This window comes from Spermophilus citellus (genome assembly GCF_964194105.1).
Source record: "Spermophilus citellus genome assembly, chromosome: 2".
NCBI lineage: Eukaryota > Metazoa > Chordata > Mammalia > Rodentia > Sciuridae > Spermophilus > Spermophilus citellus.
In genome coordinates this window covers 253,286,667-253,355,302 of record NC_138183.1, presented here as the reverse complement: position 1 = coordinate 253,355,302, position 68,636 = coordinate 253,286,667, and the positions used below count along the sequence as shown (strand labels likewise).

General features: G+C 63.9%; 1 protein-coding gene across 6 annotated transcripts; it reads right to left on the bottom strand.

Annotated features, from left to right (window-relative positions):
* Positions 1 to 39,013: 39,013 nt before the first annotated feature.
* TPCN2 (two pore segment channel 2) lies at positions 39,014 to 66,937 on the bottom strand. Of its 6 annotated transcripts, none has more exons than XM_081274588.1 (25): positions 66,789 to 66,937; positions 63,676 to 63,740; positions 62,966 to 63,042; positions 62,448 to 62,625; positions 61,154 to 61,270; positions 59,377 to 59,483; positions 58,559 to 58,634; positions 56,338 to 56,437; positions 55,383 to 55,448; positions 54,974 to 55,038; positions 54,412 to 54,488; positions 53,845 to 53,926; positions 53,638 to 53,724; positions 50,270 to 50,389; positions 50,090 to 50,149; positions 48,775 to 48,903; positions 48,094 to 48,143; positions 46,755 to 46,854; positions 44,641 to 44,712; positions 44,000 to 44,073; positions 43,612 to 43,693; positions 43,422 to 43,504; positions 42,864 to 42,945; positions 42,408 to 42,487; positions 39,014 to 41,806 (listed from the first exon to the last, which is right to left on the bottom strand). In XM_081274588.1, exons 1-25 carry the CDS (start codon positions 66,901 to 66,903, stop codon positions 41,728 to 41,730), a joined length of 2,223 nt encoding a protein of 740 aa, XP_081130714.1. In that variant the 5' UTR covers positions 66,904 to 66,937; the 3' UTR covers positions 39,014 to 41,727. The 6 variants fall into 6 exon arrangements, 3 of the variants coding, with proteins under 3 accessions (XP_081130714.1, XP_081130716.1, XP_081130715.1); XM_081274590.1 differs by lacking the exon at positions 66,789 to 66,937 and adding an exon at positions 65,010 to 65,163; XM_081274589.1 differs by lacking the exon at positions 58,559 to 58,634 and having other exon boundaries at positions 56,338 to 56,510.
* Between the last annotated feature and the right edge of the window lie 1,699 nt (positions 66,938 to 68,636).

The following is a 68,636-nucleotide window of genomic DNA, read 5'->3' as shown; positions in this document are numbered from 1 at the left end:
GGACGAGGGCTTCCAGAACTCACTGCGCGCCAGGGCGAGGGACCAGCAGGGAGCAGCCACGCACCTGGGAGGACCGGAGGCCGCGGCTCAGCTGACGTCGCTCACCTGAGAGGCCGTGTCTGGAGGACGGGAGCCGCCCGCCTGCGCCCAGCCACCGGCTCAGGCCTCCTGGGCAGGTGGGGCCGAGGCGGCTCTGGACACAACTCCCGGTGTTTGCCGAGCACAAGTCAACACACAAAGTCAACAACGCCCAGTCACATGGTCACACACAGGGGACTCCAGGGCACAGAGGCCTGGACCCTCCTCCCACTCAGACGTCCTGGGCCTCAGGAGTGGGAAGGACAAGGTCAGCACGCCCTTCAGGGAAGCAGGTGCCCCGAGCTGTCCCTGAGCAGCATCGTGACTGTGCCCAGGGCCATCTCCTCCTGGGGGAGGCAGCAGGGCCACGGGTGTGGGGTGCGGGTGTCCCAAGGAGACCATGAGAATGAAGCACAGCCGGCCAGCACTCGGCGGGGGCGGATGCTCCTGGGGGCTGAGGACACCGTGGCGCTCCCCACTACCAGGGAGGAACCCCCCACCTGGCCCCCAACTACCAGGGACAGTGACCCGCCCTCCACTCCTGTCCCTTGGGCCCTTGGCAGGGCTTGTACACCACCTCAAAGGCCCTTCACCCCCAGCCTGCCTCGGGGTGTCCCGGGCTGTGGGATGTCCACTCCTGGGAGTCACCCGCCTCAACTCCAGGCACCCTTGGCCAAAGACTTAAATAGGGGTGACCGCCGGGTCCCTGGGGCAGGAAGGAGAGAGTTGAGGGCCACTTAGCTCCAGAACTCCCCCCAAGAGGGCAGAGAGAATGGGCTTGTCCCCCTCAGAGGACCTTCGGGGCTCCTCTCCTCCTTCACCCGGGCCACCACCTGTGGGTGACAAGCGTCCGTGGGCACAGACCCAGACACGGAACCCCGAGCCAGCCGCAGTCCACAGAGCTGAGCAGCAGAGGCTCTTGGCCCCTCAGGAAGGCCACACTGGGGGACGAAGGTCACTCCCAGGACTTCCACAAGCCAGGACAAGGAAGCAGGGGCCCCAAGCTGTCCCTGGGCAGCTACACTCAAATGCCAAGTGTAGGAACACTGACTGGGGACAGTCCCCATCGCTGTTCCCTAACGTGGCTCAGCGGGTGACACCTGGCCTCAGGTAAAGTGGGGCAGGGCTGGGGTGGGAAGAGAGTCCCCACGGGGGTCGCCGGGTCCCCACTCTGGACCCTCAGTGCAGGTGAGAGTCGGGAACAAGCCCCAGGGCCCCACCCAGGTGCCTGTGAGGTCTCCCCGGAGCTGTGTCCACCCCGGACCCCTGTGGTGCTCAGGGCCTGGTGTCCTCACCCATCAGAGGGGACAGTGGCCCCTCTCAGCTCTGGAACAGGGGCACTGGAGGGGGAAGCCCTGCTCATGGGCCAGACGCAGAGCTGAGGCCCTGACCCACTGCACCCCTGGGGGGGTCTGCAGCAGCGTCCCGCTGGGCCCTCCGCCCTGTCACCTGGCTGAGTGGCTGGCTCTGGGCTTAGAGCTCACCCTCGCCCGCTCCCCCGCTGAGCTCTTCTGTACCTCTAGAAGGTGGGTTCACACTGAATCCCCCGCCGCTGGGCATCTAGAAGGTGGGTTCACACTGAATCCCCCGCCGCTGGGCATCTAGAAGGTGGGCTCACACTGAATCCCCCGCCGCTGGGCATCTAGAAGGTGGGCTCACACTGAATCCCCGCCGCTGGGCATCTAGAAGGTGGGCTCACACTGAATCCCCTGCCGCTGGGCATCTAGAAGGTGGGTTCACACTGAATCCCCCGCCGCTGGGCATCTAGAAGGTGGGTTCACACTGAATCCCCCGCCGCTGGGCATCTAGAAGGTGGGCTCACACTGAATCCCCGCCGCTGGGCATCTAGAAGGTGGGCTCACACTGAATCCCCGCCGCTGGGCATCTAGAAGGTGGGCTCACACTGAATCCCCCGCCGCTGGGCATCTAGAAGGTGGGCTCACACTGAATCCCCCGCCGCTGGGCATCTAGAAGGTGGGTTCACACTGAATCCCCCGCCGCTGGCCATCTAGAAGGTGGGCTCACACTGAATCCCCCGCCGCTGGGCATCTAGAAGGTGGGTTCACACTGAATCCCCCGCCGCTGGGCATCTAGAAGGTGGGTTCACACTGAATCCCCCGCCGCTGGGCATCTAGAAGGTGGGCTCACACTGAATCCCCCGCCGCTGGGCATCTAGAAGGTGGGTTCACACTGAATCCCCCGCCGCTGGGCATCTAGAAGGTGGGCTCACACTGAATCCCCCGCCGCTGGGCATCTAGAAGGTGGGTTCACACTGAATCCCCCGCCGCTGGGCATCTAGAAGGTGGGTTCACACTGAATCCCCCGCCGCTGGGCATCTAGAAGGTGGGTTCACACTGAATCCCCCGCCGCTGGGCATCTAGAAGGTGGGCTCACACTGAATCCCCCACCGATGGCCATCTAGAAGGTGGGTTCACACTGAATCCCCTGCCGCTGGCCATCTAGAAGGTGGGCTCACACTGAATCCCCGCCGCTGGGCATCTAGAAGGTGGGTTCACACTGAATCCCCCGCCGCTGGGCATCTAGAAGGTGGGCTCACACTGAATCCCCCGCCGCTGGGCATCTAGAAGGTGGGCTCACACTGAATCCCCCGCCGCTGGGCATCTAGAAGGTGGGCTCACACTGAATCCCCCACCGATGGGCATCTAGAAGGTCTCAGTGGATGGCGACGCACGGCCGGGATCCAAGGACCAATCAAAAGAAGCCCCCGTTTCCATGAGACCAGACTGTAAAGCCTCCAGCTGCAAAATAGCCCAAAGTGAGGCATCCTCAGCAAGGCAGGTCCCACTGCAAATCTTCTTTTCCTTTTTGCAAAAGCAAGACACACTTGGTATTAAAAAAAAAATTGGCAGAAATGTAAATGTCAGCTACTTCCACCCAGATGCAGCCAGAGACAGTTGGGACCCCTCCCGGGCCGTGGACACCCTGGGTGGCACCTGTGAAGCTCTCCGGCCGACCCACTCCTTGCCCGGGACTCGGCACCTCGGAACCCAGCGGCTGGCGCACGTCACCGGGTTTCCACTGAGTCGCTCCGGATGCAGACAGGCGGGGATCCATTTGACCCTCCTTGCACCACGGAGCAGATTAAAACCGCCCACCCTCGGGCGGGTGGGCAAAGTGGAGAGCTTCCCCACCGAGGGGACCCTGCGCAGCAGACCCCTGCGCCTCCCTAGGACGGCCCTGGCCATTCCAAACGCCCTGCTCCGGGCACAGAGCCCAGGAGAAGAGGGCACCTGAGAAAGGGTCCCTGTAGCCCCCGCAGCAGTTGGGAGCTGGTGGGTAACTTGTCCCAGTGACCAAACAGCTAGGTGGGGACGCTGTCAGGAGCAGAATGACACTCCAAATAAGTGAGCCTTGTCCCGGAGCTGGTACGACACGGGTGACCTGGGGGGTCCTTAACAGCCCCCTCGGGGCCCCCCACTCGGCCGAGAGCCCCGGACGGGAGGAGGGAACGCGAGCCCCCTGTGGTCTGCACAGACGTGGGTGTGGGAGGGACACCACCGCCCCGTGTGCACAGCATTGGCAAAACTGTGCATCTGGGAACATTTCAGCAGAGACGGTGCACAGTCCCCCAGGGGAGGCTGCTGTCCCCAGAGTCCCGGCTTCACAGTTAGAACGGGGGCTGCAGGCGGAGCGAGCAGTGCCAGCCGCCCCCTTGAGTCTTGGGCTTTGGGCAGGGCTGTGCGTCCTGGTGGGGTCCCGGCAGGCTCTGGGGTCCCTGGACACGGCTGGTCTCGTAAGGCAGTAAGTTGGCAGCAGGTGGCCGAGGGCCAAGGTTCCCACACAGCGGCCAGCACTCGGGGAAGGTGGACCAGGAGCCGGACCCGGCGGCCCCTCCCGGTACACAGGCACACGCGCACATGTGAGCACACGCAGACACCCGCGCGTGGACAAGCGCACTGCAGACACTCCCCACACGGAAGGACAGTCCAGCACCTGCAGCAATCAGGGATGGCGGCCATCAATGCCACAAAGGGGAGAGGCGACACGGAGGGTGTGGGGAAGGACGTTTTTAAGGGTTGGTGGGACGGTAGGTCAGGGCGGTGACCGTGGGAGCCCAGCGTGGGCCACTCCACGGGCCAGCTGCACGGTCCCCAGTGCTTACCCTGCGGAATCAGGTTGTCACCAGGGACCCGCACACCCCTGTTGACGCAGCAGTTCACAGTAGCCATGCTGAGCCGGCCCAGCTGTCCACCCACAGGTGAGGCAGGACAGTCCAGGTGCACCTGGCGTCTCCTTCAGCCACGGAGAGACACTAGTCACGTCATTTGCAGGGAAGCAGGTGGAGGTGGAGAGCAGCTGCCAAGTGACAGGAGACGGACCGAGAGGTGGGGGTGGCGGGTCACCTTTCACATGTAGAAGACAGAGTCAAGGGACCCGTGACACTAGGAGAGAGACCAGCAGGGGTGGAGGGGCCAGGGGACGGAGGCACCGACCAGGTCCTGCTCCGTGAGTGACCAGTCGGCCACCACGGCCCACTAGCACGTGTGGTCTGGATGCACCGAAGGAAACCCATCTGAAGAAGCTTCAAGCTGCGGAAGAAATAGCCAGGGGCAGAGTCAGACCCAGAGAGGGACCGGCAGGAGGCGCGTCTCGATGTCCAGCCAGGACCTGTGGCAACGCCGAGCAAGGGGTCACGGATGCACACGCCATGGGCAGCGGCTGAAGGAAGCAGGTCTGAGCCGTCCCCTGACCGCACAGAGAGGCAGAGACCCCGGGGCAGCTGGCGAGGGGCCCGAGGGACAGGCTGGGGCGACCGAGGCCCAGAGTCCCGGAGAGAGGAGAGGTGGCCACTCGCAGCTCCCGAGGAGGGTGCAGGCCAGGCCCTCAGGCCACCGTGGAAGACCAGGATGGCAGGAGGGCAGGGACAGCAGGGACAGCCAGGCAGCGGGCATCCCCCCATGTGCTGGCGTCTTATGTCCTGCTGGTCGGGGGCCTCCTCGCCGTTAACCGTGACCTTCTCCCGTGAACTGTGACCCACCGAGGCCGGAAGAGCGTCTGGTTAGGGCGCGAAGCACAGGCCAGGGCCCAAGTCGCCACGTCTGACACTCAACAATGTGAGGCCAGAGACCGCAGGAACCCAGCGGCCCTTCCGCCAGGCAGTGGGTGGACCCCTCCCCACCCCGGGGGTGCAGCCGCTCCAGATTGGCCACCGACTGGCCAGGGTGGCCTCCTGTGCTCACGCATCCGTGTCTCCACCCGTAGGGCTCCCAGGGCAGGACAGGCCTTGGCCCCGCTGAGCCTCACACCTAGCAAGGAGCCTGGCACCCAGGTGCTGGTGACCCTGACCAAAGGAACCTTAGAAGGCACCTGAGCCACAGTCATGTCCTCCTGGCCCAGGACACAGAGCCCCATGCCCTGCTTCAGGTCAGAAGGCTCTGGACAGGTGACGGAACACTGGCCTGCTTGCCCAGGGGCTGGACTTGAGAAGCAGTCACCCTCTTACCAGGCATGTCACAGCGGGTGGCTGCTGTCTTCAGACCTCAGAAGCCTGTCAAAGGGTGACACTGTTGTTGGCTTTTATGGAGCACATACTGTATGCACTCATCAATCAGGAGATATCTGAACCTCCTGCCGAGACCTCGCAGTGGAGTTTCACTTCCTTGGCCAACATGAGGCAGCATCTTCCTGGTCCCCCAAGTGCCCAAGCGCCTCTCACCTCATCATCCTGAGCCCACAGATTCTGATGGCCCAGCATGGCTGCAGCGCCACCTGCCCTTTATCAAGGCTCCCAGAGGAGTAAAGAGCCCAGGACAGGAGGCAGGGCCTGTATTAGGAAAGGAAAAGCCCCCAGGGCAAGTCCTAGCCAACTCTCACTCACGGTACTTCAGCCAGAATGGCGACGCGCGCCCTGGATTCCGCGGCAGCTGGATGATCAGGAATCTTCACGGGGCACATTTCCGACGCGCCTGCCTCCAGGGTTCTCTCAGGAAGGGAGGAGACCAGATGGAGGCTGGACAAACGCCACGCAGCCTCGCCCAGCGCGGCACTTCCAGATGGTTCCACAATCATCCCTCAAAGACACATTTTGGGCAGGCGCAGTGACGCACACCTGTGATCCCAGTGGCTCAGGAGGCTGAGGCAGGAGGATCACTCACGAGTTCAAAGCCAGCCTCTGCAACAGAGGCGCTAAGCAGTTTAGACAATTCAGTGAGACCCTGTCCCAAAATTAAAAGTGAACAGGGCCAGGGACGGAGCTCCAGGTCGGGAGCCCCTGAGCTCAGTCCCCCCGAACCAGAAAACAAAAACAAGTCGGGTTTGGGGTTTGGGGGTTGTTTACTGCGTTTTTCTAACAAACTGCAGCCACAGAAGCGGGCGGTGGGCGGGGGTGCCGCCTGGACCTCCTCAGGGCTGGGGGCTCCTCCGCGGCCCCCGGCTTCTGTTCGCGGCTCCTCCAAAGGGGCTTTAGTGTTGCCTTTGAGGAAATTTCTCCCAAACTGTCCTCCAAACACTGTCCTGCCCCCGCGACCTCCAGAGTCAGCAGCAGCGTGGACGCCGCTCTTCTCCATCCTCAGAGATGACCGTCCCGAGGGCCAGCCCCGAAGCCCCCCTGCTCTCTCCCAGATACCCCCCCCCGCCCTGGTGTCGCGGGTGGTGACGTAGGTGGAAGGCTGCTGTGTGGACCGCGGCCGGGGCCTACGCGCCCTGGGTGTGACCCGAGTCCCTCACCTGTTCTGGGAATCTGGCCACCAGAGGGGAGGATGCCAAGAGGGACTTCCACTCGGCTTCCCCTCCCTGCCTCCTCCCACCCAGGTCCCCGACCCCCGAGCGCCCCACCCAGCTGAGCTGGCCTGGCCGGGCGGGCGCTGCGTCTAGAGTTTCCCAGATGGGCCAGTTGCTCTCCGCGGTGGAGCTGGGGACAAAGGGGCCTCCCAGGCCAAGCCGGTTGCATGAGCAGGGAGGGCTCTGGGCTTCAGGCAGCGACCTGCGGTCACAGTGGGCGTCTGTGGGCCAGCGCCCCCCTCCCGCTGGGCTTCGGTCTTGTTGGACACTGAGGTCTGTCCCTGGAGCAGGAGGGGAGCGAGGGCCAGGAAGGAAACGGAGGATTAAGATAACGTGACAGGGCAGTGTCACGTCACCGGAGCAGCCAGCCCCGGCTCCCCACAAGGCAGGAGGCTCTTCCTGAAACTGCATTGGCCCCGCCCCGCCCACTTCTGGGCCACCTGAGCGGTGGCTTCAGGGAGAAATGACCAGGAGGTCCAGCGCCTGGGGAATCAGGTACCGCTGCGTTCCCAAGGCCCAAGGGCGGCCACGCAGGGGGCGGCAGGTGACGCTGTCCAGGAGCCTGGACAGGCCTCGGCTCAGCTCCCACGGGCCCCTGGGAGTGCGAGGGGGACACAGACGTAAGGACTTGTCGGCCGGCCCGGGGACGCCCTCACCAGGGAGCCCGGAGCACACGTCACGGGCAGCTGGTCCCCAGGCGCCCAGGCACGCGGGTCTAGGGGGCCCAACGTGCGGATGGCCGACCTGGGGACGCAGCCTGTTGCGTGGGAAGCTCAAGGGCCCACCCTATCCCCAGCGCTGTCCCCGTGCGCCCTCGACGACAATTCAGGCCCTTCCAACAGCCGCGCCACCAGAGAAGTGGGCCCAGGAGCCCCGGTGAGCGGCCATGAGCCGGCAGGACGTCTGTGCTCGGGCCAGGCGGCTCGGCCACTGCCCCAGAGGGACAGGAGCCCCGGCCAGGACACGGGGACGAAGCGGCCGGAGCGGAAAGAAGGCAGAGAAGCCTCGTCCAGAATGGGCATCCTGGACCCAGGGCAGGACTCGCCTGGGGTCCCCCAGGAGGTCACCTCCCATCTGAGGGCAAGTAGCCAGGCAGAGGCCAACCCCAGTGCCACATACCCCAGGCAGCCCGAGGCTCCACGTGTGACCGAGCAGCCTCAGCCAACCCGCTGGACAAGGCACCATGACAAGAAAGGCCTGGCTGGCCACGGGAGGCACACGAGGTGGCCCTGGGGCACCACGGGCAAAGGCCAACTCGGCATGGGCCACACGTGGAGCTCAGAGACAAGGGTGACCCTAAACCAGCCGGGCCCGGGGACGGGGATGCGGGGCAGCCCGAGCTGGGAGGCCGCGTCCGAGTTCTGAGAGCCTCACAGCCCACAGCAGCGTCATGGCTTGTCTGTGGGGAAACGGGAAGAGACACTTCATGAAAGAAAACTGATGGCAAATGGAAGGACACGGAGCACGGTGGCACAGAGGGACATGCAAATTAAACCACTGCACACTTCCAAGGAGCTAAGATGTTTAGTCTGACCATAGCAAGTGTGGACAAAGCTGAGGAGCCTCAGGACTCCGTGTGGGACTGCTGGCATCGACGCAGCCATGTTGGGAAAGGAGTCAGCCATTTCCGACATGCGCATCTAACACACAATCTGGTGACAACCCCGCTTCCAGCATGTCCCAAGAAAAACGAACCCGTTCATGGACAGTCTGAGTGTCCATCAACTGGTGGTGCAGCCCTGCATGCCTCAATATTCAGGCGCCATTCAGCAACAAAAAGGGGACTGAGGACAGACAGGTGCCAGCGTGGACAGACCCGCCGTGCATTATGACCGGAGCCCCACCGAGGCCGAGCACTGCTGGTCCCACTTACAGAACATTCTGGAAAAACATGGGTGGAAAACAGACCCATGTTTGTACGGATGGGGTCCTGGCAGCAGAGGGGCAGCCTGGGGGGCCTGGGGGGCAGCGCTCGCCAACTCGACTGTGGGTGCTGGTGTACCCGCTCAAATGGCGCCAGACTGTCGGGGCAGCGCCCTTCCTGCCAGCTGTACCTACACCCCACACAAACCCCAGTCTTCAACACTGGGGGAGGCGGCCCACGCACCAGGCGCCTGCTGAAGGTGGGGAGCAGTGTCCCTGTCCAGTGGACACACCGTGTCCCCCATCCTGCAGATGACAAACCGAGCCCTGGGGAGCCGCGTCACCCAGCGTTGCCCACCAGGACTGACTCCAGGGACGCCCCCATGTGACTAAGGCTGTCCTGGGGGACACCTCAGGGGCCCCCAAGCCCCCATCACCCGTTTTCCAGAGGGAGGGCTGAGGCCTGGGGAGTGACTGGCCCAGACGCACAGCAGGGAACAGGTCCCAGGCCTCCTCTGTCAACAGACCCCCCTGTGCGCAGGAAGTCCCCTGCTCCTCGGCCAAGGTCACCAAGAACAGCCCACAAGTGCAAACACTCCCCGGGACGCCACAGCTGACCAGGCTGGTGGACGGTGACGCCTTGGGCCTGTCCCAGGACCCACCCCCGGTGGGGCATGCCACCCCTAACCTGTAGAATCCCAAGTGGGTGCCACCTGACGCTGGGTACCGAGGGCTGCAGGAAGGGGCTGAGGTGGGCAGCCGGGCCCAGAGCTCCGGTGCCGAATGCCCTTGTACCCACCGCGGTTCTGACGCGGATCTGGCTCAGAAGGCAAAGGGGGCACCCAGCCCTGTGCTCCCCCACCCTGTCCAGTGCTCCCCCACCCTGAGCCCCCCACCCTGTCCTGTCCCCCACCCTGAGCCCCCCACCCTGAGCCCCCCACCCTGAGCTCCCCCACCCTGTCCTGTCCCCCACCCTGAGCTCCCCCACCCTGAGCCCCCCAGCCCTGAGCCCCCCCACCCTGTGCCCCCCCCAGCCCTGAGCCCCCCCACCCTGAGCTCCCCCACCCTGTGCCCCCCACCCTAGCCCCCCACCCTGAGCCCCCCCACCCTGTCCTGTCCCCAGCCCTGAGCCCCCCCACCCTGAGCTCCCCCACCCTAGCCCCCCACCCTGAGCCCCCCCACCCTGTCCTGTCCCCAGCCCGGCAGGCCCTGGAGCAGGAAGACCCTTCAGCCCGCGCTGGGAAGGAGGCTCGGCTCTCTTGACGGCGGGTGGGAGGCTGCAGGGGACAGGGGTGTCCTGTTGACAGTACCCCCGACCCCCCTCCAGGTTGGTGCCAGGTGCGGCCCCCAGGACAGACGGCAAGTGCTGGCTGAGGCGCTCGGACCGGCCAGTCTTCCCTGCCCCGAGCCCTGCAGAGCCCCGGCTTCTGCACAACCTGCCTCCAGGCTCCCTCCGAGGACAGCGCCTGGGTTAAGGTCACACTGGAGGCTCACGGAGGTCACGTCCCTTCTCAAGGAGCCAGCCCTTATGGCAGGGCCACCGGCCCAGCAGAGTCCCTCCCTCAGGAGACACCCCCTCGCCCGCCAGCCCGCCAGCCTGCCCAGCTCCTGGCAGGACAGAAAGCTTCCCACAGCCACCTGTGGCCTGGACACGCCTCGAGGACAGCGTCTTCCATTAGGAAAACAATAATGAAAACACTGTGTATCCCCACTGTGTGGGACGGATCACGTCCCCTGCCCCACTTCCCAGGGCTGCGTCACCTCCCCACACCAGGGGCTGGAAACTAGAATGGACACCGAGTGGACACAGCTCTGGGGGTCAGACGCAGGCAGGGGAGGGTCCTTCCGGCCTCTTCAACTTCAGTGGTCACTGTGTGCCTTGGCTTGTGGCACGAGCTTCAGACCCGTGTTCACGTGTGTGTGCGTGTGCAGCGTGTGCATGCGTGTCTGTGGACTTCCTAAGAACACAGCCTCTGGGTCAGAGCTCACCACTGCATGTGACCTCACCTTGACCAGGGACATCCACGAAGGCCCTGCTGCAAGCAGTCAGGCAGGCTCAGAGGCTCTGCGCGTGAACTCTGGGGGACACTCCCCACGTGCCTACCACGAGCATCCCTCCACCTCGGCCTGTTCCTCTCTGCTGACCATCGTGGGCCCTCCAAGCCTCCTGGGCCAGGTGCTGTGTGTCCTGGAGAGCCACCCTGGTCTCTGTGCTCCCCAGCACCTGGCATGGCCACCTAGCTCCTGGACAAGCCCTTGCTGCCCCAGCCCCTTTCAGGGTGGGCCTCGTCAGCCAGGGAGCCCTGCTCACAGGCCTCCCGGCTCCAATCTTCCGTCCCGGGCACCTTCCCGCGGGCCGCCCTGTGCAAACAGCCTGCTCTGGCCGCCCCCGCCCGGCTCCAGGCTGCTGATAGGAAGTCGCAGGGCGGACTGTCCTGACGCCACTGTGGTCTCTCACAGCAAGCCGTTACCAAGTGCGTTGGCACCTGGGCCGGGCTCCACCGTGACTTGGCAGGGCCCACACAAGCTGCTGGCCATGATGGATGTGTGCCCCTGGGCCCCCCCACCCGCCCCGGCCGACGGCCACCACGGTGCCAGCCCAGGCACCATGGCAGCCAGCCCCCAGCAGCTGCCAGGCCCGCGTGCCAAGGCGCAGAGCAGCCCTTCCCAGCGTCCAGTGGCCCGGGAGGGCTCCCTGGCCCGCCTCTGGGAGGCCACACGGTCTCTCCTCTCTCCTCTCCTGGCCAGGCTGCTAGGAGGGCGCAGGCGGGCAGGCGGTACCTGGGGTGCTCCCACCCACCTGCCGCGACCCTCCCTGGGCCCCAGCTCCAGGGGAGGTCACACAGAGAGTGGACGCAGAGATGCCCAGAGCTGGAGGACCCTGGCCACCAGGAGGCCCCAGCCATCCACGGAGCAGCTGGGGGAACTGAGGCTGGACCAGGAAGACAAGGAGCCCAGAGCGGACCGGGGTGGCGGCTGTGACGGAGACCCTGGCTCAGCAGCTCCGGAGCCGGGGGCGGGCAGACCCCAGCCTCCTGTTACTCTAACTGGGCAAATGGCCTTCCCTGCGCTCAGCCTCCCCAGCCAGGGTGGGGACGAGGCGGCACAGCCCCCAGGGCTGTGTCAGGGTGCGGGTGTCCCCCGGTGCAGGGGCGTGCCCCTGCTGTCAGTGGCCCAGGTGGGGGCCACAGAACCCCTGAGTGGCAGGGTCCCCAGGAAAGTCAGGGGGGCCCGGGGCCGAGGAAGAGGCTGCCCCCAGAGGCCAGCACCCCTTTGTCCACACATCAGCCACTATGAAGCACCGACTGCATGCAGGCATTGTCCTGTGCTGCTGAGATTCCAGGAAGCCCTGAGTCCCCAACTCCAGGTGCTGGCCTCCGGTGACACTACAGAGCAAGAAAGGGCCGAGGGGACGTCAGAGTCCTGCAGATGGACCCGGAGTGGCCTTCTCAGCAGTGACAGCAGGTGTTTGGGCTCAGAGGGTGCCACTAATTCTCTCATCTGGCTGCTCCCCAAAGCCCAGAGGCCCCAGAGGTGGCCCCTGAGCGTCCCCTCGGCTCCCGCATCAGAGGGTGGACCTCGTCCTCCGGCAGGTGGGGTCACTGAGGCCTCGGGCGAGGCGGGCCACCAGCAGAAGCACAGCCGGAGGGCAGGAGACCCGCACGGCAGGGCCGAGAGGAAGGAGGGTACGTGTCCTCCTGGCGGCACCGGCCAGTGCGGCGGCCAGTACGGCGGCCTGGCCACACGGGGCCGTCAAGCACTTGGCAGGAGGCTCTGGAGACCCAGAAAACATGTTTAAAGATGCTTCATTTTACTGGATTTAAATATCAAACTTGAAGCCCGTGAAGTGGCGTTAACTGCACGGGGACTGTCCCCTCTGCCTGGAGATGGGGGAGGGTCCCCGGGGCTCTACGGACGCACGACCTCCCCTCCGTGTCCTGGAACGGAGCCACCGGCTGAGCCTGCTGCAGCTCACCTCGTCAGACTCGGGCCACTTTTTCAATATGGCGGATGGTGATTCCAAACCCCCCAAGCGACTTGCCCCATGCGCCATGGACAGGGCTGCTCTCCAGGAACGACGGGTCCCCGCGGCTCCCACATGTGAAGGTGACAACAAGGAGCCGTGGCAGAGCCCTCGCCACACCCCACAGGGCTCAGGGCTGGCCAGCTGTCCTACTGCCTCGGACCCTGCCAGACGGGCTCCATGGATCCCCCCGGGCCCAGAGAGAGATGGGACTTTCCCCAGGTCCCACAGCAAGTTGGGCAGGGACCTACAGTTCACCGCCCCACCCAGAGTGCAGGCCCTGTGCAGGCTCCCGCGTCCCGGGCACCTGGCACCCAGGCGATCCCACCCTGGAGGGTCTAGCCATGCCTTGGTCCCTGCCACAAAACCCCCTCCACACAGCGGAGCTTCCTCTGGCCACTCGTGGGAAGCAGGGAGCAGAGGACGGAGCCAGCCCCAGGGGCCCTGGATGGAGAAGGAGAGGGACTTGGGTGGCAGGGGGCAGCCAGGAAGGCCACGGCGCCGGACACTGCAGGGGGAGGGAAGATCGGGGAGGAGGCCGAGGCCCCTGTCCCCCCATCCCCCAGCCCAGGGCTCGAGGTCCTGAGGCACCCCAGTGCTCAGCGTTGGCCCACTGCCCTGGCCTCCCGCAGGACAGGCGCCTCCCACCCTCCCGGCTGAGTGGGACACCCGGGAACGCGGGGCCACGAAAGCCGGGGTCCAAACCCCGGGGCCAGCAGCGCAGCCCTGGCCCCAGCAGGCGTTGAAGGTGGGCGTGGGGAGGGCCTTCAAGATGGCACAACTCCGGGCTTCCTCACCAGGGCAGAGGGCCCAGGGGCCCCGGGAAGACTGTCCCCACCATGGGGACAAGCAAACCCAGCCCGGGCGTGCCCTGTTTGTCTCCATCCCCTGCTGGAGAGGTCCCGGCCAGTGGGGCTCTGTGGCCCCGTCTGCAGATTCGCAGAGTCCCCCCGCATCTTCCAGGGGCCACTCAGCCGGGCCGAGTCCCAGAGCTGCAGGGCAGACCAGGGGTGGGACGGCCTGACTCCGTGGAGCCTCCCTGGTCTGGGTCAGAAGAACTTTCCCCAGAGGGGTGGCCGAGGCCCAGAACCCGCACCCACTGGGACCCGGGGCAGGAGCGTCCTCGCGGTGGCCAAGGGGCCTCGGGCGGGTGACGGTGGCCTCTCAGGAGCCCCAAACGCCTCCTGCTCCAGGTACAGAGGGCTGCCTGGCTGTGGCCAGGTGAGCCTGCTGTGGGGGTGGGCAGTGTTCGCAGGACACAGCAGAGCCCTGGCCAGCTGCGGCAGAAGCTGGAGGCCCCGGGGGGCAGGCTGAGGGCCACCCTGCAGGCAGAACCCGGGCCTGCCCGGCACAGCACCCTCCGTGGCCAGCCTGGTCACCGCTGAACCAGGCCCAGGAGGAAGGGTGGCCCTGCCCTGGGTCACTCGGGCACTCTGACGGGCTCTAGACTCCCTGCACAGTGCTCTCGGCCAAGTGCCCCTGGGACCTGGCCGTCCCTACAGGTAAACTGACCTTTGTCCTGGTAATCGGTGACCTCACCCCCCGTTCATGCACAGACTCCAGTGGGCACGGGACCCCCGCCCAGCCACTGAGCCCCTCTGGGCCTGGGGGCCACTGTGGGAGTCAGCACAGAGGGCCGCTCTGACCTGAGGGTCCGTGGCCCCTCTTCCCACGCAGAGGCTGGGGCAGGTGGACAGGGCCTGCAGGTTCTGGAGGTGGTGAGCCAGGCAGGCTCTCCCCTCCTCAGCCCTCGGTCTCCTCATCGCCCCGTGGGGACGGCGGCCAGGCCGGGGCGGCTGGGAGAGGAGAGGCCCGACTGCCCGGCACCCCGGAGGCCGTGGGAAGAGGCCACTGCTGTCACTGCGGCGACAAGAATGAGCACACACCAAGGGCCACCGTGGGCTAAGGGAGCAGCTGCACAGGCCGCACGGCCCTCCAGGCTCGCGTGGGTCTCGTCGTCACCCTCGCTGTTCACGTGTGCTCAGTGGGGGCCCGCGGGACCTGGGGACCCAGCCACCCTGACCTGCCTCGGGCGCAACCCCATGGGCTGAGCCAGAGTCCCTGTAACGGACCCCTGAGGAGACCCACGCACAGAGGTGTGCCTGGGATCGAGTGTCGGGGCTCGGCACACGTCGGTGGCCCCCGGGGTCTGGGCCTGTGGTGAGGCCGGGCACCGCGGCTGGCGCCTGGCAGAGCATGGGGCTGCCCTCCTGGCGGGGCCTCCACGGGGAGGAGCAGGGCTGGGCCCACGGTCCCTTCGGGACACGCCCCCGGCCCCGTCTCGAGGGCTCCACGGCCTCCCAGTGGTTCCCCCCAAGGCCCGGGTGTCCTGGTCAACAGCAGGTGCCACATCTGTACACTGGGAAGAAACCGCTCAGGAAGCCCCCAGAGAGCACACGCCGCGCCAGGTGCACGCCAGGCAGACGCCACGCCTTGGCCCGCGTCATGGCCTCGTGGCTGCAAAGGTGCCGGGCAGGTGCGCGGGGCCCCTCAGCCCACGCCTCCCACGGGAGCACACCGGGCTCGTGTCAGAGGGAACACCGATGGCTGGGAGGAGGACCAGGCTGACCGGGTCCTCGGGGCAGCAAGGGACCTGGGCACCAAGAGGGAGAGGTGGCTCTGAGGTCCCACAGAGCAGCCCGAGGGCCGGCGCCGGAGAAGCAGGAGCCCAGCTGAGGCAGGACGGTGGAGCAAGGGCAAAAGGCAAGGGGCAAAGGGCAGGCACCCCCCAACCAGGAGCCAAGGCCACGGAGAGAAGAGGTGGGACCCGGGACCCAGGTGTCCTGAAGTCCAAGAGAGGCCAGAGGGAGGCCAGCGGGACCAGGACTGAGGCCAGACAGGAACCCACTGCCCTGGACCAGCAAGGCCACTGCTCCCAGGAGACCTGAGGACCGACGGGCCGTGGGGAGGGGCGGGCTGAGGCTTGAGGACCTGGCCACATTCAAGGGCCATCCGAGGGGTGCAGACCAGGCCCCCTCCCCACGCTCCCTTTCCATTTTGGTCCTCTCTGAAGGAGGGGAAGGCCACCGTGGCAGCACAGACAAGGACAAGCCACCAGGCCCAGGGAGAGCTGCACCAGGCCAGGTGGCCACCCTCGGGAGACCTGCGCCCACGATGGACAATACAGACTTGGCCCAAGGACTGGAGTCCACCTGCCCAAGACTGCTCCCCACCAGCTGGGCCACGGGAGCGGCAGGACCCTCCACCCTCCAGGGAGCTCTGAGCGTCCAGGACCAAAGTAACCCAAAGACACAGACACCACGCAGAGGACACGCAGCGGCTTGGGGACCGGCCACACCGTGCTCCCCGGGCCTCCGCCCTGAGGCGGATCCAGGCCTCGGTCACGGGGCCCACCGACGATCCCACCGCCCACAAGCAGGTGCTCGTCCCAGGGGACACCCAGGAGCTACCAAGGACCAGGGGCTCGGGGGCCACTGCCACCACATGTGGAGGGCAGCAGGGGCCTTCGGAGGAGCCTCTGGCCCAGTGCAGCGGCTCGGGAGGCCGGGGCAGGAGGACCATGAGCTCCAGGCCAGCCTCAGCCCCACAGCAAGGCCCTGAGCAGCTCCTCGAGACCCGGACTCCAGATACGTATAAAAAGGGGTTGGGGGTGGCTCGGGGCTAGGCGCCCGGGTTCAATCCTCCATGGCGGAAAGAAGGAAGGAAACCCCTGCTCCTGGCTTCAGCACCCCAAATGCCCTGAGCGGGACACACCCCACCAAGGGGACTCTGCCTACCCACCTCTGCCTGCCGGCCCCGCCACCGCCCAAGAGCCCCGAGAGCCCTTCTTCCACATTTGCTGACCGGGGTCCCCCTTTCTGCCTCCTGGCTCCTCCCTCCCGGGGACCATGACAGACTGGACCCCAGAAATCCACAGGTGGAAGCCCTGGACCCTCGGCACCAGAAGTGGCTGGTCTTGGGGACGAAGCCTTCCCGGAAGGCATAAGGGGACTTAGGATGGCCCTAACCCATCTGTGTCCTTAGGGAAAAGGCGATCGTTACACGGACACACAGAAGCCCATGAGAGGACACAGGGAGCAGATGCCGTCCGCCGGCCACGCAGAGGCCTCGGGCGGAGCCAGCCCGCAGCCCCCGGTCCCGGACGTCCAGGCCTGTGCACCCGGCCTTGCCCAGCCCGGCCCACCAGCCGGGAGTTGGGGGACCTGGGAAAAGGACAAGGGCCACCCAGGGCCACTCCCTCGTCTCACTCCAGCCGGATGCCAAGGCCCAGCCAAGGTCAGGGTCCCCACTGGTCCCCAGAGGAGCAGCCCTGTGGCACGCTCTGACAGGGGGCAGCCACACTCACGCCAGCCCCAGGAGCGGGAGGTCACTGTCCCATCCCACAGGTGTCCCTTGACGGAGGTTGCTCGGCTGCTGTGTTGGGTGGGGAAGCCCAGCCAGCACGGCTTCCCCTCGGGACATGCCACCCGGGGACACCCAGGACTCCCAGGGCTGCCGTCTCCCTGCCCTGCCTCTGGGCTGGGTCACACCCCAAGGGACTGGTGCTCTTGGGGCTTCGCTGATAGATGTGTCTCGGATCCCTTGAGGATGGGGACCGCAGAACCAGTCAGCCTTGCCAGCCACACTCGGTCGGCGCTGCACACGGGGGCGGCAGAGGCACTGGTGAGTGCGGGCCTGGGCGCGGCAGGGGAGGGGGGGGCCGGCTGGTGGCTCCAGCGTGGCGGCCTCTGCACCCAGGGCCCCTCCCGGTCTTGGGCCCAGGTCTTGCTTGGGTTGAATCTTTGCTCCACTGCTGGGTCCCCACAACCTTACCTCCCGATCCATGACAGGACAAGCTGCTGCCCAGGGCCCTTGTGGCATTCAACGGGTGAGACCAGTGCTGGACACACAGTCCTGGCCGCCATCCTCCAGGTCTCAGGCCGTGAAGCCAGTCTGCCCAGCTTGGCCCTAGCTCCCTGGATGGCCTGCCCAAGCTGCCCTGGTGAGCTCCTCCAGGCCCTTAAGTACCCTCTTCACTTGCTCCAATCCCATCCCCATGCCACAGGGGATGTGGAGAGATCACCCAGATTGTCAAATGGATCAATCAGAATGAAATCTGACCCCATGTACCCCTCCCATCAAGTAAAATATGTCTAGGTAAAGGTGATCCATGGCTCCAAGAGGTCGGAAGCTGCCACTTTCCTTCTAACTTACTGGTTCACCACCCCTAGTGTGTGACTCTCATCCTCATAGTCCAGAATAGCTGCAAGAGCTCCAGCCATTATGTTCATATTCAAGAAGTCTGGTGACTTGCTTGTCCAAAGGGACAAGAATAAACAGGATACAAGCAGAGGTCTGAAAATCTTTTGTGAATTTAAGCTGCCAACTTGGAGCTGGGGTGCTTTGCCCAGGCTAATTTCCTGGGATAAGGGAGCATTAGCTATTGGAGGTGAAGCCCTGGCATGGGGAAAGACATCCTCCATCCAGCCAGGCTGGATCCGTCACTCAGCCAACTCACAAAGCAGAGAAAGTGATGGACCCTCCGTTGCTGTCTTACGCCACAAAGCTCTGGGCTGTTTGCTATGCAGAAAAAGCCACAGGGAGGCTCAGAAGTGTCTATCAGCTGGGCCACAAGGCCCTGAGGGTCTGTGACGTCAGGGCAGGCCTACAGCAGCCCCCACCCCAGCAGAAGGCCAGGTGCTGCTCCAGCCTTGCCACCCAGAGTCCCCGTGGAAGAGAGGTAGCCTTCCCACCCCTCACTGCCAAGATCTTCCCTGGCTACTATGACCTGAGTCACGTGAGGAGGGAGGCTCTGCTGAGGCCACACGGAGGCCTCACCCCCCCCAGGTGGTCAGTGGAACAGCCGCTCAGCGTCCACCTACTCAGGGGTTGCCCCACAGGGTACACTGGGCCTCCAGGGACCAGCAGCCACTCACCCTGAGCCGCCTCGGTCTGCCTGACTGTAAAATGGACTGCCCTGACCAGGTGTCCACCAGGCCCCCTGTCTTGGGCTGGGCTCTGGTCCCAGCTCCTATGCAGCTGTCCCCGATGGCGGGCCCCTGCACCCTGCGTGCCCACACGCCCATCCTCTGCAGTCCCTGCCACAGGGCAGCCCTCACCCATGCCGTGCCCTGACCAGCTCCCGGTGACCTCAGGGATGCAGAGGGCCAGAGGCAGAGCCCCTTCTCCTAGCTCGGGCCTGAACGTCCGTAGGGGCACATGGAACGGCGTGATCTCTGGAAGCTTCCAGGGCGACTTGGGAGGCAGATGCTGCCTCCGGGTCCCAGCGTCTCACATTCCTTCACTTGGCCTTCAAGGCCACGCTGACCAGGGATACGCCCAACCAGCGTGGCTCAGCCTCCGAGGAAGACACCACCCACGGCTGCTCATCCCAGGGACTTGAGCCTCTCCGGATCATTCAGCACAGCCACCCTGGGAGACGGGGACAGGGGACACCCCGGGGGACTTCCACGTGACAAGAGTCCTGATAAAGGGAGGCTGGTGGGGGGGCAGGTGGGGGGCGCTCGGCTTCCGGCCTCACAGCCACCCCCAGCCACCTCCGTTTGCCTCTGTGAAATGGTGGGGAGACCCGATCAGGGTCCCAGGCGGGCAGGGTGCTGTGGCCAACTGGCAAGTGCCCTCCCACTGGGGGGGCAGGGGCTTCCCCCGCAAAGCACCCCCCCCATCGCTGCTGGAGAAAATGGAAACTGAGTGGGAGCTCCTCCAGGGGGCTGGACGGTGGCCCCACAAAGAAACGTCCACCTCCTGACGTTATGGGCCGATCCGAAAGTCAGGTCAGGAGAGCCCGCCCTGCTCCCACAGCTCACCCTGCGCCAACTGGCCCCTCCCGTGAGAGCCGCCTCGCCTAGAAGCTGACCCCCACCCACCTGCACCCTGACCACGTGCCCACTGGGGCCAGCTTCCTTCCTGAGTGGGCACGGGAGGTGCCAGTTCCGAGGACGTGGTGACACTTTGTGAAATGGTCTGAGGACTGTCCTTGCCCCTCGGGCCCCCCCTTTGTGGTTCTTCAGTTTAAATGGCCCCCCACCTGCGCTCAGCGCCTGGGTGGGAGGACTCTGCTTTCTGCTCCCTCGGGCCTGGCCAGAGGTCCTTTGTCCCTTCTTCAAAACACCCCGAGTTTTATTGGGGATTTCAGAATCGCGCCTTGACACTGCCCCCAAACCTGTCGGCTGCCTGTGTTGGGAAACAGGTCTTCACAGCTGGGGTCCAGTTGGGGACCTAGAGACGAGATCCTCCTGGGGAGCCCGAAACCCAACAGCGTGTGTCCTCGTACGGGATCAGGGGACACACGGGAGAAGCAGACTGCAGTGACGTGGCCACAGGGCAGGGGGCACCTGAGCCTCAGGAGGTGGGAGGGCAGGAAAGAGCCTCCATTGGAGCCTGTGGAGGGCGTGAGGCCCTGCAGATGCCCAATCATGGGTCCCTGATTCCAGGACGGGAGAGTGGCCATCTGCTGTCCCCGGTGGCCGATTGCAGCCGCCACGGGAAGCTCACGCTCCCCCGGACTGGGGCCAGCCTTTCCCTTGCTGCTGGGCAGCCAGCCTGGCCCTGGAAGCCCGGGTCAGTGGGGTCTGGGCCCAGCTCTCAGGGTGCAGAGGAGCTGGGGGACGTTGCCGGCCTTGGCTGCCCTGCAGAGTGGAGGGGGTGACCGTGCCCCCGGGGCTGGACAGGCTGCAGCCTGGCACACCGACACGCCCTTCCAGGCCTAGCAGCGGGACCTATTGAAAGGCCTGCCATGGCAGCGGGCGCCCCTCGCCCAGCGCCGCCCTGCCCGGGCCTGGGGCTGCAGCCTGGTCCTCCTGGGGAAGGCAGCGCCGTCACATGGCGGAGGTGCCAGGCTGGTGAAAGGCCACCCCCTCCTGGCACCACCGTCCCTGCAAATGCCTGGCCAGAGTTGGTGCCAGCAGCTCCAGGGGCCGTCATGTGCCCGGGCTGCGGGCGGCATCCGGCCAAGGCGCCCGCCCTCCCCTGGACACACCTTTGATTCCGAGGAATGTGTCGCCCTTTTCATTCCTTGAAGGGGAAAGCCCTCCCCCTGCAGGACTCTCCCTGGGACCCCGGCTGCGGGCCACTGCCAGGGGGCCTGGGAAGGTCATGGCCTGCAGGACCCCCACCCGCCCTCCCCAGGCCCACAGTGCCCTCGAAAGCCCTCACATGGGAAGGACACGGGGCAGGGCTTAGGCCCGGGTCCTGGAGGTCACCTGGCCCACTGCCGACCTTGAGCCCCCTCCGGGGACGGGAGTGCGGCCCAGGGCCCCTGGGGCACCCAGTTAGAGAACTGCCATCCTCATCGCCCCACCTCATGACACCAGAGTGACAGGCGTCCACAGGGGCCTGGGGCCGGCTGGGCTGTCTGGCCAGCTCTGACGGAGTCAGACCACGACCTCAATCCTGGCGCGGGCTCCTGGCGCGGGCGTGGCGAGCAGGGCAGCCCGACGGACACTGCTCCTCTGCCCCAGCCGGCGCCGCGGGCCTGTGGCCGGCCCGCTCTGGACCTCAGCCTCCCTGAAGTGGCAGTGGCCCCTCCCCCAGCGTCCGACCCCGGAGGGAGGCTGCCCAGGCCACACGGGCAGCCCCACCGACTCCGCGTGGCCCTGCTGCAGGGACCCCAAGGCCTGCCCTCGAGATGGGCCTTCGGGCACTGTCTCCAAACCAGCCTGGCAGGCCAGGGGCAATGGCACTCGGGCCGCTCCGGGCCAGCTCCCCGAACTCTGGGCGGAGACCCCTTTCCCGGTTGGGAGGCTTCTCCCCCGAGCTGGGGGTCATGAGTCAAATGTGCACATTTCACTGGGGTCACCTGGGGGCCTTGGAGCAGGGCCCAGGGGCTGCCCACCCAGGCCACAAGGCCCCACGGTGAGAGGCTCAGCTTCACCAGGGGCAGCTCCTAAGAGCCCCCAGGAGCGTGGGGACAGAGCAAGAGGTGGCAAAGCTGGATCTGAAGCAGCCTTCCCCAAGAGACAGCATCCGTGCTGGGCACATTGGCTCGGCCAGGCGTGGGGACAAGGGGACAGCACAGTGACAACATGTGAACACAGAGGGGACCGGAGGCCATGTCCAGGGAGCTCAAAACAAGAAAGTGACTTCCGAGTGTGCACATGCGCACAGCCACCCCATGGGCAGGCGGCCGGCTCTGCCGCCACCCGCTACCTTGGAGATCGTCAACCCTTCAAGAGCTGCACTCTGCCAGGGATCCTTGGGGACAGAAACGTCAGAGACACCAGTGTGCGATGAGGACGGAGCCAGGCCCAGGCCAGCCAGTGCCCAGCGTGAGAAGAGGGCGCCTGGGCCCTGCTGTCAGGGGCACAGAGCGTCCCTACGTCACCGCTGGGAGAATCATGCCAAAGTGGGGATGAGGAAGGGGGCCCCTGTGCCTTCTCGGGGTGGACGCCACCAGCTTGGGGAGACAGCTGGACTGGAGGCCTCACGGGCAGGCCAGGCTTCCAAAAGGACATTGGCATTTATGAGTCATTGCCGCAGGGCCCCCGCAGGACCACGGACCTGGCACCAGGGGAATCCGCCCCGCCCGCTGCGGGAGGCTGGCCGCCCAGCGTGGCCCACGGGTCGGGGGACTCGGCAGGCTGCGCTGAGCTCTCGAGGACCAGGATTTGGAATGCCACACGGAGCAGTTAATGATCAACTGGCCACCCCCCCAAGAGGCCCGGAGATCACAGGGCTATAAAGTGCGCCCGGTGTCTGCCCAGACCGGACAACCAGGGTGCCGGAGCTTCCCGGGCTCCCCTTCCCGTGACCTTGTGCAGCCCGCGGCCGAGGGGACCCCACGCGGGGTGGTCTCCACTTCCCTGCCCTCCGGCCCCTCTCCCCTGGTGGCATCGTGAGGGGACACACTCTTTCCCAAGCTGCAGGTTTGGGGACAATGCCTGCAGTTTTAAAGTGTGCCTTTGCCACTGGAAGGAAAGGCGGGCACAGGGATGGTCACTGCCAGCCTGGCCGTCTCTGCCAGAGCTGCTGACTTCTGCCGGTTTCTAGGCCAATTCCAGAAATGTTCAGTAAAAGCTGAGGAATGTTCCAAAGGTCCATGGAGAGCGCAGGGCAGTCGGAGGGCGCTGGGAACCTGCCCGCGGGAGCTCGCGCCCAGCCCGGGTCAGCCACGTGCTCCCTCAGCTGACCCGGCCAAGGCGAACCGCTTGGGCGTCAAAAGCCGGCAGTGCCCATCTTGACCTTGAGCTCAGCTTCCTGAGAAACCCTTCAAGGAATCAAGGACTGCAGGACAGAACCGGGGCCCGCGGGTGCCCAAGTGTGTCAGACCCATGGAGCACCGCCTGCTCCCAGCCCCAGTGGTGTCCCCAGCCTGGTGTCCCCACAGCCACACCCAGGGCTCCTTCTCCCCCACCTCCCCAGGACCCTCCCCCTCCACGGGCTTTGCTCTTCTGCTCCCACCGCCACCTGCTCCCTTTCTCCGCCAGGTAACGGACTCCTCTGTCCATCTGGCTTAGTGGTGCCCTGGTGAGGGAGGCCCGCCCAGCAGGGGAGGCGAGGACAGATGGGCCACCCTCCAGGAGAGATTCACTGTCCCCAGCACCCCTCACAACTCTGGTGGCAAAACTGTCTGTGCACTGGGTTGTTCCATGTCCGAGCGCCTGAGAGCAGGAAGCAGTCGACCGGGTGCTGACCACCAGGACCCAAAGAATGTGTGTCCGGGACCACAAGGAGGAAAGGGGAAGGAGTCTGGATGGGCAGATGGATGGACAGTGGACAGATGGACGAGTGGATGGGTGGGTGGATGGGTGGACGGACGGATGGAGATTGACCGGTGGTTGGACAGGGGGCGGTGGAGCTACCCGTCCTGGGGGAATGACCTGCATTTCCCGTGTCCCTCCCTGGAGCAGAGCAAGGACCCACCTGGGCAGGGGGGGCCGCTCCTGCTGAGCCCTGGAGACGGGGGACATGGCAGGCGACTCCCTGGCCTCCTGTTCTTGCTTCTCTGGGCACGGCTCACACTGTCCCTTCCTAGAGCGCTGCCCCTCCACATCCCGTACCCAGACTCGCCCTCCAGCTCGTGCCCGCTCCAGAGACAGGCTGAATGACCCATGCTCTCTCCACCAGGCCCCGACCACTGAGTGTGAGGGACGTATGCGCAGGACAATTGACAGCCCTGTCCTTAGACCCCTCGGCCTGAGCCCAAGCCGACAGCCTCTTCTCACCAAGCTCCTGGCTGAGCCTCAGTCTGCACATCTGCAGAAAGGCACCTAGTGGGGAGTGGGCAGGTCACAAGGGCAGTGCCTGGCGCAGGGAGCTCAGCGCAGCTCTGCCAGGTGGACAGGTTCACCTGAGGCACAGAAGGGGCAGCCGTCCAGGGAAGAAGGCTCAGGTGCCCTCGGACACGGCAGGGCCTGTAGACGACCTGGCCTGCCCTGCCCGTCCCCTCCTGCCCTGCCCGTCCCCTCCTGCTCTCCCTCCCAGCACACTGCAGACTTGGAGCCATCCTGGAGGCGTCTTGGGCTCTCACTGCCCTACTGTCCACCACAAGAGCCAGTGTCCAGCCACCAGGGTGAGCCTTGAAAACGCTCCCTGCTCCACTCGGACTGTCGGCTCCCCACCTCCCGCAGCACATGGCAGAGGCTCACGCAGCCTGCGGAGCCCAGGAGCACCACCTCCACCCCAGCTGCCCGCTCGGCCGCAGCCCTTCAGACCAGCTGTCTTCACCTGGGCGACTGTCCCCAGGTCTGAGATCAGCTCCCACTGCCCCGTCCCTGCCACAGCCACACCCACGGGTCCCCCTGGAGACCCTGCTCTCGCCGCTCCCCGGGACGGCCGTATCCCAGCCCCTGGGCCCCGAGGGCCACTTGGTAAATGGTGACGGGGGGATGAGAGGAGGGAGGGGGGGAGGGTGACATGACCAGAGCTGGCATCGATCAGCAGAGCCCGGTGACAGCCGAGCCTCAGGCTGTGACTGAAAGGGTCCGCCCCCGTCCTCCACAGTGGGCCGTACACGTGTAACTGATCAATCAGCCAACGATCAATGACTACTGCACCGTGACAGGGCAGGGTCAGTACGTGCACACAGTGGCTTGGACGTCTGCCCAGAGGGGCGGGGCGGCTGATGGGCACCAGGGGCTCCTCTTGGGTCTCGGTTAAGACGTGGACGATCCCTCAGGACGAGGCAGTTCAGGCCCAAGGAAGGCGGGCGGGTCTCCCGGGGCTGCTGTCACCAACGGGCCAAACTGGGTGGCCTAAAGGTAGACCTCTGCTCGCAGTCTGGGCACGGGAGCCCAAAAGGGGCTGTGGGTCCCTCGAGGGTCCTCGGGAGGAGCCCTCCCACTTCCTCCAGGTTCTGGGCCCCCATGTTCCCTGGCCTCGTCACTGCAGTCTCTGCCTGTGTCTTCTGTGGCCTCTTCCTCTTCTGGCCCTCACAGGACACTTGATGCTAGGCCCACAGGATCATGCAGGATGACCTCACCCCAAAGTCACTTGTATTCATCCACTTCCTGTTTGCCGATAACAAGATACCACAGACCGGGTGAGTTACAGAGAAAAGAGGTTTATTTGGGCTCACAGTTCTGGTAGAAGGGCAAGACACCTCCTCTGGTGGTGTTCTCATGGGTCCACCCTGGTGCCCTCAGCTCGCCTGGCCTCCTCCCCAAGGCCTCGCCCACTGAAGCCCCACAACAGGGCCGTGGTCCCCACATGAGTTGGGGGGAGGACAGCCCCCACCTGTATCATACCTCAAAGACCCCTGAGCCACGCCCACCAGTCCCGGGGGTCGGGACTTCCACGTGTTTTTAGCACGACAAATGCCCTGAGCCCAAGAGGCATGGAACAGGACAGTGACAGGCAGGAGCTGTGACCCAGGCTGCTCCTGCAGGCCCCGCCAGGGCTGGCTTCACACCGGGGAGGGACAAGGTCCCCAGAGGTGGTGGGGCCGTGGGGCCAGGTGGAGACGTGGGCACGTCCACAGAGGGCTGCGGCATCTCGGGCTGGCAGGGGGCAGGGAGGCCCGGCCCCCAGCGCTGCTGGCAGAAGAGCTGGGGTGGGCGCGGCTGGGGACCCTCCCGTAGCCGAGGAGCCCCCTCCCACAGACGTGGGCTGAGGGGTGGAGGCAGCCGTCCGGGCAGCCCGCGGCTGTGCTGCCAAGTTCACAGCCAGCTCCAAGCAGATCTCAGCCACCGCTGCTCAGAGGAGGGGCAGGCAGCACCTAGCCAGGGCCGTCCTCAGGATTCTCAGCACCCAGCCTGGACGCGCCCTGGGGAGCGCTGGGTGTGGGAGCCACCAGCTCCCCTCCCAGCAGGGGGACCCAGCCACCCCTGCCATGGCAGAGCTCGGCCCGGCCCCCCAGGGGCCTCACTAGGCCCCTTAGGCCCTTCCCATGTCCAAGACCCCAACTCCTGAGAGACCAGAGCCTCGGCGGCTTGGGAAACATGCTCACTGGACGGCCTCAGACAGGGGTCACCAGCTTCCCCAGCAAGGGAGCAGCCCGGGCTGCTCACCCTGCTCAGGACTCCGCCCCCACGGGGCCTCTCGGACACGGACAGGACACGGCAGCCACCCGCCCAGGCCACCCAGCTGCCCCTCTCCCGCAGTCCCCTCTGCTGTCATTCACGGCCAAGATCCTCTTTCTCCTTCCCAGAAATGGAGGTCCCCAAAAGCCCCCAGCTGCCATTTGCTGTCTCCATCTGGCTTTCTGTGGCCAGCCCCCATGGAGCTGGACAGTGCTGCTGTCCCCTGACCCAACCACTGAACAGGTGAGGACTGGACCCTGGAAGCCCCTGGCCTGTCCCCTCCGGGGCAGTCTGTAGAAGGCAGGAGGCTCGAAGGGGCTTCTGTACCCCGACCACAGGCTCAGAGAATCGCCCAGAGGCCCTTTCCCACCCAGCCTGGGAGGCAGGGCCAGCCGAACTCCAGGACTGGACAGTTGGGTTTTGCTTCACAGACCTGGATAAACTGGAAACACAGAACCAGGCTGGGCAGCCGAGCCGAGAGCAGGCCCGGGCGGCTGGTTCACATGGCCACAGCCAAGCACAGCACTGTCACTCAGGCCACCTGCCTGAGGCCCGTGCACCAGCCTCACAGCCGCCACCAGCCGCCACCCAGACCCGGCACACAGAGCCCCTCAGCAGCGGGGAACCAGGGCCTGGCCAAGTGCAGGCCTCCATCCGTGGCAGATATTAATCAAACGCATCCTGATAGTGATCAATGGAGGGCGCTTGGCAGACTGGCCTGGCCGGGCTCCAGGCTCACCTCCAGCATCAGGACGCAAAGGATGGCAAATGTGATTCTTGGCAAGGGACAGCACATTGTCTCCTGGCTGTGGGAAAGTGCACAAACACTTCCTCAAAACGGGCCCACAAGGAAGTGCTCAGGATGGGCTCATTAAGACCGTCAGCATGGCTGAACAGGACAGGAGGGACCAGGGCCGTCCGGCCCGGAGCAGAGGCAGCACCGTGGAACGTCACAACCCAAGAGGGCGGCAGGACGAGACTCCCTGGCGCATCCTAGGTCTCGGAGCTGGCGGCAGCGTGCAGGCCAGCTGGGCATGCAAGGCCACCCCACCACTGACCCCAAGCTCGGGGAGGCTTGGGAGGCTTAGGAGGCTGCGGGTCAGGCAGAGCAGGGGCTCCGGGGCCACCACGCAGGAATTTGGGCCCTGGCTGGGTTTCTGAACCTGCCATATGGCTCTGCGTCCTGGGCCCAGGCTGGTAGCCAAGGAGGAGCCAGGCTGGACTGAGTCGGCCACCCTCCACCAGAGCAAGGGCCATTTTTCAAAGGTGTCTCCCAACAGCCTCGGGCGGAGGAGCTGCCCTGAGAAGCAGGCTTGGGCCGGGGCCAGGCGGAGATGTCGGGGGCTTTTGGCAAAAGCAGCCGCCTCCAAGGATCAAAAAGTCCCTTTCTTGGAACTGGCTGCCTCTCTGTGCCAGGTGAATAAGTGTGGGCACCAGGCTGGGCAAGGCCAGGGCTGTCGTACCCAGATGGAGGGACGGGGTTGGGGCTGACCACAGGGCGACCGCCCATCCACTGAAACCCCAGCCATAGCAGGCTTGAAACAGGGCTCCCTGAGGACACTTGTCCAGGCCCATCCAGGGAAGTGGACAGCGAGGGGACTCACAGGTCCCTGCCTAGGCGTAGGGGTCCTGTGAAAGTGACGGGAACTTCTCTCGCCACCACAGGTGGGCGGGCACAGGGCAGGGCGGGCCTGCAGTGGCATGGCGAGAGCATCGTCCGCTGGGGTCACGCTGGCTCAGGGCTGTCTCCTCACCACAGACAAATTGGTAGCCGCTCCTGGGACACAGAGGCTGCCAGGCCTGGGGTCCTGCTGGCCATCGTCAGAGAAGGACTCCAGGACACTGCTAAGCAGGAGGCCCTGCATCTGCCACTCATCAGGCCAGCTCCATGCAAGAGGCCGCAGAGGCCAGGTCCTGGCTCCACAGTGTGGCTGGTTACCCCAACGCACTGGCCACTAATGCTGCCCACAGGACCCACAGTGCCCTAAGGAAGGAGCGGGATCCATAAGGGCCCCTGACCGTCTGAGTGGCCGAGATCCAGAGCCCACACTGATCTCTGCAGGATCCTGGGAGGACACTGCCCTATTCTCCTCTGTCCTCACCATGGGTCAGCGAGGGAGGGACTGTCCCATCCCAGGCCTATGGGTGCGGCCACCGAGGGGCAGAAGCCTGTTGCAGGCAGCAGGCAGAGCACGTGGCCACCTCCAGCGCAGCTCTCAGCCCTGCTCAACCACTGCCGTGGCCCGTCTGCTTCAGGAACCAGCCTGGAAACAGAGTCGGGGCACAGTCACTGGCCCAAGGCCAGACAGCCACAAAGCAGCAAGTGGTCACCCTGCCCTTGATTCCTCCCTCCTTACCTGTCCACCTCCCCGCTGGACACTCAGCCATTCCAAGGAATGCTGGGGTAAGTGTCCCACGTGTGAACAGGGAGACACACTGCCAGCCAGTGAACGTCCCCCAGAGTCACGTCCAGATCTGGAAACACGGTGGACTCAGCAGAGACCACCTGGAGGAGGGTGGCCCTGAACCCAACATACCTGGCGTCCTCCTAAGAGGAGGGAGATGTGGGCCCAGACACCCGGGGGAGGTGGCCCGACGGTACCAGAAGCAGAGCCTGCAAAGGTGCAGGCACAAGCCCAGGAGGGCGGAGGACACGGGAGCCACAGAAGCTGGGGGACCAGGCAGGGTCCTCCCAGCGCCTTCGGAGGGGGGCACTCCCACAGCCTGACTTTGCGCCTCTGGCCTCTGAAACCATGAGAGGACATGCTACCATAGCTGAGGCCACTGGCCTGCAGGAGCCCCAGGAGACCAGCCCGGCACCCAGCACCCTGCGCCTGAAGAAGGGCGTGGGGTCAGCCCCCACCCGCCCACTGCACGCTGGGCCTGGCGTGTGCTGACCGGTTGGGGGTGGGGTGAGTTCTCTTCTAGGAAAAGCCAGCGCAGCCAGCACTCTGCCAGGGGGCCCAGCCCCGGAGGCTGGAAGGGGCACTTCCTGCCCACTCCAGCTGGGCAGAGCCCCCCCGCCCTCTGCCAGTTTCGATCCCCCCATTTTCCACATCAAGCCTGGGTTTCCCCGCTGCTGGCCACTGCTGCTGGCTGGAGCAGAGATCACTGCCCCACACGCCCGCCGTCACGCGGAGCCACTGCTGTTCAGGTATGTGGCAAAACAACTCACCAGGTGGAACGCAGGACCATCGGCCCCAAGCACCCCAAACATTCCTGGCATCTCATAAAAATGCCAAAGGCATCTGACCCAGCTAAGACTGCCTCCCGGGGCACTCCACAGGCCAGGACCCTGGCCTCCAGCCTGCAAGAGCCAGCGACTTCTCTACTGTCCACCACAAGCCAAGGGGCTCAGGCTGTGTCCCTGCAGCCCAACCCTGGTCACCACGGCCCGCTGCCCCCTGAGCACCAGAGTGGTCCTAACTAGTGTGCAGGCCCCACACTTCCTCCTAACCCTACCACTTCCTGACCCGTTCAGAGCCTAACAGGCTCAGCCCACCTGAGTGTGAGAGGTCCCTCAAGCCACCATAGTCACAGTGCCACCACCATTCGCAGACACCCCATGACAACTTCCCTCGTTCCCCGTCCTCACTAGGGACAGTCCCCAACATCAATGCCATTCTCCTGTCCGTGAGTGGCTGAGGTGCACAGAGACGGGTGTCAATGCTGGGGGTGTCCACAGCACCCCGAGCTGCACTCTCTTCTGAGACAGCCACAGCACACTACAGAGGGCCCCCGACGGCCAGTCTGAGCTAAGGGTCCCGGACCCTCCAGTGCTCGCGTGGCCCAGAGGCTCACCGGACCTTTTCCCCGCAGCACACACAGGCCCCTGGCTAACCTCCTCGTCCATGTCACAGGGCACAAATGGCTGCCAGGGCCACCTGCACCTCACGCCCCACGGTGGGTGCCAGCAAAAGAAGGGCACCTGGGTCCTCACCCACCCAGCAGGTCAGCAGCACGGAGGCACAGGTGGCCACTGCTCCTGTGTCCATCCGTCCACAGAAGCTTTCTGAGCACCTCCTACACGCCCAGCAGGACCCAGGGCACAGCCCCCAGGGACTCGACCATGGAAAACAGAGTCTGCCCTCCAGACCACGGCACAGCCCGGGAAGACCAAGTCAGGCAGCGGGCGGAGCAGCCTGCACACCAGCCCCAGCCCACTGCCCTGCCCACCTCCCTGTTCAAGGGGAGTGTCCAGCATGGCCTCTGACCCCAGGCTTTCCCCCAGGAACAATGGCCCTGCTGCAAAAACGAGATCCCTGGCTGACCCCCACTGCCAGGGTCCCGGATGTGGACCCTCTCCTTTGCCCCAACAAGCTGACATGGGCCAGGTAAGGGGCAGCTAGCGAAGCCACCTGAGACCACGCTTCCGGGGAAACAGGGTGGAGGGAATTGGAGTCCACAGATCCCCAAGGCCTGTGCCACCCGCTGCCCAGCACCCAGACTCCCAACACAGGTCCCTCCAGAGGGGGACAGGGATCTGAGTGCCTCCACAGTGGCTAGCAGGCAGGGCAGGCCAGGGGCCACCCCAGGCCCACCCAGAAGAGTCCCTGAGCCAGCAGCCCTGGCACTGCCCTGCACCCCGTGGCCAGCGAGCTCAGTGGGGGAGCCCGCAGCCGCCTCATCATACCGTCCCCCCACAGAGAGACCAGCAGCCCCGAATTCAACACTGTTGGCATGGCCTCCTGCCAGCCGTGGGGGCACATCCCTGCCACACACAGATCCCCTGGGTCCCTGGGGCCAGAGAAGTGAGCACAGGAGAGGAAAGGTGGAGGCCGCAGAGGGCGCTCCTGCCCAGGTGTGGGGCCCAGGAAGGCCCCTCGGAGGACTCCCTGCCCTGGTCAGAGGGAGGAAGGAGGGCCAGAAGGTGGCTGCCCTGCCCTCTGCCTGGCCTGTCCCAGCGCCTGCCACTGGAGCTCGGCTGCCCTCTGCTGGCCTGTCCAGGCACTGCGTGGGCCCTGCACGGCAGCTCCCCAGGTGTCTGTGCTGCCTGACCCTGCCTGGCCTCAGGGCCTCGGAGTCCCTAAGCCCTCACCTGTATGCAAATCATCTCTAAGCACCTGGCCCACTGCCAGCAGGATGTCACGAGGAGCCCGCACTCACCGTCACCCAAGCCGCTCTGCAGGCGTCTTGTGGGTTTGGAGGGTGCTGGCGATGCCGGCCTGCCCGGGCCCCACTGGGACCCGCTGGACAGCAGCAGCACCTGCCCTTGGTCACTGTGTCTGCATGCAGGTGCTGCCAGCACACCTCATCTTAGGGGGTGCTCAGCAACCTCAAGGGGCATGACCTGCTTTTGAGACAGCTGACGTCAGGACCCAGACCCGTGTGCAGGCTGCGGGGGGCAGTGCTGGGGGGCAGCACAGCCCTGCCGGGGTCCTACCTTAGACTACTGTGGCTGAGTGCAACATCCAGCAGCTGTGGGGGCTTGCTGGAGATGCAGACTCCCTCCAACAGCGCCTCCCCGGGAGCAGCTGTCAGCACCAACCAGCCACGTGCCCAATGACACTTCCCAATGACAGCCCCCTAAGTCACTGCAGGGCACCCCTCTGCCCAGGGGGCATCACTGACCAGACCCAGGCAGCCTTTGTGGGTACCTTTTTGAAAAGACCAAGATACCCCTCCGCCAGCCCTCAAGAGCTCCCCCTGGACCCAGGCTACTTAGGCCAGGGGTGTTCCAGAAGTTTCCCTGGGTCACCTCAAGGAAACAGCAGGAAACAGAAATGTTAAGATGGCTGTCTCGACTGCTGTCCCTCAGCACTGCCCCAGCACCTGCCGTCTGAGTCCTGGTCCCCCAGGGCTGTGCTCAGGGCTCAGGGCTGCCCTAAGAAGCCACCCCACACAGGCTGGCCCAGGGCAGGCAGCTGCTCACCTCAGCTCTGGAGGCCGACGCAGAGAACCACAGCGCAGGCCCGCAGGGCGGGTCCCCCTGCCTCGGCCTCGGCCTCCATCTGCACACAGCTCCTCTGTCCTCTCCTCCTCCAGGGACACCAGTCACTCTATGCACAGTCCACCCTAGCCCAGGCCACCGCATCTCTAGACACACAAAGACCCCACTCCCAAGTAAGGTCATGGGCATGGTACTGGGGCTTAGGACCCAGACCTCTTTGGGGGTCACCACTTTGCTAGCATCCCACAGCTGTGCCAACATCCTCAGCATCACCGGGTGCGGGCTGGTGATGGCCCAGGCCCACTGACCAGAAGCCCAGTGGGCCAGCAGGGGCTCCAACAAGACTGGAGAGCACCACAGGCCAGAGAACGTCCCTCCCACCCTCCACAGCCCCCCAACGCATCTCGGCTGACTGGACGGGGGCCAAGCTCACTGGCTAGTTTGGGGGGAGTCAAGGGGCCTGGGCCACCCCCGTCCCGCTGTGCCATGGCCCCTGCTGCGTCTAACCACAGCGGGCTACAGCTGAGCCCGAGACCAGAGCCCGCTCCTCACTCCCTCGCCCTCCAGAGGGGCTGGAGTCCTGAGCCAGGCACCAGCCAGGCCGGGCACCAGGGTGGGAAACCAAAAGCATCACCAGGGCCCACGCTGCGAGTGGCAGCCAGACCCTGAGGAGTGTCCGCAGTGCTCTGGCCAGGGCCAGTTGTCAAAGGAGCCTTCCAACACGGGCCACCACAGCGACTCCCCAGGGCCCCACCTTGAGCCTGCTCCGAGTAACTGCCATGCAGCTGCCATTCTCAGCAATGGCCCACGCTCTGCCAGAGGTGGCTGTCTCCGCCTCTGTGCACTGTGTGCCAGACTCAGACACTGTGGCCACCCTGGTGCAATCCAGAAGGTGCCAGGTTGCTGCAAACACCTCTCCACCCTCAGGAGGGGTGTGGGAGCGGCCAGCGTTCCCGGGTCCTTGGGGCTCAGCATGGAGGGTCCACACAGGGAACAGCAGCCTTACAGGCACCAGCCCCCCCCCCACCACCACCAACCAAGCCCAGGGATGGCCGTCAGGGTCACGCACTGCGGCTGTTTCCAGGAAAGCACGCCCGTCATTGGACCGCAGACCAGTGCTTCCACCTGCGGTGGGACGGCCCCAGCCAGAGCTCTTTTGAAACCAAAGGGATTTACGAGGGAGACGGATACGACCTGAGCCTGATTCTTAAGCGCTGTCACCATTGGGACGAGGCACTGAGGGTCCGAGAGGTGGGATGTGCTTCGGGGTGTGGCCATCCCCACCAACACCAAACCAGGGACAGATAGGGACAGCAGCCAATGCTCAAGTAGCCCCACCATGCAGGCAGGGAGGCGGGCCAAGAGACAGGGTGGCAGCGGCTCTGGCCTCCAGCCAATGGGCCTAGGGACACCTGAGGCTTCTCGGGGCCAGACTCAAATAGGGAGAAGACACTGAGATGGACAATGTTAAGTCCTGTCCAAGGGACCCTGGGAGGACGCAGGCTCCAACAGCCAAGGATGGTGCCACAGCTGCACACAGGAGGTGGCGGGAAGGAGGGAGCCTCCGCAGAAGAGCTGCCCAGACACAAGCCCAGGCTGCCCATCTGCCACCTCCACCCTCCCAGGACAGAAGCCCTCAGCCTCGGCTCTCAGCCCTCCTCTGCAGCCACTCTGAGGAAGAGGCGGTGGAGGAGGTGTGGGGGAGGGAGTCACAGGTCCCAAGACGCAGGTCCAACCAAGTTCCTTGGTCCAGCCGTGACCCCCTCCCCTCCCCTCCTCCTGAAGGTCGGGGGGCCCCGGCCTGTACCAGGACTCTGGGACACCCTGATGTTGCCTGCAGGCAGCGCTGCCCATCCTACATCACCAGAAGTCCTACTGGGAGCGGCACCAGCTCTCCAGCCCTCTTCACTCCGATGCTTGGCACTAGAGGTTCTCCCAAGGCGAAGGCCACGCCACAGACGGGGACGGCAGGTGAGCCACACTCCGTCCCCCCTCCCACCCCCCCATCCCCGGTCCCGAGCTCACCCCTCCTCCCTGAGCAGGCAGCAGACGCCTCTGAGAACGCGCGGCCTCACTGGTGGCCCTCTCCGCGGCTCCCGAGCAAGGCAGAGGCCTGGGCTGAGAGCCCCTGGGTGAGCTGGGCCCAGCTGGCCCTCGTGCCAGAAGCCCCATGGGAAGGCCCTGGGCTCAGGGTAGACAGGGCCGCCCGGTGGTTGGCGTGGGCCCGGCCTGCACGAGGCCCTGGGTTTGCCACCCAGCCCGAGACGTCAGATACAGACACAGACACCAAGGGCACCCCGCTGGGCCTCTCCGGTGCTGGCTCGGTCCTTGCCAGAGCTGACCTCTCTGTGATCAGGAAGGAAGGTGTGGGGAGCGACCTCTGCCCCCTGGTGTCACAGAACCAACAGAACAGCCCCAGAGAAGGCCGAGGCCTGGGGCAGCCCTCCCTGCTTCCTCTGTCCTCGGTTTCCCCAGCAGTAAAACGTAGATGGTGGCTCTGTGGCTCCAAGGCCTTCCACATCTAGAGTTCTGGCCTCTGGAGTCCCACTCCCTTGAGGAACCCTGGGCCTGAACCGCCTCCTCAGGGTGGTGAGCCTCCCGTCCCCCCTCCGAGGGAAGGAGGAGCTCATGAGTCCAGGGGCAGAGCTCTCAGGCTGGGCAGGGAACCCTGTGGTGGGAGCCCAGCAGCCTGGCTCTCATCTGGTGTGTGGCGGAGCCGGGGGTCAGCCAGGCACAGCTGGGGCCAGGGAGAGGGGCCCCAGAGACAGGTGTAACCACTCCAGGGGCACAACACCTGGGGGCAGCCTCCACTCACTGGGGGTCCACTGGACAGCTGAGGACACAGGCACAGGGATGCTGGTGGTCAACAAAACCACAGTCACCGTGGCTGAGCCCAGGCCCTGACCACTTGGGACCACAAGCGCGCACTCCACGGCGGGGTCAGCTAGCAGGACTTCCCCGCCCACCCTCCTCCTCCATCCTCCAGAGGGCACAGCTGCGGGGGCAGGTCACTGCTTTCCCAGACCCAGTCCTCGACCCCACCAGGGCACCGCAGGCTATTTCAGATGGTAGGCAAGATGGGCAACCCCACCTTTGCCCTCCTCATGCCCAGGGCCTCCTGCTGGCATCCTGGCCAGGGGCATGACAGGGCTCACTGAGGTGCTCTGTGCCCAGCTGTGCACTTGTCACAGGCCCTGAGCCGAAGCGAATGGAGGGGAAGGAATGCCCCCAGCCCCTGCTGGCCACCACACGTCCCTCCAATGGGGTGGCAGTCACAGCAGCACCAAGCCAGGAAGCTCCCCTGAATCCTCTGCCTAGAGGGAACCACAGAGGGTTATTTGGCCATCTGGTCACTTGCCCTTTCCAAAGGACTGCCTTCAAAACTCTCCACCAGCTGAGGGCTTCTTATTTGCTGAAAGGAAACAGGAAAAGGAGAGGGAGGGAGGGAAAGAGGGGCGAAGGAATGTCCACTTTGCCTGGCCAGTCTGGGACATCCCTGGGGACTTATTAAAAGTCCAGGTCCCCAAGGCCAGAGCCCTGGCGCAGGGGGCTCTTCCCTTGAGCTGGGCACATGACCGGTGCTGGGCTTCAGACCTGGGTTCAGCCAGAGTGGTCTTGACTGAGGACCCTGCTGACAGCAGCTCTTTCTTGTCTCCCCCCCCCCCAGGTCAATGACCCATCTGTGGTGACTAAGAGACAGCCACAACCCCGGGGGCCAGGGAAGCCGAGAGGCAGAGCGGGCTCACCTGGCGACAGGTGTGGCGGGGGCCGGGCCCAGGCCTGGATTAGGCAACTGTGGTGGGAACCAGGCCCGCCAGGCCCCCGCAGATGTGGGCCCCACCACCCTGCCGAAGCCCCGATTGAATTACCCAGAAATGTGATCAGAGGGAGGGCACCGCCTGCGGCTGCACGGCCGTCTGCTGGCCACTTTGATGTGGAGGACATCATCCGAGCCCCGCCGCCCACTCTGGTTTTTAAGAGCAGTGTGGTGCGCGAGCCCCACTTTTCTTTTCACGGCCGGCCGGGAGCTGTTCTAACCTTTGCATAAGAACCGCCAATTACCTGGCAGCAGGAAACCCAATCCAGCCCCACTGGGGACAGCCCTCCTGCTGCAGGGAGCAGCCAGACACAAGAAAGGCCAGCCTGGCGCACCAGGAGCGGCTCCCGGGGCCAGAGACAGACGGGGCACAGTCCTGGACCCCATCCAGCCGCCTGCACAGCTAGGGTCCAGGGAGAAGACCCGGGGCCTCAGCCTGCTCCTGTCGACGACACTGGAGCTGCAGAAACCCCGCCCTGGCCAGCCCTGCCCTTGGCCCCTGGGTGCAGAGGACCCCTAAGCCACCCCTGCCTCACGGCTGCCCCCACCCTCCTCCACAGCCACTCCTGGTCTCTACCCCCTCGTACTGCCCGGGCCCTCACCCGCTGGCCAGCGCCTGGCCCTGCTGCCCCTCACACCCTCCCACAGCCCACAACTGCCCCAGGATGAAAAGGTGGCTGGGGGCTGGCCACGTGCTCATCTCCGTGTCCTCGCCTCTTCCTTCCTTAACACATCGTAACACGCGTCCCCAAGAGCTCCCAATGGCAGCCTGTGCGCCCTGCCAGACGGTCCCCCCCCCACCCCTCTCCCCAGGAGGGGACCACTCCCTCATCTCCCCTGATGCCGGCGGGCAGGGGTTCTTGGAAGGAAACTGCAGGAGCACCCTGGGGCTGGGCCCAGGACACCCCTCACCCACCAGGCTACCCGGCTGCAGGCCCTCGAGCGCCCTGGGTCACGGGTGCTGCAATCAGCTCTGGATCTCAAACCCCAACGGCATCACGCCAGGTAGAAAGCATCGACAACGGGATGAGCCCAGTGTGGTCTCAGTGCTGCTCGACGTCCTCAGTCCTCGGCCGGTTCAATCCGCGGATGCGCAACCCACAGAGCAAAGCGCTGGCTCGTGTGGATGGACGGGGGCGGTTGACGACAACAGGCAACACCTGAGGTCCAGACCTCCTCCCAGAAGTCCCTGCGCTCGGCCAGCGGGGGGGGCACGAGGCACCTGCCTGTCCCTCATCACCAGTGAGGCAAGCCAGCCCCTTCCCATCCCTGGAATCGCTAGGCCACAGGAGGGGCTTAGCTCTCGATTCTACATGTCCCCGTGAACGTTTGACCACTTATCAGGTGTCCTGAAAAGCAGTCATGACGTGTGATCACAGCTGCGACAGACCTGGGAAGGCGGACGCTGCTGCACACCAACTCCTCAGCTCAAACACAGGAGAGCCCCAGAGGGCAGAGCCCGGGGGACCCCAATGACCTCCCATGGGAGTGGGCTGGATGTAGGAGGGTGAAGCCACTCAGAGCCTGGGTGACACTCGAGAGCACAACTGACTAGCAGGGGTGACCATCCCAGTGACCTCATCTGGTGACACTTTAAAAGCCCTGGGCTCCCTCTGAAGAGCCTCAAGGGTGCAGGGATTGGAGGTGAGGGGCCCTCTGAGGGTGAGGGGCGATAAAGCGAAGGGTGAAGGTGGCCTCTGGCTCCTGAGAGCAGCCCCTACTGGTGGCCAGCAAGGACACAGGGACATTGGCACACAATTGGAAGCAACGCAGCAAGCCAAGACACAGACTTGTCCAGAGCCCCGGGGACGCGGCCCCACCCACACTTGATCTCAACAATCGCCTGGCACCCCGAGCAGAGAACAGGCCGCGCCAAGCTGGACGGGGCCCGTGGAGCCAGGAGCTCAGGGAGGGCCATGTCAGGCTGCTGACCAAGGCAGTGGTTGGAGGCAGGGTGATGGACACACCATCGCAGTGGACACGGGCACTGGGAACTTCCTGTGTGCAGGCCTGCGGTGTCCTTCGTGATATCGACTTTCAGGACCTCCGGGCACGTACCCAATTATGGCGTCTTTCAGGACGCAGCTTCGAGAGCCTGCAGCTGTGGTCGGGAGCACCTGAGGGCAGCTCCTGGCCATCTCTTCTGCTGAGCTCACACTACTTTTAGTAACTGCGTTTTTTTCTGAGTAGACAGTCGCCGTCCGAGGATCAGGGCCACTCTCTCCTGCTGTGCTTCTGCCATGTTCTGTGCCTCCTGCCTACCAGGGGGCTCAGGGGAGGCTCTGCAGAGCCACATGCCCCCAGTGCCCCTCACCTGCTCATTCTCAGGTCTTAGGGAGCTGGCGGGACCTGCTACTCCTCATTCAAGAACCTGACCAACTGTCTCCACATCTGGAAAGTTCTTCCCTGGAGGCAGCAGGACAGCCCATGGATGGAGGCCTCCGTGCAGAGACACAGAGCCAAGCCAGGTGAGGGGGTCTGAATGGGGAGGGGGTGGCACTGATCCAACCAAGAAATTACGGAGAATGAGAACCAACCAGAGAAGGGGCCTCGCAGCCAGGCAAAGCCACAGGGCACCGAGGCAGTGGTGAGGGCGGCCAGAGCCATCTCATGGCCAGCAGCCAATAAACCGACGAGCGTTCTAACTGTCCCCGAGGGAGCCCGGTTCAGATGGCAGCATCAACCTCCTGCCACGTCCAACGGCAGACACTCCTCTCATCTGAGGGACGTCCCCACAGCTCCTTGGAGATGGCCCCCCAGACGACAACGAAACAGGGCACGGGTGGACGTTAGAGAAGCCCTGAGCATCTCTTTGTGCCAAAAAGTAAAGAGACCATCAAAAGGCAGTGGGTGCAGAGCCGAGGCACACAGCAGCCAGGAGGAGGCCCCTGCCACGAGGGCCACCCCGGCACCCAACTAAGCTCAGGCAGGACAGAACCCACCAGGCAGAAGAACAACCAGGACCCTCCACGAGGACGGCGAGGAGCAGGCGAGGGCGCCCCCAGGGAGCAGGAGGCAGGGGGGGCACGGCCGGTTCCACCACAGTCCCACAGGCGCGTCCAGAGCCAGTACTGGGCAACCTGCCCGACGGGGCCATTCCCGAGTCACGGCTCACAAAAGCCACGAGGGCTGAGCACATCCAGGAGGCTGGGACACAGCCACAACGCCACGACTCGGGAACAGGGGCAGTGGCCAGCGTCACCTCCCCCAGAGGGCTCAGGCTAGCTCGCTGCTGCCCTGGCAACTCTTCCCCAAGACCGCTGCCGCCTCCGAGTCACTGTTACCAAACACGAGCAAGACCTAGGACCTCGCCCTGGACCTGCTCCACGCCACCTCAGTCACAGCACCTGTGCCTTGTGCCATCCGCGCAGAGCCAGTGGGGCCCAGCAGCTCCTGGGGAGGAGCAGAAGTGAGAACAGCCCCTGGTGGGTGGGGTGTGCGGGTGGGAGCAGGCCCGCACCCGCCTCCCCAGCATGGGGCCAGGAGGCGCTCCCAGGGGCTCTGCTGGCCATGGAGAGCCAACCCTCCCAGGTCCAGCGTGGCACATGAGGCTTTCAGGCCATGGGGCTTTGGTGCCTGCCAGAGTGGGTCCCCTCAGTGGCCTCATGTGCTCCCCAGCTGACCCCACACGTCCCGCCCCATCATGAGCTGCTCAGACCCACAACCGTGTCGCTCCAGTGTGTGCAGCACAAGCCCCGCGTCCAAGCCACAGGTGCCCACACCCCCACCCATGGCCCTGACAGGCTGCTGTCCCACGTGAGCCCCAGCCTCTTCCCCTCACCTGCCCTCACATCTACAAGCCCAGCTGCCTCCATCTCTGTCTCCTGCTGACCCTGCGGACACAGGCCTTCTTGGCACCCAGGCCCAGGCCCAGGACCCCGCTCACCTCCCCTTCCTCTGGCCTCCTTGAGGGCCGAGATTCCAGTTTCAAACAGTGCTGGGTGAACCTACGATCCAGCAGGACAAGCCCCGACCCTGTGCCCAGCCAGAGCACGGAGGTGACCATGGGAGACGGCTGGAGACGCTCAAGGCTGCTGCAAGGGCCATCAGGGGCCAGCACACTCCTCAATGGGGTGCTCTCCATCACAGTTGCATGGCCACCACGCTCCACAGAGCGCCTGCTGAGAAGGAAGAGGGTGGACTGGTCACCACACCAGGGCTGCCCCCTCCCCCGGTCAGCACAGCCAAGTCAGGGCCCACCTTTGTCAAACTCAGTGCATATGAAATTTTCAGGAGCCCCCAGAATGCCCGCAAGACCTCAGGCCACAGTCCACAGGCGCCAGCATGCCCAGCCAGGCTCCTCCCTCCCCTCCACACACTCCTCCAGGGATAGCAGCTCCCAGCGTCCTTCCTGAGGGCAGCAAGCCCTGACCAGTGCCTAGCACAGGTCGCCCAGAATTATCCACCACCTGGCAAGAAAAGCCACAGAGGTGGCTCTGCACACAGCCCAGACACAGGTGGACAGCAGGGCCAGGGAAGGACAGGCACAGAGGCAGGACAGAGGGCACAGCTGTCCATCCCACAAGTGCCCTGAGGACTAGGCTCATTTGGAGATGGGACACTCCACAGTTCAGACAGGTCAGACCAGCCTTGCCTCTCAGAGGACTCGGGAGACGTCCACAGGGAAGGAGCCGCCCAGATGGCAGCAGTGGCTTACGGGGTCCCAGGGCCCACGGCATATTGGAAAGAAATCAGCGGAACCCATGCCACCACTAGGTGGCGCCCGAACCTTAAGAGCAAGGGGTGGCAGGCCCCACCCTGTCCCCAGAGCGGCAAGCGGCCCAGCCCTGGGGGTCCTTCTGCCCTAACCAGCCCCCCTCCACCCCCCCCCCCAGGCAGCCTGCTCCAGGAGGCCCAGCGACCAAGGCAGAGTGTCAGGCACAGGCACAGGATTCCAGGGGACACCAGGACCCACAGGAAGCCAGCTTGTGCAGTCACAAGCACTAGATCCTCACGGTCCCACATTCTGGGGCTACTCAGTGTCCCTGGGCCCCTTTCCAGTATGTCATCCTCAAATCCCATCTCCACACCAGCTGGCAAGACTAGGGTGGCTGTGTCCTGCCGGGCGCTCACCCTTCAAGCCCACGGCAGACCTCACTCGTCCACCCAACGCTCTCCTCCATGAAGGGGCTCCAGGAATAGGCAGCAACCCCCTGAGCTGGTGCCCCATCGAGAGCCCTGGGCCAACCTGGGTCCAGAGTGGATCGAGAGACGACATGGCCTGTCACACACACTCACTTCACCCTCCCCACCCTGGCCCAAGCAGGGCCACCTCGGGCTTGCAGGCCACCGTGCAGTGGCAGGAAGCCCCTCAGCCAGGTGTCCTCGCTTTCCCGAGCAGCCCTGCCCCAGCAGCAGGCCCCGCGTAGGTAGAAAGCACAGACGTCTCAGGCTCCGCGGGCCACCGTGGAATTATTGGCACTCTGATCCACAGAAACACCCGGCCCCCATCACGTGCACAACCCGTACGTAACGACACACCCAGGTTCCCCCGTGTACGGCCACCAGCACCCCCAGGCCCGAGGCTGCAGGGGACCTGCCCAGCCCACGCGGCCCTGTCCCTGGAGGCCTCCAGCAGTGAAGGCACCTGCTGGCGCAGGCGGCACGGGAAGGCCACCGCCTCTGGCTTCCAGGCTGGCTTCAAGGCCCCAGAGTCACCTCCACAACAGAAAAGCAGGAGCCTCCCGGGAGCAGCTCGGGAAGGACGGCAGCAGGGCACGGCCACCTGGAGAGCCCGGCAGCGCAGCAGCTGAAGGGCAGCAAGAGGGACTGGCTTCCTTGTCCCCTGCTGTCCCCTAGGTGGTCAGTCAGAGCAGAGGCTTGTCCTGCTTGGTCAGGTGCCGTCTCATCCTCAGCCAGCCTCTCTCCTGCCGGTTGGCCAGGGGCCGTCAGAGTGTCACCTGCAGAGCCGCACGTGCGGGTGGTTACGCAGCCTGTGCATCAGCTCCTCCTCCTTGGGCTCCTCCAGGATGTCCCTGTGAGGCAGAGGACCACGGGCACCTCAGGAGCCTGGACCAGGCGCTGGGAGAGAGCCACAGCTTAGGGGAGGGTCCCCAAACCAGACGGGCCAGAACGAACACACAGGGACTGGGACCCCAAGGACCAGACCCAGTCTCGGGACAGATGCAGGGCCTCCAGCAGCACCACCACAGGCCGGAAGGGCACTGCTGGGGCTCTGCGGTGGCTCCGGCCCCAGCAGTGCAGGGAAGCAAAGACCGCAAAAGCCCAGACATGCACTGGGCACAGCTGGCGCCTGTGCAGGAAATGAGACCCTCAGCAGGCCACCTCCAGTGTGACTGGCCACCTTCCTGGACCAGTACAGAGACACTCAAATGGTCACAGGAAGGAAGGTCACAGGAGCACCCAGAGGCCAGGAAACTGAAAGGGGGGCTCTTTCACATTCTGGAGCCGCATCGAGCAGAGAGCCCCAGCCCGCTTCTGGCCCTGGCCCTGAGCTGCTGTGACCTACTCAGCTGTGGCTCAGGAGAAAGGGACATGATGGCAGGGAGACCCATCAGAGCCTGCTGCTGCACTTCACCCCAGGAGGCTGCTCACAGCAGCTTCCCACGAACGCACCTGAATATGAGCTCTGCGGTCAGCTGCATCCCCGAGAGGTGCCGCTCATGACTGCGGGGGTCCCACCTGTAAAGGAAGTTCTGGGGAGCGGGAGGGAGGAGGGCGGGCAGTGAGTGTGGGCCCTGTGTGAGGCCAGCCCTGCTGCTCCTGGGCCCAGGTGGCCAGCATCACTGCAAGGGTGGGCATCTCACCCTGGACGCCTGGGCACCGGCAGCGATACTCACTCCTGCCATGGCAAGGGCTGGGGCCCCTCCTTCAGCACCAGGCCCAGGCCTGAGCAGCACCACCATGCAGCGTCAGGCATTCCCAAGAAAGCCCAGCAACCAGGGCAAGCAGCACCCACGGCCAGACCAGCCCAGCACAGCCATCCAAAGACCAGGAAGGCCCAGCCCCAGCTTCCCACCAGTGACTGACGCGCGAGAAACCAAGACAGGCCTGGGCAGGGACATCCGGTACCTCCAAAAGCAGAGCCAGAAAGAGGTTGACCCAGATGACAGACGACACCAGCCACCACAACACGAAGTAGACCAGTGACCACCTGTGGGGGACAGGGGCCGCATCCTGGGGCAAGCAGGAGGGGAAGTCCAGTCCTGACCCCACCATGCACGCCTGTCAGGACCTCATCCACGCCCAGCTGGTGTGTAGCACTGGTGTCCCCACTGAAGACCCCCTGCCACAAGCTCACGCAGGAGGGTCCAGGCCACGAGCTCACGTGGGAGCTCAGCACCACGCACACCTAGGCCTCCAGGCCAGGTCCTTGCTGGGCTGGGCTGGGCTGTCCTGCCATCTCCCTGGCCCAGCCCACGGACTTCCCGTCACAGCAGGCCACCAGCGCCTCCACACCACACCCGGGAGAGAGTACCCACGTCCTCGGCCATCGCCCAGGAGCAGCGTAGATGGGACACGAGGTCGGCCAGGATGCGCGGCCAGCCACCCCGCACTGTGGAGCCAGCTGGGGCACCTGGAGCGGAGGCGGCGGCCATCTGGGGGAGCCTGGCTGGGGGTGGGGCTCACCCGCCTGCGTAGCGCTTGTAGGCTTCCAGGAACACCTGCCAGTTGTTCACCACCATCACGTTCCACAAGGTGATCAGGGCGGCCTGCGGGGCAGAGCAGGGTTGGGAGAGTCCTGGGGGGCGGGGAGCAGGCCTGGGGGGGCCTGGGGGCAGGAAGCCGGGACTGGGAGGGGTCAGGCCACAGGACTCACCGCAAAGTCATCAAAGTTGTTGGCCCAGTACTCCAGCTGCTCGAAGCTGCCACAGGGCGCTGAGCCGTTGTCGTGGGCCAGGCTGGGGACACAACACCCCTGTCAGCACTCAGCACTGCCCTAGCCCCCTGCTCAGCCAGGACCTCCCTCAGGCCCCTGGGAAAAAGGAGGAAGAACAGAGTGTCCCCCAGGCAACAGGACCACGGACACAGCTCCTCTGGGCTCCGGGGCCACAGTGGGGCTCCAGGTTCTGGGCCTGTACTGCCCACCCCCCAATCCCACCCACTTCTGCAGCCTGGACTCAGAGAGGGGTATGGGTGCCGTGGTTCTCAGGAGCCCCAGGCAGGGCACCCGGGGGGTGGGCACAAGGGGAGCGGGGACCCCTCACCTGTCATTGCCAGGAGCCACGATGACACCTTGGAACAAGCTGATCCCTAAGATGGCAAACACGTAGTACACCACCTAGGAGTCCAGCAGCCCCGTCAGCCTGACTGGCCCACAGCCAGCCAGGGTCTGAGAGGCCACAGCCTTCTGCCCTGGGCACAGGCTCCCAGCCTGGCCGCTGCCCCCAGCCATGAGCACCACTACTTCAAAACACTGTCGACCTCCGGGGCCAGGTGACCTCAGGTGCCAGTGGAGCTGGGCAGGTGTGTCCATGCTCCCCAGGGGACCTGGGTGCTGCCTACCAATGAAACACGGCTCAGGGACCCCAGCTAGCATGGGGCCCTCCTCCCAAGCTCAGCCAGCAGACAAAGCCATCCAGTCCCCAGTGTCAAGGTGGCCCTGGGATGGCATCCCAGACTCCTGGCAAAGGAATGCTGATCCAGCCCCACCCATGACAGCCCCAGGTCCCGCCTCCAGGAAGGGGAGCAACCTGGCTTCCTGCCCAGCCCTGCACCTCCCTGGCCTCATCTCCCTGCTGATGCCCCAAGCCGGGACCCTGCTGCCCACAGGGCAAAGTCGACCAGTCCACCCAAGTCCACTGCCCAGGGTCCCGGTCCCCCGCCACTAGCACCCTCCAGGACTCACCACCAGGATGCCGCCAAATGCCCGCAAGTTCTGGACAAGGCCCAGGATGGTGCTGGCCACCACGGCCATCAGCTGCAGGTAGGAAGAAAGCACAGCCCCTCACTCCTCCCGCCCACTGAGGAACACCAGCACCCACTCTACGACCCTGAACAGAAAGGCAAGGTGGACACCAAGCCACAAGCCACACACCCACAGGCACCCAGCAGCCACCCACACACACCTGGCCACAGGTGGCCACACCCTGCAGCTGTCCCCACACTGCTCACACACCTGGACACACAGACTCAGCCCACAGCTGCCCACACCCACCGGGACACACATGTACACACATCCTGAAGCCAGCCACACACACTGGGACACACCTAGACAGGTGTTGCATGACCTCCCACACACACCGGGACACACCTAGATGTGCACCTGGCTACCCACACACCCCCTCACCTGCACACACCACGCCACCCATACACCTGTCCACACACCACACCTACACCCATCAACACACATCCACACCTCGAATGCCCAAACCCACCTGTGCCAAGAACTCCCCACATGGCCAGCCGCCTCGCAGGCCTAGTCCTGTGCCCCTGGGCAGAGACCCCATGTCTGCCTGCCCACCCGTGGGGCCAGGGCAGCTCCGAGGAAATAGCCCTGGATGTGCCCACTAAGACGGATCCCCATTGGCCAGCCAGGCCTGCAACCCCCCCGACTGTAGGCAGAGGGGCGCCAGCAGGTGGACACCACAAGGGCGAGGGTGCAAGCCCACGCAGACACCCACATGCACACAGGTGCCTGAACAGTGTGCATGTGACACCGTCCTGAGAGCATGTGTGACATGGCAGACCTACAACCCACATGTGTGCGGTGTGCACACTGTGGATGATGCAATGACACACACGCATGTGCTGTGCTGTGAGCACGTGACTGCACATGGTTATGAGGACATGTGACTGCATGGGTTATGTGGACTTGTATGTGACTGCACCTGCTTATGTGGACATGCATCACTGCACATGGTTATGTGGACATGTGTGTGACTGACGTGGTTATGTGGACATGCGTCACCGCACATGGTTATGTGGACATGTGAACGTACATGGTTACGTGAACGTGTGTGAGACTGCACGTGGTTATGTGGACATGTGTGTGACTCACGTGGTTATGTGGACATGCGTCACCGCACATGGTTATGTGGACATGTGAATGCACATGGTTACGTGAACGTGTGTGTGACTGCACGTGGTTATGTGGACATGTGTGTGACTGACGTGGTTATGTGGACATGCGAACGCATACGGTTACGTGAACGTGTGTGTGACTGCACATGGTTATGTGAACATGCGTCACTGCACATGGTTATACGGACATGTATGTGACTGCATGTGCTCTATGGCTGTGTGCAAGAGTGCCGTCTAGAGTTCACATGGTTGCACATGTGTGCCCTGCAGTTGCATGCAGCCGTGTGTGCACAGTGTGACTCCATGTAGACACATGTGTGTGCATGCATGTCCTGTGCAGAAGGCTCCAGCTCAGCAGCTCCATCTGCACCCAGGACCCCAGCCACCTTCCATGGGAAACCCACTGCTGCGGCGAGCACAGGGGCATGGCACACCCTCAGGAGAGGTGGGAGGAAGGAACAAGACACCTTGAAGGGGGTCTGACCTCCTCAGTCTCACCTCTCCCAAAAAGAGCTTAGGAGGGGAGCAGCGCTCTGCCTCCACTCCAGGGGCTGCGCCTGAACCCACTGGCCACCTGCCTGCCCACGGGTTGCGGCTCCTGAGGGCACATTAGAGAACCAGGGGCTCAGAGAGGCCACCAGCACCCCCCACCTGCCCCTCACTACCACACCCTGGAGCCCAGACCAAGCCTTTCTGCCATCTCCAGCACGCGGGCTCCTGGGACAGCCGAAGGCACGCACACCCGATCTCGGCGGCCCTGATCCTCACCACACGCAGGGCTGGACCCGCCTGCCTCTAACTATTGCCCCACCTCAGATGCAGGCATGGCTGAGGTGTGCCCAAGGGCGTCTGGGGTGGTGGGGATGGTCCGTGGCCTCAGACTTGCCTGTCCCAGAGCCACATAGTGCTGAGGACGACGAGAGAGGCCAGCACACGCACCTTCATGTTGGGGATGATGCGCAAGAAGCGGAACACGATGAGGATGTTCACCAGCCGCATCATGTCCCACAGCGACAGCAGGCCCCGCATCTCTGGCTTCCTGGGGAGATGCATGGGCAGAGTGGAGGCCAGAGACCCACCAGGGGACGGAGGTACGCAGGAGGGCATGGCCTGCGACAGCCACACACAGACCTCACGGCCACACCACCCAGCACAGCCTCCAGGCACCACAGGACAAAGACCCAATCTATAAAGGTCACTGAGGTCCTGAGCTGAGCGCTCAGGTCCCGGCAGAACAGACAGGCCCTTCCCCGACCCCATTTCCAGACCCCCACCTCCACTGCTCCGTGTCTCCCACCCCATTCCTCGGCCCCTGACCTCCAACCCTCTTCCTGTGCCCCTCACCCCAGACCCCATTTCCTGTGCTGTGACAGTCCCACCCCTTGACCTGGCCCTGCCCCACCTGGCCCTGCTCGGGGTTTCTCTGTGTGCTCCTTGCCCAGAACGTCCACCCACCACTCCCCGGCAAGGACCAAGAAGAGGCAGGGTACAGTGCACACTAGAGACAAGGGGACGCCTGTCCTGGGGTGCAGGCAGCACAGACTCTTGCCACCAAGGTGCTGGCCAAGCAGCTCCTGCAGGGCACCCAGGTCCCAGCACTGTGTCCTCCTGCAAGCTCTGGGCCCATGCCAGCCCCCAAGCACCCCCACGACGGGGCCACCTGTCCTGGCCTGCACTGTGCTCTGGGACAGGCTCGTGGCACCAACTGGTTACTGACAGATCCTGGGACAGGCACCACACCAGCAGAAGTCCTGGTGCAAGGCCAGGACCCACCAGCCCACCACACGTGCCCTCTGACTGGCCAGAACCGGGGCCAATGGGCACAAGCCCTAGCCCCACCACTATACAGGGGTAGACTGCGGAAGGGGACAACCAAAGGTCCCACACAGGACAGGTGCTCCCGCCAGGACCTTCCTGGAGCAGAGGGGCCCACCTGATCCCAGTGATCACCAGTCCCCAGGCCTGAGTTTGGGGGCTCAGGAGTGTCTGCTTCTGGCCCTCAGCACCTCAGGGGCCACAGGCCCATGGCAATGCTGGGACAAGGAACCCCTGCTGCTCAGGAGGGCACCTCAAGGGGCCACTGCCCAACGCCTGGGACACCCAGGCTACAGAACAGACCCTCACGAGCACAAAGAGGCTGCCCCCCTCCCATCAGGCAGGCCCCGCCCTGGCCGAGCTCGCCTGCTGCACCATGCAGAGCCCTGGGCAGGGCCTGGGCCACCGGAGGCACAGGGTGGGGCTGCCCATGGGGCCCCCAGGGTTCTCCTGGGTCACATACCAGCCTCGGTAGGGGAACCCGTACACAGCCAGCGTGAGGATCTCCAAAACCTTCAATGACAAAAGAAAGCCTTGTAGAGCAACGCCAACCCGCAGCCTGCCAACCACCACGAGTTGGCGGGCGACCAACGCCTTCTCCCCAAAGGCAGAGGTCAGCTCCGTCTGCATCCCCCTGGTGTGGCTCCAGATGACAGGAATTGTGTCACTCTGGCCTAGGAGTTGCAGACACAGGAGCAGCTCAATCAAGGACAGACGGGAAGGCCCCGGGTTCTCCTGCAGCATGGTCAGGGGCAAACGCTCCCGTGGACCACTCCAGCGTCCTGCTGTACCGCCCCCAAGCCCAGCATCTGGGGAAAGGCGTGGACACTCCTCTGAGGGCACCCTGAGCACCTGAGCACACCAGCAGGCCTTCCCCCACACCCAAGGTCACACTGAGGGTGGAGTGTGTGCGGGCCTAAGGGCCACTCACTCCACTGCACTTGGACGCTGTAGAAACCCACCTCCTGCAGCCCCCGGCACCTGCCAAGCAGCTCAGCTGGGCTAGGCCGGCCCCGTCCCTTGAGGCAGGAGCCCAGCTCCCTAGGCACTCGGGTCCTCAGCAAAGCCTCAGACCAGCACAGCCCAAAGCCACAGGCCGAGCCCACACCACGCGAGAGGATGGCCGGGGCATCTCCAACTTTACCAGCAGAGCCAAGGTGACGAGGCCGTCGAACAGGTTCTCGGGGTAGGACAGGTAGCCCCACGGGCCCAGGGCGAAGGCCTTGAGCAGCAGCTCCAGCAGGTAGTACATGATGAAGACACAGTTGAGCACCTGAGGGAAGAGGCGCTTCAGCCATCGCAGCCCTGCGGCCACACCACCCCCTGCCTGACACCACAGCACCCGGCACCCCGCTCTGCCCCTCTCCCGACTCAGGCCTCCCCAGGGCTCCCGGCTCACAGGCGGCTCCCCAGTCCCTGGTGAGAGTTTGGGGGGGCTCCTGGTCAAAGGTGGTCTCCACCAGTAAATAAAATAGCCAGTGGCTCTCCCCTCCAGGCAGCCACAGGACCCCTCCCACACCACAGGCCCACAGCCTACAGGGAGGCGCAGGTCACGTTTCCAGGTGTGTGGCCTGCCTCCTACTCCCAAGTGAACATGGCCTCCGTCCTCCTGGGAGGAGGTGACCACTGAGGAGGAGGAACAAACACCCGACTGCACGGAGGCGGCTGCATGGAGGGGCTGGCATGGAGCCCCCTGGAGGGCCAGAGCTGGCTGCCTGCGGGTCCGCCTGGGGCCCTCCCGACAAGCACACTGCTCCAGTGTGGAGAGCAGAGAGGAGCAGGGCCTGAGAGGCGGAGGCTGGCCTGGCACGAGGAGGCCCAGGCTTCACCCCAGCACAGAAAGACAAGCAAAGCTAAGACGGACAGACAGACACAGGCCTGCCCCAGGCTCCTCAGGAGGAAGAGCAGCCAGCCCCGCACCACCCTGCCCTCAGGGCCCGGGAGCCCCCTGGCGCCAGGCAGGGAAAAGCCCGACATGAAGAAGGGGAAAGAGGGAAACGAGGTCTTCCCACGAGAAGCGGAAGCCTGAAGCCTGGGGAGCGCCACCCCCACACTGATGGAGTGACACCCTCCACTCCAGGCCCCACGTGACAACAAGGTCACTTTTTAATTTGGCAAATCAAGCTTCATTCTTAGCTTTATTCTTAGGGAACGTCATGGTTTCAGGGACTCGGCAGACCCCCTAAGGCAGGGGACAGCAGGGTGCTGGTGGCTCTACCTACTGCCCGGGAGAAGAACTTCAGCTCTCGGAGGGATTTAACAAGAGCTCTCCCCATGAGGTGCAGGGCCAACAGCCAGCTGCCAGCTGAGAGCGGAGGGCCAGGAAGACCCTGCCCACGGGCCCCCAGCTCTCCCGGCTTCCCGCCACGGCGCCATGCTGTGCTCTGCACCAGGCCACCCTGCCTCACTTCTCCTCAACACAGCGGACGGCCTGCCGGGCCAGGGATCCCAGAGCTTACCCCTAGGACAAAGTTGTCCCGGTCACTGGGGGCCACGTCCTCATCCAGCACCAGGAACACCTGCGAAGCCAGAGCAGAGGGCGGCTCACAGCGCCAGCAGGACACATGGCAGGCAGCACGGCCAGGGCAGGGGGCCTGAGAGACCCGCCTCCCACACCAACAGGGGCAGCCAGCACTCACGCAAATGGACACGAGGTTCGCCAGGGTGATGCAGTTGCCCAGGTAGTCAAAGTAGCGGTGGCCGAAGAGGAACTGGGCGCTCTGCAGCAACGGGGACTGGTAGCAGGGCCTCGGCGGGTGCTAAGGAGGGAACCCGCGGCTCAGAACCGCACGGCGGCAGGCCCGGCCATCGAGGAAGCAGTCCCAAACCGCCTCCCCGCCACCAGGGAGCCACGACCCCACGGGCACCTCAGCAAGCCACGATGGGACCCACGGCCATGTTAGGTGCGTGTACGGCTCACAGCCTGACACAGCCAGGCACAGCGGGAGCGCCCAGGGCAGCAGGAACCCAGCGCCGCCGTGGGAGTTCCAGCCTGGCCCCCTCACGAGACCAGCACTTCCCAAGCTCCGTGGCCTTGCTTCAGACACCTCCCATGTGCACAGGATGGGGACGAACAACCCGGCAAACCACACGGAAAGCCAGCGACTCAGCAGGGAAGGAGGTGCCCGGGTGTCCACGGGAGCCGCCAACCACACGTGGGCATTTCCTTTCAATCCAGTGAAGTTTAGATACCATTTCTGTGGCAAAGGCCACATGTCAAGTGCCGGGCAGCCCCACATGAGAGGCCACTGCGGTAGGTGGGCAGAAAGAGAACACTTCGTCCCCACAAGGGATTCCACACACAAAAAGAGAAGATGCAGAAGACACGGAGGCAGAGGAGGGGCTGCAGGAGGGGAGCACAGGGCCTGCACTCGGAAGGCGCAGGGGCTGCCGTGGCCTCACTCACGCAGCTCAGAGGCCAACCACGCCGGGCCATGGGAACAGAGGCCTCAGCATTCAGGTCCCGTCCCTGGGCTCCCAATTCATCCTTCACCACCCGCCCCATGGCGACAGGCCAGTCCCCAACAACGTCCCTGGCCACCAGTGAACATGAGGAACGCTGGACATGGTGGGAGTGCAGGCTCTGGGTGCCCTCTGGAGTGGGGCAGGGGTGTGATGGGGGACATCCAGAGTCCTCCAGCCACATGGTACTCCAGGTGACCCAGAGCTGCAGCCTGACCTGGCGACGTGGAGGCCAACGCCCAGAGGCCACCTACCTCCAGCACACCCTGACCACTGCCTCCTGCATGCCCACCACCTGAGAGCTGAGCCGCAGCACAGAGGACTGAGCAGCCTGGGGAGGGGTCCACTCTGTACCTGACCACACACGGACACCTTGGCCAACAGAGTTGAGCACCCCATCACAACCACACAGCCACACGGAGAGAGCACTTCCATGCTGCATGTGACATGGAATGACAAATCACGTGATCGGATGGGTGGCCTCCAGGGGCAGCGAGGGGGCTTCGCCACCCTTTGTTACTGTCTACTACAACCACCACTTCGTCTTTAACCCAAAGCCCCTCGTTAAGAAGACAGGCTTCTTTGGAAACTGGCAGGGAGGTCTCACTTGCAGCTCATCAGCAGCTCATCAGCATGAATGGGCCAGCAACCTGGGCAGGGCCAGGATGATGGACAGGAGCTGACCTCCCGAGTGCCCATGACTCTGAAGGGGCCACCAAAAACCACAACCTGCCCACCATGGTGGTGGACGCCTATGATCCTTCTGGAGGCTGAAGCAGGAAGATCTCAAATTTCAAGGCCAGTCAGCACAACTTAACGAAGCCCTGTCTCAAAATAAAACCGTCCAAGGGCTGGATGGGTCGCTCAGTGTGGACCCCTGGCCTGGCATGCTCAGGGCCTGAGTTCCACCTGACGTCCAGCCTTCCTGCTCCTCACTCCAACTGAAATACGGCCCCTGCCCGCAGCCTGTGGGGAAGAGGGTGGCATCCAAACAAGCTGCACGACAGCTCTCAGGACTCTACCCATGGAAGAACAAACTGGCAGACGGGGAAGGACAAGGCCAGAGCAGGGACGTGGCTCCAGTCCTGGGCCTTCATGGCCCTAGCCCGCCCTAGCCTGCTGCCCTGGATCTCGACAGCCACAGCCCATCTGTCTTCCCTGCCTCCTGGAGGCAGCACCCCCTCATGGACACCCACAGGTCCTGGCACTGGGAGAGGGCAGGAGAGTGAATGTGACTGTGACCACAGTACCCACAGGTCTGCAGACAGCTGCCAGGGACAGCCAGAGACCAGTGGGCATCACTGGGAGAGCGGGGAACCAGAACCCTGGGTGGCCAGCTGCAGGTGAGATGACGCCCACTACACACCCACCACGCTCCCGGCCCTGGTGCTGCGGAGGGGGCCTCCACCTGGGGCAGGAGCCACCCCCTGCAGCAGGCTACACAGAGGCCTCCTGGCCGAGGCCGTCCCCAATCCACGCCGACGCCAACCTCCAACACACTCACTCTGCACCTCCAGGTGACTCCACCTGACAACTCAGTGCCACCCTGTCCCAAGCAGGGGTGTGGTAGCTGAACACAGCGTCCCCTGCTGAAGTATCACTAGCACTGCCAGGCCCCAGGAGGGACACCCCAAACGATGACAGGGACAAGCTCACACCATCCCACGCAGGTCGAGGTGGCCTAGAGACACCTGAGGAAAGCACGTCCTGAAGAAAACACGTGACAGGCTGAGGCCACGGGGGCCGGCAGGGGCCTGGCTAGCCGACGGCCCAGGGCAAGCGCTGCCTCCCAACTGTCCTCCGCTCAGCGCAGGCTGGGACCCCAGGGGCGGCGGCACTTGGAAATGGGGCTTTTGAGAGTTCAGCAAGTGAACACAGGCCTTCACGGTGAGGACCACGTAAGGAAGGCTCTCGCCACCTGCAACCCAAGGAGAAGCCTTGGAGGAGCCAGCCTGCCAGCCTTGATCTCGGACCCCCAGCCCCAGGATGTCAGAAAAGACCCTGAGCCTGAAGCCCCTGGTGCAGGCTTATTCCCGTGGCCTCCCTGCACGAACGTAGCAGGAGCCCGAAAGCAGGACGCAGAGGACTCTGCCTCCTGCCCTAGCCCTGCTCAGGTTCCTGCAGGGTCCCCAGGCCAAGTAGTGGAAATGGCAGCCCCTCCACTGCCCCTCTGCTGCCCAGGACACCTCTGCTCCTTCCAAGCACCTCCGCCCACCAGAACCTGTCACAGCCTCTACACAGTGCTGAACTGGAGGCCAAGGTCCATGGTAGGATGAGAGGTGGAGGCTGTGCAGAGACAGTACTCCACCTCCAGGGCGGACAGGACCCCAGGAGGCAGCTCCCCGGGCAAGCCTGGCCCAGGCCAGCTCCCAGCGCTGGTCTATTTCTTCAGGTGAAAAAGTCTCCCCAGTTTGCAAAAGCCAAATGACCTCCACCCACTGCCCATGAGGGGAAACACCCCGGCAGAGAGCTTTAGAAGAACGCAGAGTCCCTGCGCACCCTGATGGCCCTGGGCTGGGCAGGCGGCACAGGCCCGCCCCGTTACCTCTCTGACCACACCTCTGTCGACCTCACTGAAGATTTTCTGGAACTCGTCAGCTGACAGCAGCACACCATCAAGGGAGCGCACCTTCTGCGGAGGCAAGCCTGTCAGCAGGCCACAAGGGGACTGCCACGCCCCAGCCCCAACCCCATGGGCCGTGAGCGCTGGCCTTGGAGAGCACAAAGGCTGGGCAGACATGGGAGCAGCTACCTCCATGATGGCCTGCTTTTGGGAACTGCTCAGCTGGGCTTTCTCAAGCACCTGCAGGAGGTCCTGGGGCGTCACCCCGACTCTGTGGGAAGGAAACCCGCCAGTGAGCACTGCCCGTGGCAGCCCTCCGCAGCCTCCCCAGCACTTGTCCTGAATACCCTCACTGCCCTGGGCAGGGCCTTGCCTGAGGGGCACCTCCCAGCAGCACCCCCTGCAGGTGTGGTACAGCCACCATCATCTAAGACCCAGGGACACACTCGTCCCCTTCAGAGGAGCAGACTCCACTGCCACCAAGCAGCAGGTCCAGAGCGCTCTCAGTGATGCCCTCGAGCGTCATCTACAGCACAGCAGAGTGGCGCCTGGTGAGGCAGGAGCTGAGGCAGACATGAGGACAGCAGGGGCCCAGAGAGTATTTTCAGGATTCCAGATGAACCCGAGCCCGTGGCCAGGCAGCAGGGGCTGTTGGGGAGACCCCTCGGGGATGCCCAGACCCCACCCAGGGCCACAGCCCCTTTCCTGGGGAGAAAGGGCCCTGGCCACACTCAGGCCTGCAGAACCCCAGCCTACCCTGTCATGGAGCAGAGGACTTCGTAGGCAGCACGGGTCCCCAGCCGCCTCCGGAACAGCGAGGTCTGCAGAGATTTCTGCAAGGAGGACGCGCTGAGCAGTGGACTCCCCCACACCCCGCCGGCCCCTGCCCCTCCCCCTCCCCCAAGGGTGGACAGACGGGAGGCCCCAGCAGCCTCCAGGGAAGCCAGCCATCCTTGGCCTCTCCACCCCTCAAACAGGGGATGACAGACCCCAGGGGGGCTGTCCTCAAAGGAGGGAGGTGGCCAAGGCCCAGGGGAAGTGAAGCCCACTGGCTCACTCCTGTGTGGGTCCCTGGCAGCTTCACTCTAAGGTTTGGGACAGCTCTAGGGACCCTGGGTAGCCACGGCAACAACTCCTGCACTCCCAAAATGACTCAAGGCAATGACACAGGGTGTGTCCCAGCTGGTCACGGGAGGCAGTGGCCCCTGCCTGACCTACATGGCCTTCAAGGCTGAGGGCTACCCCCTGGCCAGCTGGGGCCACTCCACGCTGGGTCTCAGACACTTCCAGACACAGCCCGCAACACAGCTCGCCTCACCATGAGGTAGCCCCGGAACTGGTTGTAGATGATGGCGGTCAGCAGATTCATCAGGAACAGGCTCCCTGCCACAGAAAAGCCTCGGTCAGCTCAGAGTGGCCTGGAGCCCCAGCATGGCAGGTCCTACACACACCCCTGGGCAAGGTGAGTGGGCACAAAGAGGACTAGAGACCACAGTGGCCAGAAGACTCCTTGCTCGCAGCAGGACAAACACCTCGAGGGCCTCACGCCCCGTCTATCAGTGGGCACAAGCAGGCCAGGCCCGCACGGGTGGAAGGATGGACGAGGGGTGGCAGCCAGGGGTGGCAGGGCAGCAGGGACCGGGCGGGGGAGGTGTCTGCGGGGTCCAGGTCAGGGCACCTGAGCACCGGGGCTGTGGCTGGGAGGCTCCGCCCGACGGGGCGCTCACCTATCAGGGTGAAGACAATGAAGAAGATGGCATAGGCCCGGTTCTCCGAATACACGGGGATCATCACTGAGCAAGGAAGGGACCAGAGACAGAAGGCTCGAGCCTGCGGGGACCCTCCCAGCTCCCATGTGACTCGGGCCAGACGCCCCACAGCACAGGAGGCTGTGGGAGAAGTAAGGCTTCTGACTCGAACCCCAGCCTGTCACCTTGGGCCCTTCCCGGGACAGGAAGGTCCCATGGAGGTCCATGGAGGTCCATGGAGGACAGTCAACCCTGGGCCAAGCTAAGATCAGCCTCCCTGCGGCCAGACCCCCTTCCCCACAGAGACTAGCTGGGTCTCACAGCACAGGGGGACCAAGCTCAGGGCAGGGTGCTTGGCTCTCCCGGGTGAGCATCCCAGGCTGCCCGTGGGGAAGGCCTCATTGGTGCGAGCATCCCTAAGCCCAAATGAAAGACACCAGCCAGCGTGGCAGAGCCACAGCCAAGCCCACGAGGCCAGAAGCCTCTCCTCTGGGTACAGTTGCACCTGGGCAGGTTGGGGACCTGCCAGCACCCATCGCAGCCAGCCAAGACCCCAGGGTCTCTCGCATGCAATGCTCCCCAGCAGCACGCACCTCACGCTGGGCCTGGGCAGCGGCAGGGAAAGAGGCAGGGCCCCAATGAGGCTGCCAGAGGGCCCACTGACCACCGCCATTCATCGTCACACAGAGAACACGGCTCACAGTCAGCTTCACCGAGGAGAAAGGAGGCAAGATGCAGGGAGCAGGAAGCAGGAGAAGCAGGAAAACAAGGAGCCAGACAGAAAGACAAGCAGCAAGAAGGGAGAAAGGGGTGAAAACAGGAAAAAAGGACAGAGGATTCCAGAGTCACCCGTCTCCTGGTCGGACAGCCCTGGACGCTCCCTCCAGGCCGCGGGGCTCCACCCAGGCCGCCTGCCCTGCCCACCCGCACACACCGTCAGGGTTGTTGGCCGTGGTCAGCAGCACCAAGAGGGAAGTGAAGGCGTCCAGGAGGTTCTGGAAATAGGTCAGCCTCTCCTTTTTCTCATGTTCATCCTGCCGAGAGCAGAGGAGGCTCTGGGAAGCCACACAGGCCTTCACCCCACAGCTGGGCCTCCAGTCGGCCGACCTGGGGACCCAGCAGCCAGGACCATCCACCAGGACCATCCACCAAGCTGTCCTCATCTACTGCTCCTCCATCCACCGCCCAGGTGTGCTGAGCATGGACAAGCGACTGGTGGTAAGGGCACAGGGGCCTGTCTGGCACACAGCCCCCGCAGGGCCTCAGCAGGGCCAGGATGGAGCAAGAACGCGAAGGGCCAGGGGGTGGGCAGCAACTGGATGTGAGCTTGGCCCTCCTGGCTTGAAACAACCCACCCCCCAGGCCTAGCTCGGCGGGCTCTGAGCTGACCAAGGAAGGCCTCAGCACGGCACCTGGCTCCCAGCGCACAGCACCGGCACCGTTTACAGACAAGGCCACCCCTGGTGGGGCAGCTCCCCAGGAAGACAGGCACCGCCCAGGGCCTGAACCCAGCAGGGCTCCTGCCACACCTCTACAGTCAATTCCTGTGGGGGCCGCCCCATGTGACCCTCCGACCCCAAGCCCCCACCCCAAGGCCCACCCTGTGGGGGAGCAGAGGAAGCCTGAGCACAGGGTTTCTGCCCCACCCACTGCCAGCAACGACAGGCTGGCCTGGGGCACGTCTAGAGGTGGGATGTACACTGCTGCATGGGACCAAGGCCTTATACCAACCCAGTCCTCAGAAACACCTCCAACCAGACTGCGTGGGGACAGCCCGCATGCCGAGAAGGCTGGCCCTGGACTGTGCTTACCAAAGGGCTGAAACGAGGTCAGGCACTGGGACAGTGGGCACGAGCAGGGGACACTGAGCAAGGCCACCCAGACCTGCAGGCGCAGGTTCCCAGCCTGCCTTCCAGGCCATGCTAGAGAGGGTAAGAACCTCACGGGGGCCAGTCACCACCGCCCGCCCCGCCCACTCCAGCCAGGCAGGGAGCGGAGCTCTGCCAAGACCAAGGGCAGCATCCTCCTGCGGGTGCTCAACGTCACCCTGCTCAGCCAGCTCCCCTGCTGGGCCGAGACCCACCTGGAGGGGGAGCCACACTCCCAGAAGCCGGGGACACTTAGCACTCCCAGGCTAGAGGCCAAGGACACCTCCACCCCACACTGACTCCGCCTCCCCTGGGCTCTGGAAGCGGCAACTGACTACCACCCTCATGGGCTTGGCCCTCCTGGGGGTCAGCAGTAGGGCCACCTTTGCAGTCCAGCACTGCCCTGTCACCGAGGGACACACCCAACAGACACAGACACACCCCAGACACAAGCACGGAGGCGCACACAGGCACACTCACACAGAGACATGAAGACATGGAGCCGTGGCTCGGGTTGACCCCTCTCCCAGGTTAGAAGTGCACCTGGCTCCCCTCCTGGGCAGCACAGCCCCAACCCTAGAGGTTCTTCAAACTCACAAAAACCAGCCCTGACTGCTGACCACGACCAGCCACATCCCAGGACAAAGGAGTAAAGAAGCAGGGTGGCCGAGGCCTGGGGCAGACAGTGACCCCAGCCCGGACATGAGGGCAAACACAGAGGATGGAAAGTGGGGGGCCCACAGCAGGCCTCGAGGCCAGGTGACAGGGGCACACCCTCATACAACACTAACCTGCTGGGGGTCAAAGGCTCAGCTGGGGCTGGGCAGAGCGGGGATCAGGGTCAAGGGCTGGAGACAAGGATGTGTTGGCAGGGGCACTCCCAGAAGCCAGTGCAGACCCAAGGGGCCCCAGTCAAGGAGGAGTGCAGAGGAAGGCTCAGTGTGAGGCTGGGTAGCCCCTTGGGGAGGGACCTACGAACTACCCCCTGGACAACTGGCAGGAAGGTGGCAGGGGTGGGGCAGGATGGGAACAGTGGCCCCAAGCCCAGGAGAACTGGGGCCATCAGGGCCTCAGCAGTGGGGTGCTGGGAGCACTAGGGCCCCTGAAGGTAGACCTTGGGCTCAAGGTGGCCGCGTGACTCCTGGGTACACCGTTCAGGCAGGGCCGCGCGGCCCTCACTCCCTCCAGCCTAGTGACTCTCCACAGACACCTGCACAGACCTTGCTGGAGGGTTAGCGAGTGCAGAGGACAGCCCAGCCCCACCTCTGGCCACGCCCACCACCTCACCTCCTCGCCCACGGTGAACAGCAACGTCCCAAATATGGTGAAGAGGCAGAGGTGAACAACCAGCAGCAGCCCGATGCTGGGGAGAGGGCGGGGCTCAGCACCCACCAGGTGTAGGCCCCCGCCCACTGGCCTAGGGGGCACCTGGGGCAGAGTCAGGCACAGCCATCCCCTCCTGTCCCCAGAGGACCTGCTGAGCACTCAGCCCAAGAGGCTGGAAGACGGCCTGCTCCTGCCTCGCAGAGCCGGCCTTCTGCGGTGGGACAAAGACAACCCCAGGGGCATGACCCAGGGCCCAAGGCCACCTCCATCCTTCTGGCTGAAGGAGAGGGACATCAGCCAGATGTGCCACCAAGGAAGGGATTCAAGGCAGAGAGAGGACCATGAGTGACATTTCTGTGGGCAGGGGAGGGGACTTATGGAGAGCTAAGACTGGCCCCAAGAGCCCCAACTTTCTGGTGATGACAAGACTTGCAAGCAGGGACGCCATCAGAACTTTTTAACACCCAGCAGCAGCCACAGAACTGCGGGTGGAAAGAGTGGAAGGAGACGGCGGAGCAGGGGCAGGGGACCACCACGGGAGCACGGGGGCAAGCAAAGACCCGTCAGGGGGCACCCCAGTACCAGCAGCCACAGGGGAGGAGCAGCAGGTCTGCCAGGGCCTTTAAGGGGGCCGCCAGATCCAATGACCTCCTCGGAGCGCCAAAGCACCTGTGGGCCTCTCAGGCAGCACTCTGGGCAGGAGTGCCCAGGCCAATCCTCAGGCCCTCAGGCTATGCACTTGCACAGGAGCCCTGCAGCCCCAGGAACCCAGAGCACACCTGGCCATCTCTGGCAGCGACCACCGGATGCACTTCAAGGTCTTCTTCATCATGGAGGAGTTCTGCAGCAGGAAGAAGGGGCGGAGGAGCCGGCGGATGCGCAGACGCTGGAAGAGCCCAGGGCAGACTCAGAACCCTGTCTGTGTCCTCACTTGTACCCACCCCTGCCATCCCAGGGGCAGACATCCCAGGGGACTCAGGCCCATCAAGGGCCCTGCTGGATTCAGCACCAGCCTGCCAAGCTCAGTGGCACGTCACGGCCATCCCTTCCTCTCTAGCTTGCCCTGGTCCCCGTTGACAGAGCCAGCTGCACTATGGAATGACACCTGGGTCTGGCGTTCCTCAGGGGTCAGCAGCCTCTCCCTCACACAGAACCTGGGTCCCACTGGATAAGGTCCACCAGCACCCGGCACAGCAGGCCCTCTAGAGGGACCCATCCAGGAACTTGCTGGCCCTCTCTGGGTTGCATCTGTCATCCTTGGAAGGGCCCCAGCCCCGGGCATGGGCTGAGCAGGCCAAAGGGAATGGAGGTGACCTAACTACAGCTAGGGGCTCCAACCTGCCCCGGCTCTGCAGGGGCATGGGTACCCCGCATGCCCCAACGCAGTCACAGGCTGCCCATAGGCAGAGGCTCTGGTCTTGTGGTCCAGCATCACAGGGCTCCCCCCAGAGGCCATGCAGTATGACATTCCCACTCAGCAGCAGGGAAGGACAGAGGTCAGTTAGGATATGACCAGCTGGACAGCCAGGGCTGTTTCCGTGCCGTGCACGGGTCCCGGCAGGCGGCGGCCCGTTAGTGCTTACCAGTGGACTCTTCCCACCACCCCTCCTCGCCCTTCTCAGTGAGGTTAGCTTGGTAAGTCAGCCAGTGGGTTAGAATATCTGCTGGCCAGTCAGGCAGATGCCCTGACTGTCACTCAGCTTCACGACTGCTGGGCCGTCCTCCCCTTCTCAGAAGGGAGAAGGGCAGCACTTATGGGAGAGCCAGAGGCTGCCCCTCATAGCCGCAGGAGGCCATGGAGGGGGCTTTCCCTCTCGGGCAGTGGCTCCCTGCGCTCATGGGCCTGGGTCTGCCAGCTGGAGGTGGGAGGGCACCGCACTCCCCCCCTACTGCATTCCCAGCCCCCGCTGGGCCACCCCTCCCAGAAGTCCAAAGGCAGGGAGGGTCCCAGCTCTGGAGTCCCCTCCCAGGGGCTTCAGGTGCCAATATGTCAACAACCCCCGGTATCTGCGTGGTCTTTCTCCACTTCTCCCTACAACAGCACCCGATGGGTCTCCTTCCCCCACAGACCCTGACAGACGCGGCTGTGAGCGGCCAACCTGTCACCGCTCGACACCACCAAGGCACCCAAGGGTGCTCTGCAGGGAACAAAGGCCCTGCGGTCAGAACTCTGGGGGTGGCTGTGCAACACGGCTAGGTTGCACAGAGCTTGGGGTATGGCTCTGGGCATAGCAAGGGAGCAGGGTGGCACTTCCATGGACACCCAGGCAAGTGAGTCTGGCTGCCAGGCGGGCTGAGGGCCAGGAGCTAGAGGCCCAGGATGTGCTCCCAGATCATCCTCTCATGCTCGGGATGCCCAAGGACGCCTCCTGCCTTCTCCAGGCAGCGGGTCCCCATGCGCAGGTGGGAGCATGGCTCCCTGCCCAACAGGAGCCCAAGGGCTACCGGGCGAGGGCAGCGCTAGGCAAATGGACAGCAGCCGGACCCCAGACAGCAGCACCTGTGCCCCACAACCCCAAGGAGCTCCCGCCATCTCAGAATGTCCTCACCACGCACCTCCTGACAAAGGAGACAGAGGGACACGGTCCAGTCCACAAGAGACACAGCCAGCACCACGATGTAGGCCAGCAGCCACACATTCCTCTGGAACTGGGCCCGCCCGACCAGGAAGCACTGCGGGAGACAGGGGAGCAGTGAGCAACGCGCCTGCAGCCAGGCGGGGACGTCAGTGCCCACGGAGGAGCCCACAGAGCAGGAGACTGCCCCACAGGGCCACCTCCACGTGCTCAGGAAGTAGCCTCTGGCCAAGAGCACCACCACTAGCTGTGCAACCTCAGTCTCATGGGCCTCAGCGTCCTCCCTGGTCACAGGGTTCCCAACGTGCCCATGCAAGCCACCAGTGCAGGAAGGCAGGCTGGGAAGGCATCCTGGGGGGACGGACAAGACAGCGCCCAGCACAGGGCACCTGGACCACAGCAGGAGGTGACGTGGGCTGGGCGTTAGTCTGCTCTTCCCTGTCCTACCCGCCACTCCCACCAGCAAGACAGCCTCCCGAGGTCACCCCTGCAGATAAGAGCACGTGGCCACTCTCGTCTAAAGACCACCAAACACACCAGCCACTCAGAACAGCTCACGTCAACTTCTTACCAGTTTTGGTTCCAGTTTAAAAATCCCCAGACCTGTTGACCGTTTGTGGGTGAAAAAGAGATGGGGAGGGCTGGGCTAGGGCTCAGGGCACAGCGCCTGCCTAGCACGAGGGAGGCACTGGGTTCCAGTCTCAAGACCACATAAAAGCAAGATAAATAAATAAAAGTCCACCAACAACTAATAAAAACATTAAAAAAAAAAAAGATGGAAGAACTGCCAGGGCCTGCCTCTCTCTGCACACCCCCCAGCGTCCAGCCACGCAACCCACCCCTCCCAGGAGGGACTGCAAGGCAGGCTCCCAGCAAAGGTACCGCACCACCAGGAGGCCACGTGCAGCCTGACCCAGGCCATGGGGGCCCTGGGACCACAGTTCTGGAAGGCTTCACTCAGCCTGGAGAGTGCCGGCCCTTCCGTGCCCAGTGGGGGAGTTGGAGGCTCCTAGGCCGACAGAGCCACAGGCCCACATGAGCCACAAGGGCCACCTGCAGCCTCCAGAGGGATCTTGTCACAGACAGAATCGAGAGTCAGATGTGCAGCAGCCACTGTGTGGGCAAGAGACCCCTTTCTGTCCCACACCCTCCTCTTTAGGGGATGACAGGGTGCCCTTAGGTGAGACCACTCAGTCCTCTTGTGTACCCACACTGTCCCCCCACAAAGGTCAGCCCCTGAGTACTCCCAGAGGCACCCCGGCCGCCCACCGTACCTTCACAGACACGTCGGCCATGAAGACCAGCAAGCACAGCCCCTCGACGCCCTCGGTCAGGCCACAGGGCGGCTCCCAGTGCAGGGAGCGGTAGCGCACGTCGGCAGTCTTCGTGAGCGAACACGGGGTCTCAATAAAGGCCAAGGCCAGGATGCAGAAAATGGTGAAGTTCAGGATCCTGGGAAGGAGACAGAACATGGTTAAGGCACAAGCAGCAGCTGCCCTCAGAGCCAAGAAGTGCCTGGCAGGCAAGCGGCAGGCCACTCGCGGTCAGCAGGGGCTGGCACCTCCCGGCCCAGTACTGCCCCGGGCTGGCCGAGCATCCTGAGAAGGGAGCTCTCATCACCCGGAGCCCCACCGCCCTCACCAGGGCTCCTGCCTCAGGGAGACTAACGCCCCCTCTGAGCCCACAGGGAGGGTGCCCACCTGGACAGAGGCAGGTAGAGTCTAGAATGGGTGAGGCCACCACCCCCACCAAGCAGGACATGGAACCCCACACGCCATAGGTGCACTCTCACCGTTGGCACGCGTTCGAGTAGTAGCATCGGTAAAGCCGCATCGAGCCGGCGTCCATGCGGTGGGAGATGGAGCGGTACTGGGAGGGAAGGGTCACAGGGAGGACGTGAGCAGGGCTCTGCAGCAATGCAGAAGTCCTGACGGCGTCCCCACATTACCACAGGCACAGCCAACACAGGGCACACCCAGCCACCGGCTCGGACAAGCCCAGGGGTAGGGATGGATTCTGTCCCTCTCAGGCAGGATCTGTGTCGGCGCGTGGACCCGGCCCAGGTGCCCCCCGGCTGCAGCTGTAGACCCTCTCAAGCTGCCAGATTTGCCAGGCAGACCGAGTTCCCCAAAGGCCAGCTGTCTAAGGGGACACTGGGGAAGATCTGCAGAAGACACAACTATGTCCCTGCCTACCTACGAGGCTCTTCTATGTGTGAGGCCTGCCGCTGTCCCCAGCACTACGTCCTCCTCTGGGATGTAGCCCCACCTAGGACCTGGAGCGGGGAGGCCCAGGGCAGGCCCTGGCATGTGGTGAATCAACACCTCAAGGGCCGCAGTACCCAGTCACCTACCTCTTCACAGCAAGAACTCCAGGACAGCCACCAGGCCTAGGGCCCGCTGACATGCTACTCTAACTCACAGGCCAGCAGCTGAGGCCTTGACCCAGGACAGCAAGGACTGGAGGGGCAGGGAGATGCAGCAGCAGGGAGCCCACACTCACCTGCATAGCATCTTCAATGAACACCACAGCCTGGTCGATGCAGAGGTCCCGACTGGCCACGGCGGCTGTGGGCAGAGGGGACACGTCCAGTGACCATGTAGGATCATGAGGCTTCACCCTCCATGGTGGTCTGACAGAAGAAGACCACTAGCCACAGATCCCTCCACCCTGAGCTCAGCACCTGACACCTGGCCTCCGCAGGTCCTCACCAGAAGAGGAGCGTGGCAGCCTGAGCTCCTGGCACCAGGCCTAGAGAGAGGCAGCTCTGCCCTCAGGACCACCACTGCCCAGAGGACAGAGTGCCCCCAGCGAAGCCCTATGGAGAGCAGCAGCACTCTGCAGAGCCCCAGTGCTAGACTGGGGTCCAGAGACCCTCTCCCACCCGGGAACTGGCTCTGCAGATGTCTCCATTCTGCCCAGCAGGAGTGCTGACAGCCACTGCCCAGTTCTGAGAGGACGCTGTGAGGTACAATACGGAGTACGAGAGCCCCCAGCCAGTCTGGCACCCAAGTATGATCCATGACAGGGCTGTGTCACTCCTTAGCCGCTGGGTCCCACCACCAGCCTCCTGCAGGTCCCCAGCATCCCCAACAATAGAATGGGCTACCACGACCAGCCCACTCCACCCACCAAGGTCACAGAATTAACACTGACACATAAAACGGAAAGCATCGAGTACAGAGACCAAGCAGAGTCCCACTCCCTCCTGGTCCCTGCCCTCAGGACCAGGAACCCAAGTCACCCCAGGGAAGAGCCCAGGCAGCACCCAAATGCCAGGCCTCTTCCAGGCCCTCCCTGGCAAAGGGAGCTGTGTCCTTCACCATGCACAAGTTGGTTCTCGGGGCACAGGAGGTGGGGCCTCCTGGAGGCCCAGGTGATGGACACAGCCAGCCCCTGACTGAGGGGGCTTTCAGGAAGAGCCTGGGCCAGCTGCTCACGGGCACCTCCCGCCCCTCACAGCACAGCCAGCAAGTCACCTCCCCCAGGCTGACTGGCTCAGTCCCCACACATTCAACCACAGGCTCAGCCTCAGGACCCTAACTGTTCCCACAGAGGTGCTGCGGTGTCCCAGAATGGCTGTAAACAGACGCTATCTGGCTCTGTGCCCAGCACACAGCAGACCCCAAAGCTGACTTACCCAGTGGGCAATGAACAGCCCAGGAAGCAGAGGGTCTGAGAGCCCAGCCCTCACGCAGGTCCCTAGAGGAGGGACGGACACCAAACCACACTGTCCCTGTGGTTCACTTCACCTGGTTTCTGGTGGTTGGTCCTAAGATTCTGGGTCCAGCCCATCAGAGCCCACCCAGCCCTCAGTATCAGGAAGGCAGTCCCACCTGAAGTCCCAAGGGATCTTGTCACAAATCCTGGGAAGCCCACACAGCATCCCACAAGTCCTCCAGGGTCACACTCCGTCCAGCCTGGTACTGCAGGGGGCCCCCTCTACCCACCACTGGCTCGTGCTGCTTCTCCACCCTGTCCCCCACCATGCCATTCATTGTGAATGTGGCCCCGCCAAGCCCTTACCCAGGCTGCTGCCTCTGCCAGGGGCACCGTCCCACCTTGTGGGAATGGGATCTCACCCTGGGCAGCTCACCTGCCCATCACGGTGGCAATCATCTGCCCACACCCCATCACCCCACTAAATGTGGGTCTGCAGGCTTGGGGATCCCTCACTCCAACTACTTCTCCAGCTGTAGAAGGGAGATTCTGACCCGGGGGGAAAAGCACTCTTCCCAACCTTCGATGGAGCCCTGTTAGGTGGGCTGAGCCAGAAGGACCTGGCCACAGGGCCCCCCAGGTCCTTGGGCACTCTATAGCAGCAGCTCCCCTCCCTGTGGAACACAGGGGCCATCTCAGAGCCCAGCACAGTGCTGGGACAGAGGCAGAACTGCCCTCACCACAGTGACAAGGCCAAGAGCCCTGAGACCCCCTCATCAACACTGTCCACCCTGGCTCCTGTCTCAACAGCCAGGGTCGCACCTGCCAGAAGTCCACTCGGCCAGGCTGGGACCTGCAGCTTCCCGGCTCTCCTGCCCTGGACGGACAGCAGCACCCACACCACCTCCCGGATGCTCTCTGAATCACACAGGCCCCTCCACCTGTCACGGCCCCCTTTTACTGAGACCCAGAATGGATTAGCAACTGCCATCCTCACACAGCCAAGAAGTAGCAGCCCCAGAGAGGCACCCAGCCCTCCAGACACAAAGCCTGTGTCCCCTGAACCATTCATGTATCCTGTCCTAGCCTGGCAGGAAGGATGTCTGGTCCCAGGAAGCAACTTAAGAATCTCCCTGGGGGCAGAAACAGTGTGGCCAGCTCAGCTCTCGTTCCCTTATCTCCTGTCAGGTCAGGCACCTTCAAGGATCCACCAGCCCACAGGTGGTGGTCACTATCCCAACACAGTCCCCTCCAGGGCAGAGGAGGAAGAAGCCCAGAGAGGGAAGTGGCAAGGCAGGACTGTCCAGTGTGTTTCTAGCAGCAGCCACCCGTGACCTGGGGCAGTCTCGGGGCCTCTCCAAGGCTGTTTCTTCCTGAATAAGATGACACAGCTCCTTCTGCCTCTGACCCAGCACCTAATTCCCCTGCTGTCAGCCAGGGATGGTGGACTCCACCCTGGCACCCTCCTAGAGATTCTGCAATCCCTGACCAGAAACAGGAAGGGCAGGAAGAGGCTGGGGAGGGAGAAGGGCCCCAGGCCCACCAGCTGCTGGGGCCCACCTGCTGTGACCAGGCCAGGAAAGTCACTCCAGGAGTCTGGAATCCCCATGAGCCACTCCTGGCTTGTGACCTTGAGTGACACCTCCTTTGGGCCTCAGTTTCCCCCACAAGAAACAGGGAGAAGGAGGGGATGAAAGCGCTGCCTCCTAGGAGCCTTAAGGCCACCACGGAAACGCCGCCGTCTGGCCAGCCCTGCACCCGGCGGGGGCTGCCCGACGTCCTCTTCCCCGGCCCCTCGGGGCTGGCCACGACCCCACAGCGCCCCGACTCCGCCGGGCTCGGGACAGCGGCTCCCCTGCGCCCGGCCGCGCTCGAACGCCGGCCGAGTTGGGGACCGCGGGACCCTCGCGGCATCCCGGCCAGCCCGGCCCCCTCACTAGGCCCGGGCCGCTCACCAGGACCAACTTGGACGCTGCGGCAAGTGGGCAGCGCCTGAGGGCAATCGCCGTCACCGCTGCCGCTACGGGCCCGGCCCAGTAGCGGCTTGGACTCGGCCTGGAGCTCCGCCATCCAAACACCACGCGCGGGACCCGCGAGCGCCCCCTTCACTGCGCAGGCGCGAGGCACGGCCCCTGGCGTTCGGGAGGAGGAGCGAGCGCACTGTGACGCGGGGAAGCCCTAAACTGGCAGCCAATGAGAACGGAGGCCTCGAGCGTGGGGGCGGAGTTTACAGGGCCCGCCCCTCTGGCGGGACCAGTGTCCTTCCCGGGAGGGGCAGCTCCTTGGGGCTTCAACTACCTCCCGGGGCTGGGAAAGAATGCATTTCCTAGTACTGTTGGGACCAGAAATTGAGCGTCCCCTGGGAACTTTTTAATAATGCAACTCCTTGGGCCCTCCCAGACCTCCTGAGTGGGGAACAGGGCCCAGGACTGCGTTTTAACACGCATTCTGGGTGATTGTGATGCGTGTGAATGTTGGGTAGATGGGACATCCACAAAAGTCAATCCCCAAAGTGGAACTTGAGTTTGTCTTCGGATAATTAGAGAAGGTAAATGTAATCTAGGGTAAAGTTTAAAAACACAATTGACACACTTGAAAAACTACAACATATACAAAAAGTGTTTTCAAATATGTAGAAATCTCATGTTGGTTTTTCTGCTGCTGAAGTGACAAATTACCACAAACTCAACTAAAACAGCTCCCATTTATCTGGCAGTCCTGGCAGTCCAAAGTCCAAGGCAGGACTGAGTTCCTGTCTCCGGACCTCCCGGGCCACTCTGGGGTCTTAACCTGTAGACTGAAAATGGACTCCCAGCCTCTTCAGTATGCTGCGGAATCTGTTTGCTCTTCGCCAGCACTGAAGCTCACCTCTACTTGCTGGATGTTGGCGGCCGGTGGTTCTCAGCTCCTGGGGGCCATCCCGTTGTGGCCCACTCCATCACCACAGCCAGCAGGAGCATATTGAACTTTTCTGCTATGACAGTGGGAACCAGGGTTAGGTCCCTTTTCCTCTTGGAATCACAGAACCAATAAAGGAGACCAGCCCAGATCGAGCAGGGAAGGAAGGTTTTTTGTTTTGGTTTGTTTTGGGGGGCTTTATTGTTGTTGTTGTTTGTTTGCCAAAGAACAGAAGAAGCAGAAAGAAAGGCTTGCAAATCTGTTCCTTTACCCGTGGGGTGGGTAGGCTAATAAAAGAAATGAGGAGGAAGGACAGGCTAATAAAGGGGAGGAGGTCAGACACCAAAGTGGCAAAGTCCTGTAATCCCAGCTACTCAGGAGACTGAGAAGGAAGATCACAAATTCCGGATCAGCCTCAGCAATTTAGCAAGACCCTGTCTTTGCAAATACAAAGGGCTGAGGATGTAGGTCAGAAACAGGGTGCCCCTGATTCAATCCCCAGTACTACAAAACGGGGGTCAGAGGAATATTTATGTCTTCTGGGAGTGGGGCTGGGGTTCATAAAGCATGCAGATGGGATTAAAATAAAGTTAGAGATTGCCTGGAAACCATCTTAGACCCAACCAGTTCTGGCTAGTGCATCAGAAGAGGGACCTCTAGCCTTCACACATCCTTTCCTAAAAGATAAACAAGATTTGGTCCAGATAGGAGTTCAGCTAGGTCCCTTAGGCAAGGATGCTTCTTCGAATGGGATGCTTCAAAATGCAGCAAGGAGCTTGAAATCTGACTTCTCCTTCTGCCACATCTCTGCCTTTCTTCCCCCAGTTCAATGGGATTAAATGCATTCATAATATTACGCAACTATCACCCCAAAGGGAGGAAGATGGCGGCATCTAGTGGTTCTC

What these genes read in the sequence shown, in the direction of transcription:
- TPCN2 (XM_081274588.1), bottom strand. Translation starts at nt 66,903, where the DNA reads ATGGCGGAGCTCCAGGCCGAGTCCAAGCCGCTACTGGGCCGGGCCCGT. An exon ending in AAAAGCAGGCCATCATGGAG is followed by an intron (nt 53,725 to 53,844) that starts GTAGCTGCTCCC and finishes TTGCCTCCGCAG; the next exon opens with AAGGTGCGCTCCCTTGATGG. An exon ending in CGAACCTCGTGTCCATTTGC is followed by an intron (nt 50,150 to 50,269) that starts GTGAGTGCTGGC and finishes CTGGCTTCGCAG; the next exon opens with GTGTTCCTGGTGCTGGATGA.